General features: G+C 30.6%; 5 protein-coding genes across 5 annotated transcripts; 3 read left to right on the top strand and 2 right to left on the bottom strand.

Moving 5' to 3' along the window:
* Positions 1-5,672: 5,672 nt before the first annotated feature.
* On the top strand, positions 5,673-8,387 carry LOTGIDRAFT_108248 (hypothetical protein; the record flags this gene model as incomplete). Its single annotated transcript, XM_009066971.1, has 6 exons — positions 5,673-5,804; positions 6,234-6,337; positions 6,573-6,695; positions 7,461-7,599; positions 7,796-7,924; positions 8,232-8,387. 6 exons carry the CDS (start codon positions 5,673-5,675, stop codon positions 8,385-8,387), a joined length of 783 nt encoding a protein of 260 aa, XP_009065219.1.
* Positions 8,388-11,321: 2,934 nt separating this feature from the next.
* On the top strand, positions 11,322-16,211 carry LOTGIDRAFT_54111 (hypothetical protein; the record flags this gene model as incomplete). Its single annotated transcript, XM_009066781.1, has 6 exons — positions 11,322-11,479; positions 11,751-11,840; positions 12,062-12,184; positions 12,449-12,669; positions 12,997-13,181; positions 16,146-16,211. Coding segments are annotated over 6 exons (843 nt in total), but the record flags the coding sequence as incomplete, so codon positions are not given.
* Positions 16,212-26,216: 10,005 nt separating this feature from the next.
* On the top strand, positions 26,217-29,225 carry LOTGIDRAFT_155415 (hypothetical protein; the record flags this gene model as incomplete). The annotated part of the gene is made up of 7 exons (XM_009066972.1): positions 26,217-26,372; positions 26,939-26,979; positions 27,158-27,281; positions 27,577-27,759; positions 28,184-28,306; positions 28,447-28,711; positions 29,059-29,225. The coding sequence occupies 7 exons, from the start codon at positions 26,217-26,219 to the stop codon at positions 29,223-29,225; spliced, it is 1,059 nt and encodes a 352-aa protein (XP_009065220.1).
* Positions 29,226-29,567: 342 nt separating this feature from the next.
* On the bottom strand, positions 29,568-39,110 carry LOTGIDRAFT_211037 (hypothetical protein; the record flags this gene model as incomplete). The annotated part of the gene is made up of 20 exons (XM_009066973.1): positions 29,568-30,325; positions 30,668-30,739; positions 31,231-31,332; positions 31,575-31,664; positions 31,897-31,950; positions 32,309-32,425; positions 32,688-32,776; positions 32,903-32,975; positions 33,406-33,556; positions 33,900-34,117; positions 34,486-34,563; positions 34,831-34,904; positions 35,289-35,340; positions 35,544-35,576; positions 35,865-36,037; positions 36,498-36,597; positions 37,275-37,376; positions 37,670-37,737; positions 38,260-38,368; positions 38,928-39,110. 20 exons carry the CDS (start codon positions 39,108-39,110, stop codon positions 30,179-30,181), a joined length of 2,085 nt encoding a protein of 694 aa, XP_009065221.1. The 3' UTR covers positions 29,568-30,178.
* Positions 39,111-42,482: 3,372 nt separating this feature from the next.
* Positions 42,483-55,115, bottom strand: LOTGIDRAFT_211040 (hypothetical protein). The gene is made up of 21 exons (XM_009066974.1): positions 54,942-55,115; positions 53,400-53,511; positions 52,994-53,061; positions 52,646-52,747; positions 52,384-52,483; positions 51,121-51,293; positions 50,714-50,746; positions 50,284-50,335; positions 49,605-49,678; positions 49,357-49,434; positions 48,941-49,075; positions 48,616-48,698; positions 47,926-48,076; positions 47,344-47,416; positions 46,847-46,935; positions 46,289-46,405; positions 45,668-45,721; positions 45,311-45,400; positions 44,305-44,391; positions 43,948-44,019; positions 42,483-43,627 (listed from the first exon to the last, which is right to left on the bottom strand). The coding sequence occupies exons 1-21, from the start codon at positions 55,104-55,106 to the stop codon at positions 43,487-43,489; spliced, it is 2,049 nt and encodes a 682-aa protein (XP_009065222.1). The 5' UTR covers positions 55,107-55,115; the 3' UTR covers positions 42,483-43,486.
* Positions 55,116-55,946: the final 831 nt, after the last annotated feature.

Genomic DNA, 55,946 nt, shown 5'->3' on the forward strand with positions numbered 1-55,946 from the left:
AAGGGAATTGGCCATGAAATATAGCTACTTAATCATGTAAAATCTGAATTTTATTAAAATTTGCTTTTTTGTACCAAATGTTGCCAAAAAATGGCACTTTTTTTTCGAAAAGTGGAAATGATACAGATTTAAATGATAATTTATTGCAAGAGAAAATCATTGGATTTAGACTGAATTAGCATAATTTTGTATATGAATCAATTATTACAGGGTTTTATCATTTCATTGTAACATATGTCATCATCATCATAATATCAGTCATAATAAGGGTTATATTTTTCTAATTTTCTATTTATCACATCTTTTGTTTAAGGCCATATTTTTCTCTTTTCATTCAATAGTTCATGCATTTGACTTGTATACAACTCTACATAGGCAGGACCTAATTTGAAACAGTGGAAAATATTTGGGATCTAAAGATATACTTATTAACATACAATGTGAAAATGCTTACACTTTTAAAAGAACAGAATTTCTGAGGGTCCAAATGATGTAACTAGATGTAAAGAAAAACATAAATTTGAATAAGAAATTGCCAGAATTCAATACAGCAAAATGCTTCTTATTGTTTTGTTGTCTGTTTTGTTTTGTTTTATAAAACAGGACTGACTTGCACATGATAAATTAGTTAAAAAAACAACATAAAGGAAGTGCTGATGAGATTACACTTAACAAAATAAGATCCATAGTTATTGTTATTATCTGCTTCTAACTTTGGGAATTAATTTGTTACATAAAAAGGATTATTGAAACAAAATCGGTTGTATCTCAGTTTGACACTGAAGTGTACTATTTTGTTTATTCTTAGTCCATTGTAAAATAAATTATTCTGTAAAAGTGTTGTTTTTGTCAAAAATTAAAGATACCGGTAAACTGTTTCAAATGTTGATAAAGGGTATAAAGTTATACAAAACAGTAATTTAATAGAATATCACTATGCTCATATATAAAGATGTTTTATAGGTTCTGAGACACCTTATTTAGAATTGTTGAAATTACATATTAACATGTAAATTAAACTGTTTCATATTGATAACTGTCTTGTTTCTTGATGCTAAAAATTTTCATGAATCCATATTGTTACCTGAATGAATATTAGACATTTCAGATTGGCATCAAAGCTGACTAACAATCAACCTCGAGGTATTCTGATGCCTGTGCCCAATACCTAACTCCAGAACCCATACTTTTATTTTGAAAATAGATTAAGCAAGCTGCAAATAAAGGTATATCAGATGCAAAGGATAAAGTTGATAGGTGCAACTGACTGAAAAAGGTTATTGGTCCTGAATGAATCTTTGTTGTCTGACAGTTATGGAAATTACCTCCCTTCTTAATTCGCACCTGGCTGATTGTGACTACATTGTAAACAATATGGCTTCCCTCTAAATGAAATTTGTCGTTCAATAATGATTATTGATAGTTATAGGTTATATATGTGATTACGGTAAATCATTAAAGTTTCATGATGTTTTTTTAGGTCTACAAAAAAACTGACAAACATAGTTCTTTATAAATTGGGCCATGTAAGCATCTGCATGTTTCCCTCACACTAACCGAATCAAGTTTCACTTCATCTTCAGTTCCAGCCAGGAAATGTGTCACCTAATTTTAAATTAGGATCTGTTAGGTTAGATATTAATCCGTACAGATTAACTAATGTCTGTGAGCTACTTTATATATTTTTGTCTCCTTTGCTATATTACCTTCTGGGTAGGTTACAGTCACATAGTCCTCTAATAATATACAATTACAGTGCTGTAACCTATTTTCGTGCATATAAGGATTCAACACCGAATTTCGTCAAAGTTAAAAAAACGAAAACAATTTTTATGTCTTAGATGTTTCCTAAGATATTCTACAAAATAATTAAAATTGTTTGTTTCGATTTTTTTTATGAATCCTTCACTTTGACCCCATATTTCATGATCAACCAACACGGCAACGGCGGCAAAATGCGTTACCTATTTTCGTGTAAAGTGTTTGATCTATAAATAGGTCGAGAAAAACACATTGTATGGATACCCGGTGGTATAATTAACTTCTCTTAGTATTTATCTTTAATATCAATTCATTATAACAAGAGACAATTCCTTCAAAAAACAATGATTAAAAAAAAATAGTGAGTGACAAAATAAGATACGTAGCGTGATTTATTGCTTAAAGTCACTGAAACAACATAAGAATATGGCCCACTTTGTGTTCCATAGAAAGTTTCTGCTGACACTGAATCCGCTAATTGATCATGTGACTTCATTCATTGCAATACATTCTAGAAGACGACACTTAGAATTCCGATTACCACTTGGGATTATAAGGAAATACGGCTGATAAAAAATGGTGACGTTTGGTAATAACTGAAATCCGCCATTTTGTATTTGTCAAAGTATACATTAATACATTTTACCTTGCTTGAAACTACTGGATTCATTCTACTAGCTGATATTGTAAAGATAACCTATGTTTATCAAAACAAGCAAATGTGGAGGTCACGCGAGGTCGCACATGTAAATTATTAATCATTTCCAGAAATGCATGAAAAATAGGTTACTTGACTGGACCACTTTTGTCTTACTATACCAATTTCTTTGGCCTTTGCAATGAAAGATATGCAGTGTTAGTTTCAAAATGATATACCAGTAGGGTAGTAAGTCATTTTTATTATAAAGATATGAGACTTTTTTTGCATTCATCTATATTATTATACTCTTTGTAGGATTTTGTCATGCTTGTTATAATTGGAATGGAATCTTAAATTGATATGAGGAGGTTGAACCTTTCTTCAAGAGATGGATCCAAAGAAACAAAAAGAAATAACCCAGATCAGACTAGTGTAGCATCTATTAAGTCAGAATGTAAAGAGCGGATGAATAGTGCAGGGGAAACAGGGGGCAAGAAGACCAAACGCCAACACTCAAGGTCAAACTCTCACTCAGGAAGTGACACCTATGTGTTTGTGAAGACCCCTGCTAAACCATTGTCAGCTGATGCTAACCGACGTAAAATCTCATCTAACAGTAATGATAGTGATACGTTCATAGTGTACAATGATGAAGCCATTAACGTTAGTAATGTGTATGGTGGAAAGGATAAGAACAAGGGAGATAATTATCAGAGATTACTGATTATTTCCAGTAAAGTTAGAAATAGTAGTGTTATAAGACATGCTCTGCTATCTAATGTTATTTATGTACAATATAATTATGATGTTCATTCTTTAGATGAAATTCTCGGTAAGTGTAGGAACTGTTTTCTTTTACTTACTAAAGATACCAATCATCATGTTTAATGTAGGAAGAATGAGTCTTTCGTCTTTGAACCCTTGATCATAAGAGAAAGATGAAGTTGGTAATCTATGTGGTTAAGTTTGTGTTGTCATGATAATAATCATTAAAATCCATACACACCTTTTTTCTCTGTATTTACTATCCTACCTAGTTTCTCAAAATCTTCTAGTTAACATTAACAGAAAATGCTAAGCCAAAATGGGAGAATCTACCTATATTTAAATCAATGCTGGAAAACTTATTGACTGGTTAGAAAATGTGACAAATTTGACAATTTGAAATAATATTCTAAAATCAAGAACCCATGCCTCAACCAAGAAATTAATTAGACATAATCTGTAACATACAAATACATATTTTGATACATAAAACAAATGAATTTACTATCGAATTAAATTTGGCAGCTAATTAATGAATACAAAAGTAACTTTGAAAAATGAAACAAGATGGCCGCTCTGAAACAGGTGATCAGCACAGTAACAACAAAAGTGTTAATAACTTTAGGTATGCTATACCGACATGAAAAGTAAAGACAGGCACGCAAAGAAAAATACTAGAGCTATCTAATAAACAAGAAAAATAGTGATAATTATGTTTTGCCTATTCATGCCGATGAAATTACAAGTTACAACATGCAAAGTTATAACTATAAGTATACCATGCTGACAATATGGGGAGAACTGAATCTGTTAATTGGCATCATTGTCAAGAGAGAGAGAGAGAAGTGGGAACTCAATCTATCCTTGATAAATAAAATGCATGCTACTGAATACAGACATTTTTTTTTCCGAATGAAGTCACACTAAGACTCTTTATAACTATCAATAGATTAGATTATTAGTCTGTATATTTTTATTAATACTTATACTGATCTCAGTAATGATTTTCAATGTTGTATTTCAGGATTTATAGAAGAGAGTATTGGTAATAAGAAGGTAGCCAGTGTTGCTATGGTTTTATCATGTAACCAGTCAGCTATTCAGATAACATCTAAAGATGATAAGGTAGAAACCCACACCAGTTTTATAATGTGTAAATTTTCCACATTGTGAGTTGGTGACTATTTTGATGTAAGCTTATATATTTGGGAGGAAGTGTAAGAAGACAATCCTCTCTACCTTTTAATCAAATAAGTTCATTATTTTCATTTATATCAAATAAAAACCCAATCGATATAAATTTCACCATTTGCTTTATGAGTAACCCTTAAATGTTAAAATAATCTTATTTCAGATATTATGTCAAGATAGAATACATGATATTAGTATCAAGTTGTTTTTTACCAGATTAATAGATCTGTGTATAGATAAATCTCAACCTGGTCAACGTTTAGATCTTCTAGCCTTGTCAGCTTATCAACAACTAGATATACCATTAATAACTCATCAGTTACAGGACTGGACTGGGGTAGGAGACTAGATTATTATTGTGAAATCATTATGTTTTGTGACTCAACTTTCTGGATTTTGGCAAGTCCAAAAATAAATTCATGTTTCCATGAAGTATAAAAAGCTGTTTTAATAATAGTGAGGTTTAAAACAAGAAAAGGAATTCTCTTCTTTCTATTTCGTCCCTGTCCATGTTTCAGAAGTTCTGTTCTCTTGACACAATTATGGAACCTAGTAAGAGCTAGTCCGTAGTATAAACAGACAGTAAAACTATGTTAATACATGGTACTAGCCATCTAGCTATGTATATCTTTGTCTTTCTAGGTAACAGTTGGTTTTGCTAAAGATTTTGTTGGAAATGATATTGGTAATTTTAAGAAAGATGACAGTAAGAGGTAACTAGTTTGTATTACATGTATGATTTTTTAACTAACTTGTATTTTCAATGATCTTTATTCAAAAGAAGATCAATATATCAATATATTTTGACATTCCTTAAGTGCTAGACTTCATGTTATAAGTATTGTCATTCATGTAGATTGACAATAGCCTAACAATTCTAGCCCTACTCAGTGAGAGTGGTTATGAATGCTTCAAGATGGCGGAATGTGATTAAATTTGTACCCTAATTATGCTTTCAAGACAGTAAAAATTATTGTCATATTGGACATATTGTTTATAGATCTGTCATAAGCCAATAAGGCATATAATTTAATTATAAATTGTTTTTGATTTCAGCGTGGTTGGTGATATGTATTTCCGACTGGAGAAATTACGATTTTGGAGTGGAAGACATCAGCAATCACTGGCTGGTTTTGAAAAGATTAGAACTGTTGGCAAAGGTTTGTGTAATTAATGTCATTTTGTTGAATTATATAAATAAAAATGAATTATAAATATAGTTGCCCTGTCATGTCTGGCTGATTGATGTTTAAATTAAAGCTCTTAAAATGTAAAAACAAAGTCTCAACTGAATATGCTTGGTTCATCATAGTTCATGTCATGTTTTATAGGAGCCTATGGTGCTGCTGTGTTATATAAAAAGAAAGATGATGATTCTGTTGTGATATTAAAAGAAATTAATATGCATGATTTGAGTGCTGCTGAAAGACAGTTAGCTTTAAATGAGGTAAATGTACATGATTAGCCTTTTCTAAACCATTTTCATCCAATTTCTTCTTACATATTCAGAGAAACACTTTCTGTACACAAAACCATGAAAACACTTAATATCATTACAACAGAGCAAACAATTCCTTTTCAACAATATTTTTGATTGATTAAAATATTTTCACAACCTGGTAAAGAATTATATCAAATTTGAATTCCTCCAACATCAATAATACGATGTGTAAAATGCGTCCCTGCTAAGTAACTTGTAATAAACATATTGCAGAATTAGATAGTGTGTTTGAATCTCAATGCAGAAATAGCAAGATTGTTGATTACAACTCTTCATTTCTTTTGATTGATTGAATGATTTTGATAATTCAATGCTATGGAAAACTTATTTCTATCCTCACTAAAGGGTTAATTATAACATATTTATGTTATTTAGGTGAATGTCTTAGCCATGTTAGACCATCCTAATATTATCAGTTACTATGATAGTTTTGAAGAAGATGGTGTTTTAATGATAGAAATGGAATATGCTGATGGAGGGTAGGCTTATCTTCCTTATCAATTCTCTATTAAGCAAATTTAGGGAACTCACTAAACAAGAGCAAAAAACCCAGTCACAAAAAGATTCAATACAGTGTTCAATTGACGAGAGATCTTACACAGGGTTTGGATACAAAATCCATAACAGGACAGCTATTTTTGGAAATTTACTGATTTGTTAAGAAGCAGTTGTATGCAATATTATTTATATATATTTTATATACCTTATTTTTAGAACTTTAAAGCAGTTTTTATATCAACAAGAACATTTACATCTAGATGAGAAGGTTGTTTTAGAAATGTTTCAACAAATAGTAGCTGCTATAAGATATATACATGAACACAAAATATTACATAGGTAGGTCAATATTTCTCTTAACACTATCAAGATATGCTTTTGTTGGTTTTATGTAGATATTTATTGTTGGTACTGACTGTCTGTCAGTGTTTTAGTTAATCTGTTCAAGTCTTTCCGTAAACATTTCAGAATCTACAGTTTTTGATCGATTTTGTTGAAACGTCATATGTTATAAAATGAGGATCAAGTTTGCATTTCAGTGCCTTCTAATGATTAGAAACAGGTTTTTTCTATTTATACATCGATAAACTGAAAAATGTTCAGGTCATTCCTTATAATTTAATCAACTCGAATACATATTTGAATATTCATCTAAGATAGTAACGATTTAAGCCACAAAATTGGCGCCTAAATACATAAGATTTTAACATAAGGTTAATGAACTGATACTAACAATAGAGATTTCCTAGAGAACAGCCAATCAGCAATAAGTAGGTCACTTATTTATAGTCTACTGTCTACTACATGAAAGTTGACGGAGCGGCCAAATTGGAAGTTCAATTATTGAAAGACCAGTTCTAAATAAGTCCAGAATTCATGATATTGTTGGAATTTGGAGTGTGCACTTTTGAGGGAATTGGAAAATACCTTTATCATTCAGTGAAATGTCAATTTCGGCTTTGTTGACATTTGAAGGAACAACATTGATGCATAGTGGCCACGTCAATCAAACTCAATGATAAGAGTAATAAAACTGTGTGATGCCATGTAAATGGAATCGTGATATAATTATTGTTATTTAATCAGTTTATATTATAATTGTAGAGATTTAAAAACAGATAATATATTTCTAACTAAAGAAGGTATTATAAAAGTGGGTGATTTTGGTATATCTAAAATGATGAGTTCGGTACAAGGTGCTAACACTGTTTTAGGAACACCATATTATATTAGTCCAGAAATGGTGAGTATACTATAAACTTTATCTAATGTCAAATTATTTAGTTTTGTAGACGTTATTTTTGTTGTAATGATAAGTATACTATAGACAATTTATTCTGTAATGTTGCTATTATCAACTACCTGGCCACAAATTTTACACAATACTTTACATAAACAATTACATAAAAAACAATTATAGATATTTTAATTTATTATAGTGTGAAGGTAAACCATATAGTTTTAAATCTGATATCTGGGCACTAGGTTGTATTCTATATGAAATGGCATGTCTACAGAAAACATTTGAAGGAACCAATCTACCAGCTTTGGTTAATAAGATAATGAAGGTAAGAACCTTAAGTGTTTTGTACTTTTTTATAAAATCCACAAAAACTAGCTCATTGGAATCAGTCCAGAAAAGTCTCACTTTGGGAAGTCCCGATTTGACACTTTATTTGACATTTATAATGTTCTTTATAGAAACTAGAAAAACTTAAGAAATTTGATTTATGTTATTTTAGCCAATGCTGGGCAATAAAATCGATAAGATTCTATGTTCTTGTCAGCCAGTAAATTTAGAATACTGCAAACACTAACTTGAAGGTTCATAGTTTTACAAGTATATATCAACTATCTTTTATTAACTATTTGTAGGGTCAGTTTGCTCCAGTAAAAGAAATGTATAGTCCTGATTTCCGTGATGTGGTACTAGATATGTTACAGAATGATCCTGATAAAAGACCTGATGCCACAGAGTTAATGTACCATAGACTACCTCCTGTAAGTCTTTTGTATTGTTTAACATTTTAGCAGCAAATCTCTTTCTTGCTGCATACAAATTCTAATTCAATAGTTAGACTAATACTCTGAGATGTACTTTTCAGGTTAAAAGCAATATGCGGTGATTTATTGTTCCCAATTTATTGTTGAACATATGTAAACTTATAAAACTGACAAATATACTTGGCAAAGGGTCATATCTGATGAAAATTATGTTATGTGTTGCAGTTGATAGCTAAATATGATGAAGAAGTGTCTGATCCTGAAGAAGAATTGAATGAAAATGAAAATGCCAATAAAAAGATTAAAATGAGGTAATTTAATAATCTGATATAACTCTTACTTCTCAATAACATTCATTCTTTTCTAGTAGGTAGAAGTTCAAATATATAGAACAATGTTAACCTTATATTCTTTATTCTAAAACAACGTATCTGAAAAAGAGAAAGTATCTAGTGAATTGAAGCAACCTTCAACAACAACTCAGAGGGTATCGGAACTTACATTTGAAAAGCACACTCCAGTCCGAAACAATGTAATTAACATCTTAGGCTCATTTTTCCAGTTGGGTACCTTAGCTTAGCATGAATATTACCCAAACCTTTCTTCTTTAACTACTATAAGAGGTGGAAACTGTATTGATTAATTTCTCGGAACATTTTATTCCTTGAGGTTCAAAGTTATTTTCTTATGCAATATACAAACATATGAAAATATTTTGATATATATTTACTATCTTAGTAATATGCTTCTATTGAGAAATTCACTGGATATAATGCCCTATATTTTGGCTGTTCAGAAAAATCAAATGTGAAATTACTTGACACAAATAAAACTCTTTAAAAAACTTTGATTTTTCAATTTTAATTTTACTTAAATAGTCCTAAGAAGATGGAAAAGAGGTAAAATAAATTTAAACTGCCAGCATCATTTGAGTGAAAAATAGTCACCCCACATAATATAATATGTTATTTTGCACTAATATTAAAAAATTGTGGTTGATAATTTGGTTTGTGGTTGTAGTAACTTGTCTTTTCAATTCATAAGAGAATTTTCAGAAATTACGCTATTAAAGATCTATAATTTTTCCATACTGATTTCAGTTGAGAAATGTTTATAGCCAAACAAAATATTTTTTCTTTACGGATCCCCAAATAGTTGCCTTACCAATTAGAACTCCATTCCAATCATGTATAACACATGAAAGATTATATATCTTGCATCTAGTTTGTCTGCAATTTCTTAAAAATTTTTTAGTTAAGGTATCCAAAATAATATATTATGAAATCATTAATAATAACTGGATGTGAGCTTCGATTCTGAAACTGTCGCTAACTTCTGCTAAAACATAACTCTTTGGTGTGGCAGATAAAGCTTGCATTTTGTTTTATTGACTTGTAAAATTTCAAAAGAAAAACATTATGAATGTCCAGTTGAACTATGAACTAATTCAAATCATCAGCCAAACTAAAAAAAAATGTTTTTCTGATTATTCTCTTAATGCCATCACATGCACCTCTTTACTTTGGTCCAACACCAGGTCCTATCTTCTGTTTAAAATAGTAAGAAATATCACCTAATAACAAACTCTAAAAACATCCTTACTCTTTTCTTTTCTCTATGATTTTTCCAATCTTGATAATACTTGGTTTGCTGTTTATAAGAACTTTTAGAAACTGATAAGCAGTTATAATGATTTCTTTTATGTTTTTTTTAGATCTTATAAAAAACGTAATTAATTTTTACATTCATTAATTTATATTAAACAGTTATTAGTGTGTATGGACATTTATATGATTATTACACCTCTTGGCCTTACGAAAACTACATATAGTTCTTACATAGGAATAACACATACAAATCACTACCTCAACTTAATAAGTTCAATTTTGAAAAAGGCTATAATATTTCATCAAATTTTTTAAATCACATTTAAAATCATACTTCCAAAATTTGAAGTCTGATTTGAAGGCTTAGTTGAAATATTATATTTTTGTATGGCCTCTTGGCATGTGAAATATTGCATGCTCTTGAAATGGAATGAAATTAAATTTAAACTTCAGAATATCTAAGAACTTGATGATCTGGTTGTTAATCTCTATCTTGCATGCTTGAGATATGTATTAATAAAAATTGCTGGATGATTGTATATGGCAGGGCCACAAGTAGTGATTGAATCACTCTTGGGATTTCTTTGGTCAGACTTGATGATAGTTAATAATTATTTCAGACCTTGTCACAACAGACCATGAGAATAATGAGCTTTACATTTAGAATCTTGTTTAGGATATATTATTGTATATTGATTAGACCTGGTTGTAATGCTCGACTATTGCAATTGCTACTGATTAAAAATATATTCAAATCATTCAACATACTGATGAAACTGAATGATGACCAAAATCCTTTGTAATCAATAGGTAAATAGTTGAATTGTAGTAGTATTGTAGAAGTATAAGTTCTACTGATGTGCGACCTGAAACAAGTCCAAAATGAAGTCAGAAGCCTATAATCTAACTTTCACCATATCTTTGTTTTTAATAATAAATTTGTATTAAATATAGATCAGTAATGTATTATTTAGAAGCCTCAACTGGTGAATTAACATGTATTACTGATCTACCACCTCGACTTAAAATCAAAAATGTAAGTTGATGCTTTCAGGTTGATTTTCTGTTAAGGAAATTGGAGCCAATAGTGTACAGCGGCTTTTCAGTCTCACAGGCAATTCTGTCAATATGTACCATGATAGGAAGTTTTAAAGTGGGAGGAAGTAGGAACACCACTGTTCATGTGTTTGAAATATTCTGCATTTGAAGACCCTTTATTTTGATTATTGCTTCTTCTTCTTTTTTCATGAAATTGTAGACATGCCCGTCATGTGATTTTCATATTGAAAAGAGATACAGATAACTGAAGTTGAAAATTTTCAGCTTGAAAAACAAATATGATTTCTCTTTGATTCAGGCTGCTGTTGGTCCAGACCATGTTATAGTTGTTACTACTGAAGAACAGGTTTATACTTGGGGTGAAGGGTCAAAAGGTCAGCTAGGTCATGGGAATACAGAAAGTAAGGGCAGACCTGAATTGATAGAAGCTTTGAATGGTAAATGTATAGTTGCGTAAGTATACTTTGCCCTTAAAATGTTTCAAAAAGATTGTTCTTGAATGATTGTGCTGTGTCATTGGTTTTTGTTCAAGCAAGCTCCACTCATAACACATATGACTGGGGTATTGTTTATTGGTAGAAATGTTCTCCCAAGTTGCTACCAATTCAATTACAACCTCACTCAAATTTGTCATAACATCATTATATTTATAGAAGAAAAAATTATACTTAGTGCATGAAATGAATGATTATATCTATGAAAATATTTAATTTGAACTTTACAGAGCCCAATGTGGAGATGGTTTTAGTTTATTTAGGAGTGAGAATGGTTTAGTATTAACTTGTGGTGATGGATCAAAATGCATATGTTTTCAGTGTTTAGGCTAAATTTGTCCTACGATGATGCATAAAAGATCAAGAATTTTGATAAGATAGTCTCAGCATCCCTTAAGAAAATGGAGATCTCTGTCATAGACGGATGCTAAAGGATATACGCATAGTCATCTAAATATTCACATGACAATCTTTCCTAAATATTAAGTGACAATGATCCTGTGGTCATAAATAGAGAGTAATTATATTTTATATTATACAGTGTTGATGTAGTTGCGGTAACTTGTGGACCTAATCATGTTGTTGGTGTTAGTAGTACAGGGGAAGTTTATACTTGGGGTCAAGGGTCAGATGGTAAATTAGGACTGGGTGATGATGAAAACTAGTAAGTTATTTGATTTGATATAAGAAGTAGCTCTTATTATCTTTTTTCTCTCCAGCCCCACTAGGATTATAAAGAGATTTAGTTGTCTAAATATTTGCCATACCAGCTATACAAATCACTTTCAAAATTAAGTTCTGTTATCATCACCAGGTTGTTGTTAACTTTCTCATGGTCACAGGCAGCTAATTATTATGATATCATTCCTTAGTAAGCTTAATTAAAAGCTTAATAATCACCATTTCATTTTATCATTATAATTTATAGTTGTCAACCAATGTTAGTGACTATAGATGAACCAGTAGTATGTGTAGATGTAAGATGTGGTAATGATGGTACTATGATACTAACTGATATTGGTAGTGTTTTTGCTTGTGGAAGCAATGAAAATAATAAACTTGGTCTAAATAACAGACAAGGATTTTTAATGGCTATGAAAAATATTTTTAATAAGGTAAATCATATTTTAGATTTGTCTTTTTTATTGTGTCTGACACGGAATAACAGATTGTCCATAAATGTATTGTTGCTGCATTTGCATTCATGATTGAACAGTTCATGCATTTGGATGACATTTAGTCATATACGTATGCCTGATAGCATCAAGTAATGAGTAATGATCACTCAATAAGATATGCATATTGTGTATGTCATGCTATATAGCGGTTTACCAATATATTGTGCCAGAACTAGTTTACAATAAAGACCAGAATGAGAAAAGAATAATAAAGTATACTTATATATAATTTTTGATGGATATTCTCTGATAATTTTATTATAGACTGAAGTAGAAGGTAGAAATGTATTAACACCAGTACGATCACTAGCTAGACATCGTGTTATAGATATCTGTATGGGAGCCTATCATTCAGCTGTCATAGTAGAATCAGGTCATGTCTATATGTTTGGTAGAAACTCAGAAGGTCAGCTTGGTACTGGTAACATTAAACCATCTAATACCATAGTAGAAGTTAAAGCTCTTCATGATAAATGTATCAATGTAAGTTACAAACTCTTCATAATTAATGTATCAATGTAAGTAACAAACTCTTCATAATTAATGTATCAATGTAAGTTACAAACTCTTCTTTATAAATGTATCAATGTAAGTTACGAACTCTTCATGATAATTGTATCAATGTAAGTTACAGACTCTTCATAATAAATGTATCAATATAAGTAACAAACTCTTCATAATAAATGTATCAATATAAGTAACAAACTCTTCATGATAAATGTATCAATATAAGTAACAAACTCTTCATAATAAATGTATCAATATAAGTAACAAACTCTTCATGATAAACGTATCAATATAAGTTACAATATATTCATGATAAATGTATCAATATAAGTAACAAACTCTTCATAATAAATGTATCAATATAAGTAACAAACTCTTCTTTATAAATGTATCAATGTAAGTTACAAACTCTTCATGATAAATGTATTAATGTAAGTTACAAACTTTTCATGATAAATGTATCAATGTAAGTTACAAACTCTTCATAATAAATGTATCAATGTAAGTTACAAACTCTTCATGATAAATGTATTAATGTAAGTTACAAACTTTTCATGATAAATGTATCAATGTAAGTTACAAACTCTTCATAATAAATGTATCAATGTAAGTTACAAACTCTTCATAATAAATGTATCAATGTAAGTTACAAACTCTTCATAATAAATGTATCAATGTAAGTTACAAACTCTTCATGATAAATGTATCAATATAAGTAACAAACTATTCATAATAAATGTATCAATGTAAGTTACAAACTCTTCTTGATAAATGTATTAATGTAAGTTACAAACTTTTCATGATAAATGTATCAATGTTAGTTACAAACTCTTCATAATAAATGTATCAATGTAAGTTACAAACTCTTCATGATAAATGTATCAATATAAGTAACAAACTCTTCATAATAAATGTATCAATGTAAGTTACAAACTCTTCATGATAAATGTATCAATATAAGTAACAAACCATCCATAATAAATGTATCAATGTTAGTTACAAACTCTTCATAATAAATGTATCAATATAAGTAACAAACTCTTCATGATAAACGTATCAATATAAGTTACAATATATTCATGATAATTGTATCAATGTAAGTTACAAACTCTTCATAATAAATGTATCAATGTAAGTTACAAACTCTTCATGATAAATGTATCAATGTTAGTTACAAACTCTTCATAATAAATGTATCAATGTAAGTTACAAACTCTTCATGATAAATGTATCAATATAAGTAACAAACTCTTCATAATAAATGTATCAATATAAGTAACAAACTCTTCACGATAAACGTATCAATATAAGTTACAATATATTCATGATAATTGTATCAATGTAAGTTACAAACTCTTCATAATAAATGTATCAATGTAAGTTACAAACTCTTCATGATAAATGTATCAATATAAGTAACAAACTATTCATAATAAATGTATCAATGTTAGTTACAAACTCTTCATAATAAATGTATCAATGTAAGTTACAAACTCTTCATGATAAATGTATCAATATAAGTAACAAACTCTTCATAATAAATGTATCAATATAAGTAACAAACTCTTCATGATAAACGTATCAATATAAGTTACAATATATTCATGATAATTGTATCAATGTAAGTTACAAACTCTTCATAATAAATGTATCAATATAAGTAACAAACTCTTCTTTATAAATGTATCAATGTAAGTTACGAACTCTTCATGATAAATGTATCAATATAAGTAACAAACTATTCATAATAAATGTATCAATGTTAGTTACAAACTCTTCATAATAAATGTATCAATATAAGTAACAAACTCTTCATGATAAATGTATCAATATAAGTAACAAACTCTTCATGATAAACGTATCAATATAAGTTGCAATATATTCATGATAATTGTATCAATGTAAGTTACAAACTCTTCATAATAAATGTATCAATGTAAGTTACAAACTCTTCATGATAAATGTATCAATGTAAGTTACAAACTCTTCATAATAAATGTATCAATATAAGTAACAAACTATTCATAATAAATGTATCAATGTTAGTTACAAACTCTTCTTTATAAATGTATCAATGTAAGTTACAAACTCTTCATGATAATTGTATCAATGTAAGTTACAAACTCTTCATAATAAATGTATCAATGTAAGTTACAAACTCTTCATGATAAATGTATCAATGTAAGTTACAAACTCTTCATAATAAATGTATCAATATAAGTAACAAACTATTCATAATAAATGTATCAATGTTAGTTACAAACTCTTCATAATAAATGTATCAATGTAAGTTACAAACTCTTCATAATAAATGTATCAATGTTAGTTACAGACTCTTCATGATAAATGTATCAATGTTAGTTACAAACTATTCATAATAAATGTATCAATGTTAGTTACAAACTCTTCATAATAAATGTATCAATATAAGTAACAAACTCTTCATGATAAACGTATCAATATAAGTTACAATATATTCATAATAAATGTATCAATGTTAGTTACAAACTCTTCATAATAAATGTATCAATATAAGTTACAAACTCTTCTTGATAAATGTATCAATGTAAGTTACAAACTCTTCTTTATAAATGTATCAATGTAAGTTACAAATTCTTCATGATAAATGTATCAATGTAAGTTACAAACTCTTCATGATAAATGTATCAATGTAAGTTACAAACTCTTCATAATAAATGTATCAATGTAAGTTACAAACTCTGCATGATAAATGTATCAATGTAAGTTAAAATATATTCATGATAAATGTATCAATGTAAGTTACAATATCTACTTGAAAAATATTTTGTTGTCTTCATGATAAATATATAGATATAAGTTACTATGTCTTTATGATATGTATGATTTACCTAATTGAGCTGTAAAAGATTAGAGATGATAATTTGAACCATAGTAAACTGATATTTCTGATATTTACAGAAAGTTGTATGTGGTGAACATTTTACAGTAGCAAGTACTAAAGATCATGAACTATATTATTGGGGTTTACGGTATACAGTACCTAGTTCATTAGATGATAGTACTACTAGTAGATCTAGTACTAATGGTAGTTTATCTAATACCTCTAATAATACTGGTAAAGATGATATTAGACCAGCAGGTGGAAAGTCTGGTCATCATAGACAATCTAGTAGTGCCAGTGTTAGTAGTGTGACCGGTACCGAATCACTAACACAGACTACCAGTCATGATAGTAAGTACTACTGTACCTTAGTCTGTTTTATCTTTGGTGTGTGATTTTGGTTTGTGTTTTACCCTTTCTTTAAAGCTCGATTGTTCTAAAAGGAAAAAAGAAAACATCCATATCTTACAAACAAATGAAAGTTCTTGAAGATTCTGCCATATCGTTTGGCACCAATTTTAACCAGATGATCTCTAAAATCAAGAATGTTGCGTCTATTCTGGCACACAAACTACAGCTCAAACACCAAAGACTTCTGAGTACTGAAGGGCGCACAACACATGTTTAGAGTAACTTAACATTTACAAGTTTACTAGCGCTTGTTATAAATGAAAAAACAATTTGCTATATATCTTTTTGTAAGGCTGAACACTTACATCAATTTATTTATTTATTGTTGATTCAGGTGGTATAGTTTTGAATAAAGAAGCAAATGATACTACTGGACAAATCAGTGGTGAAAGTCAGTCCCCAGCAGATAGTGGTGCACCATCAACCTGCGATAGCTCATCTGGTTTTAGACCTCTCAGTAAGTCAGCTCAACATAGCACATACTCGCTTTGAAGTTTAGAGTGCATAATTGATTTTCTGCAAGCTGTTGGAATTGGACATGATGTTCATTATTGAATGTGTCGTATTGAAAAAAGAGAGTAGTTTTTCCTGGTGCACATGCAATATTTCTCTCATTGTACATCACATATCATTGTGTTCCTTGGCTAGTAAGATGCACAACAGATGTAATGTTCATCTATATTATATTCTCTATCATTACAGGCAGTGTGCCTCATAGATCACTTAGTGCTGGTAGTAGAGAGAATGTAAAAGATAAAGATAAAGATAGTAATAAAGATGAATCTGTTATATTGTTAGAACCTAAAGAACTAATCAGGTATTTATCATACAGAATCAATACAGGATTTATACAGATTCCACAAAGCAAAAAACATTTTACTCAAAGGATCAACTATACTGAAGTGACATATCTGTTTGATATGAAACAGTTCATGTTTGATATAAAACAGTTTATGTTTGATATAAAACAGTAAATGTTTGATACATTTTCTTACCTTAACGTGTTCTTGTAGTAGACATTAACTTTTAACTAGGCCTTAAATCTCCCTTTACATTTGAATATCCAATACATATTGGTTATGAAATTTTATCTTTGCATTATCTTCAACATTCCTATATCCAACTTAATGAGATTTATTGCATTTCCAAGGTGGAGAGTCCAAGTCTTTCAAAAGCTACTGCTCCAATAAACTTTTTAGGCTACTAGTATAGTTTTGTTGTCCCATTTCAGAATAAAACAAGTCAATGAGAAAGTATTACTGGGCAATATTTTTATTCATGGTGAAAATTTATTTGTTCAAGTTGAGACCACAGCCCCACCTCCTCGTCGGAAGGCATTGAAGAAACGCAGTTTAAGGTAAGGACTGCTCTTTGTTGAATCATGTATAGCATGTTTGTGATTCATTGATTTTACAAATCCTTGGAGTTGGTAACAGAAATTCTAAAAATATGACATTTGAACAGTTAAATTAGCAACAATAGTAACAGATGATCTCTTAAATGTCTATGATTAATTTTTGTGTAATTCATTCTACCTCTAATAGAAGAAGATTGAATGTGGGGGTTGATGGGACAAGAGAAGTTTCAGCATCAAGTAGAGAAGGTGGTGATGAATATTCTTCAGAAGCCTCGGAAATAGATTCTCAAGGTTCAGTAAGTATCCTTTATGTACAGTAAATGTACCAGTTTTGTTGATTAAAGCCTGAGAATTCATCAATTGTAATTGGAAAATGAACAATTGTAATGATGATGTTTATCAATGTAATTATTGTAAATTCAAGCCTGGTTTACGACAAGAATGGATTAATTCTAATGATGATAATGATGTTTATCAATGTAATTATTTTAGATGCTAACTGGTTTACAACAACAATTGATTAGTTGTAATGATGATAATGATGTTTATTAATGTAATTATTGTAGATTCCAGCCTGGTTAAGACAACAATTGATTAGTTGTAATGATGATAATGATGTTTATCAATTTAATTATTGTAGATTCCAGCCTGGTTAAGACAACAATTGATTAGTTGTAATGATGATAATGATGTTTATAAATGTAATTATTGTAGATTCCAGCCTGGTTAAGACAACAATTGATTAGTTGTAATGATGATAATGATGTTTATCAATGTAATTATTGTAGATTCCAGCCTGGTTTACGACAAGAATGGATTAATTCTAATGATGATAATGATGTTTATCAATGTAATTATTTTAGATGCCAACTGGTTTACAACAACAATTGATTAGTTGTAATGATGATAATGATGTTTATTAATGTAATTATTGTAGATTCCAGCCTGGTTAAGACAACAATTGATTAGTTGTAATGATGATAATGATGTTTATCAATGTAATTATTGTAGATTCCAGCCTGGTTAAGACAACAATTGATTAGTTGTAATGATCATAATGATGTTTATCAATTTAATTATTGTAGATTCCACCCTGTTCAAGATAGGAATTAATTTACTGTAATGATGATAATGATGTTTATCAATGTAATTATTGTAGATTCCAGCCTGGTTTACAACAAGAATTGATTAATTATAATGATGATAATGATGTTTATCAATGTAAATTTAGATTCCAGCCTGGTTAAGACAAGAACTAATTAATTGTAATGATGAAGATAGTAATGATGTGTATGAAGCTGATGATACTAGTGATCAATCTAGTGGTGATGAAACTAGAAAAGCTATTATTGATAGTTCCATGTCAAGTATTCAAGTTAATAAAGACCTTAGTCCTGGTAAACATCTCCTGCTCTCACTTTCTACCTTTGACTAAATGTTTAATTTTATCACACAACAGTTTTGTTCTCCGGTTCATAACACAGGTTCATAAAATCGATATGATCTCGTAGCACAGGTAGATAAACATGCAAATTAGTCCAAGGCTTTGGAAATATTAAATCTGGCAACTCAATTCATTAATTTCATTATATGTAACCACACGTTTAAGATCTTATATTATTTATTAAATAGGATCAAACTTATCAACTTTCCATTTGAATCTTCACTCAAGCTCTTATTAACTGCAGAACAGTCAGTTACATCATTAGAATTTGAATTCATTTGCATGGTTATGGCCTTATTATTCAAGCCATAATGTGTTATTATTCATAAGTCAATTTATTGATTTTGTTTTATTTGAAGCCAAATCACCCAGTAAGAGAAGAATTAAATTTGAAGATACACAGAAGTTTTTAAGAACACCACGTGAAGTAGTTACAAAGGTACAAAGATTTTTAGCAAAGCGATTATATATATATTTATTATATATGATGGTTTGATCTTTTGCCTATGTTCTCTTTTAAAGGGACAGGCTGGCATTCCATTTGAAAAATCATACCTCAGTCTCAGAAAAGAGAATTTCTTAAGTAAGCTTATCAGTAATAGTTCACAGCTCACAATTTGAGCATTTAAATCCATGTGTGTCCAGAAGTATCTGCATTTGAAAATTAAAAAGACCAATTCTCTTTTTTTGACATGTTTAGAAAGTGAAATTCCTAGTATTATTTATAAATTTAAATATGTTTGAAGGAACTTATAGTATTTCTAAAGGGTCTTCCCTCTAAAAGACCTTTAAATCTGTTTTTGTTTCCTTATCCCATTTAACATTATTGTCCATGTTTTGTATTCATGATGATTCATTTAGATTTTCCCATTATTGTCTGTAATGCACGTCTGTCATTTAGTTAGATATTCTGAATCTTTATGACAATTTTTAATTGTGTTAACAGGATACCACTACAAGAAATCGTACACTGTCTAATAATAGTACAGCAGAAAGTGGTGCTGATGGTCTAGTTTATGATTCTAGTTCTAGTGAACCTGTACAGGGTAAAATGTAAGAAAAATTTATATAATTGAAAAGGAATTTCAGAATACAAAAATTGAAAACATTTATAAAGATATAATTGAGCTGAGCCTCCGCTGAAAGTGCTGAAATACTTATAATCATCGCAAAAATCTTTAGCTACATATATAATGCTTCCTTGGGTGCTTGCCCATACAAAAAGTAAAAATAAATCTGTAGAGTAAGCATTATTAAAGTTTGAGTATTAAACCAAGGAACCAACGAGAGTCAAACCACCCTATTTTCTGAAAATTTTCTTTTAGTACTCCAAGAAATACGATATTAAAAGTTTCTACAGTAGCACCCAGGAAAACATCAGCTTCATCACTAGTCAAACCTAAATCAGCTCAAAGTGTCAAATCATCAGCTAAAATAAAGTCCCATGGTAAAGGAAAAGGAAAAGGGTAAGCATAAAGAATGGTTTTTCTGGAATTTGTATTTTTTTCAGGGACATTTTTGTCTTGAATTACAGGAACTTCAAATGTCATTGGGGCAAATCAAAATCTATGTGGACCTTAAAACCTTACAATTGTAACATTGTACACAAATGATATACATGAATATAGGTTTACAATCCTATCATTACAAATATAAGTATAGATGCCAATGTGTTATTGTAGGTTTGATGCTGATATAAAGGAACAATTAGAAGCTAGAGGTTTTGTTTCTGATGTTACTGTTAAGAGAAGAGAGGAAGCACTTCTTGTAAGTAATCAATCATTAACAAGAAAAAAGTTTTGATAGAGGAATAATGTAAATGTACACATTAAAAGTCCAGTCACACTGGAAAGGCGTCCTTACTGAGTATCTACGGCAATAGAAAATTAGTGTGTTAAAAGCGTGAAGGCAGCTTCAGATATCATAAAGTGGGTACCATTGTTGCCAATTATCTTCATAAACCCCATATGCAATATAATAAAAAAAAAACGGATACAGAAGAGGAATACAACCCTCTATAAATGAATGTAGCAAGTTATATATTGTTTGATAGGGGGAATTAGAATTAATGAAAGAAGAAAGAGCTAAGGCTGAAAGATTGATTAAAGAAATGGAAGGAGAACAACAATTACGATTAGAACAGATGAAAAAAGAGGCACAGAAACATGTTGAGGTAAAACTTATTCTTTTTCCCTGTCAGGAGCTGATTTCATCCTGTCCACATATGCCTTGAACATAAGATCCTTCAATAGGACAGTTGGTTTGAAAATCAACTAGCCTAATCCAATCTCATCCTAGAGCCGACTGAGTTGTACCAGACTCTCATTTGAGGTTTAAAGAATATGAAAGCTTCACAATGAAATTTGTCTGTTGTATTTTAGGAAAGAGAAAAAGGGTTACAAAATGAAGTTGAAAATTTACGTAAACAACTTGAATATCAATCTTCATTATTACATAGTAATCAACTAACAGTTCAACAGTTACAGGTAAGTTCAAGCTTGTTCCTCTGACACTCTGACATAGTATTGTAATCTTTTCCACATTGAATAACCAAACACTTAACTATATGAATATTAAAAACATTAGATCCAACAGTTAATACACAGTAATAGAAGTAACAATAGTTTTTTTCCGTGGCCTAAATGAGACCAGTAGATCTAGACAAATATCTCAATATAGGTCATTATAGAGAATCTATGTTGGACCATCACAATTAGTTAAAAAATGAATGATGGACCAACTGCAGGTACAGTGATGTAAATGCTTTGGACACTGAAAGCTTTGGCATAGACAACAGAATCTTTTCCTTTTTAAAGTATACATTATCTTATTTTTCAGGAACAATTGAACCGATTACAAAGTGATGCTAGTAGTAATACCAGTACACCTCGAAATAGTGATGCTACATCATCACTCTCTCACAAAAGTAGTAAAGTTTGCTCCCTCCAGTAGTTTACCTTATACCTAGTTATGTACAACATCATTCAATGTAAACATTAGTCATTATTAATTTGACATCCACACTGTATTTCATTATCATTGTCATCGTTATGTATATCATACTCGTATCATAACATATTTATTATAATTGATCATTATCATCATATTCATCAAAATGATCATGGTGTTCTTATATCATCATATCATTATAAATCATAGTGGCCATTATCATATGATCATCATGGTCATCTTTATCATCCTACCATTAAATAGCATTCCATTATCATTGTATTTGATAATATTGTCGTCATCTTAATCATCATAATCATTCTCATCATAATATGATCATTTTCATAATTATAGATTATTATGAGAAGGTTGACAAATGCAGCTTTGCAGAATAATAGTGCTAGCTTTAATGCCCGGTATACGAGAGGCGAACTGTACAATGTATAGGTCATTGGTTTGCTGTTTTTTTGAGATTATTTATTAAATGCACTAAATTTTCACGATGTTTTTGGTATTTTATATTTTGTTCATTTGTGAATTTGTGAATATATTTCATTCCGTTTCTGATGAAATCGTGTATATTATTGTGATCTGAATGGAATTATTCGGCAGTTGATCTTTATCTAGATTATACGTCCATGTTATGACCCAAACATCTGCTCTATTCCAGCCTCTGATATATATTTTGAAAGTTGGCTGGTGTAGAGCCGATAACTGTCAAAATATCAGAAATTGGAATAGAGCTAGATGTTTCGGACTTTTTAACTACTGTCCAGAAAAGTCTATCTGACCGTCCGCATTTCCTTTTGAACATTACGGAGATCACAGGGTTTATCAGAATGTGATTAAATTTATTTATGTTATGTATTATCATCAAGATGTGATCTCCAGGGAATATTTTTTATATATAAATAGTGTTTGAATTATTGCCAATCAAAAAGGGTATACACACATACTAATTTGAAAATTTTTCAAAAGGTTTCAAGTTCTGCTGGTTAAGGTTATATCTATGGATTGCCACTCGTTGTATATTTTGTTATAAATGATAGAAGTTTTTATTTTTATACACTCTTTATTATGTTGAATTCCAAGTGCAATTTATAATTTTTATAACACTGTATTAAATCTATTGTGTATTGAAACTGCAATAAAGCATAGTAAACTTACTTTTGTTACTTTTTCATAATCAATTCCTTGCAACTATTTTTTTGAAGGCAAGTGTTTATTTGATTGTTCGGTTGTTTGATATATAAAATTATATTTTATCAACCCAAATTTCTTGTCAGAATGAAAAGGCGACACAGAGGTAAACTGAATAAAGCATTACAGAGTTAATCTTTAGAAGGCATATTAGAAGCACGGGTTGTAGATAAATAAGAAAATTATTATTGATGGTATCCACCCATAATAATTGACTTATTTATCATTACAGAGTTGACGTTCAAGATTGCAATGGCAGTAACAGATATCGCTAAATAAATGCACTGTAGAATTATACCTTATGCAAATAAGGTTTGTCCGCTTTGATAAAATCTATTAGTTGTCTGATTTTATTTTCTCCGAATGTTTTTTTCGAAAGAACGCTTTCTCTGTGATCAATCTATTTACATCGCACTTCATTGCCGATTTTCATCAAGAACACCTTTGACTTAAAAAAGATTTCAATATCAACGGTCACTAACCTAAAGTTTAACACTTAAAGAGCACAGTCAAATACATCTTCATTTCCCATAAAACACATCTTTAGCAAGATAAAATTTTAATTCTTCACTAAAATTCCTATAAAAATTGTGATATATGACTCTTTACCTTCATTTTGTTGTATTTTTATTTACTCTTACTAATATTGTATTGCCTGGAAAATATCACCATTAAACATTTTAATTCTAAAGCAAATACAAATTCATCATATCTTATTAGTTACAGCGAATATTAGTCACTTTTATCATTTTAATCGTGATCAATAAATCACTTAAAGAAAAGTAGTCATCTAAGCACCGCTTTATTGACTGAAAGAGCACAAGTTCAGCTAGGCAAATCACTTTTCAGAATTACCATCTGACGTGAAAATTTCATGCATTTCATCTAAGACGCACGGTTCTTCCACGATTTTTTTATTATGCCAGAGAGTGACTTAATACACTTTAACGGTAGTTTGTGTTAAAGATAATGGTCCGTAGGCTGGAGGGTCTCACCTGGCATCACACCCACCACCGACCAAAAACCAAAATATACTCTTTCAGATCATTCATAACAATGGATAAACTGGGACTCACATGAATACACATCAAAGATAGGAACTGGGGTATAAAATTGAAACATCAAGTTTTGAGACTTATGAATGAAAAATATGCAATTTTTTTTTATAATACAAATTTATAACGGATTTCAAATTTGAAAAGAAGTTATGATAAGGTAAAGTTTTGCTTTATCTTTCCGTGAACAATTTTTATCTGTTTTATGAATCTGCCAGCTTCAATATGACAGATTCATGCATTAACGCTATAACCATCAATTTCAATTACAATTGATTGCAATTATGTTTGTATGTTCTACAGACGTTTGTTATCTTGTCTTGCAAGGTAGGTCATAAGCCATTCTAATGATCATAACCAACAAAGATAACATAGCGTCCATATTATATGATTTATGATGGGTACTATTAAAAATATTTGTATAAAATGAGTGGAGCCGACCCAAAATCATGTTACAATACTAGGTGGCAAGATGGTAAGTTTAAAATCTTTTGTTTTGTGTTATGCTAATGCGGTAAGCAGAATTTTCAAAGGTTGAAGTAATTTCAAAGGAATACGTTACAACTAAACCTTAGTGCTGAATTTAGAATTAAAAAAAATCAATTTGAATTGAAACTTTTAATTCTTATTGCGAGGGTTTCTGTACAATAACCTGCAAAGATGGAATTTCCAAAGATTTGACTTTATTTAAAATAGTCCGGGATGTGTGGAATTTAAAATCACTCAAGAAGTGTTGCTGAAAAGTCGCCCTCGGAGTAACTAATCGCAGCAGATTTAGATTTTAATAAATCAACTTATGGTGGGCCTTGGCTAAACCACGATGTAGAAGAATTTGCATAATCACAAAAATTTCATCAAAATAGTTAAAACCCTTTACATTGTTTGTAGGGTTATTTTCAACACAGTTTTATATTGGGTATTTCTGTAATTTCAATAACATCATTGTTGGTAACAGGTAAGTTTAAATCAGTCATCGTAATATACAAACTTTAGAGAAATTATATGTCGTTTTGCTAGAGGTAGCTTAAAGCAATATCAGTACATATTTAAATAATATCCCCTTGAAAAGTAAGGTAGTCAAAGTACAAAGTAGCCAATTATTGATACAAATAGGGAATATTCAAAAGATGAAAAGACGGATAACATAATTGTTAATATTTCAGCTAATGATTATAAAGTTGTATGTTACCATACCAACTGGTCTAAATATCGGGCTTCCCCAGCAACGTTTAATATACAAAATATAGACCCATTCCTCTGTACTCATCTTATCTATGCCTTTGCTGTTTTTGACTCAAATGGTAATTTAGAACCGAACGAAGGCAGTACAGAATACACAAGGTATATATATTAAATTGAAAAGAAAGAAACCACTTGTTTTCAAGGATCCTTTCTACCAGCCGGTCTTTGTCCAAATCACTTGGCATTTATCTTTCCTGGATAACCCCATTCCCATTTCTAGCTGGGTCTGGAATTTCATACCAAAAGACTATTTGGAAAGATGTATATGGAACCTCAAATACAGACTAGAAACCCCACTCGTCTAAGCAGGCAAAAACATAATCTTCCATAGAGAAGAATTATCAAATATTCAGCTTTTCACGATTCTTAAAATTTCTTTTGAATTCTATTTAGATATCAGGAATTCAATGCTTTAAAGCAGCAGAATCCGAAATTAAAAACCATGTTGGCAGTAGGTGGTTGGACATTTGGAAGTGTTGCTTTCTCTAATATGGCTAACAGTGTATCGCAACGGTCTACATTTGTAAACAGTGCTGTAACTCTACTACGAGATTATGGTTTTGATGGTTTAGATTTAGATTGGGAGTACCCAGCTCAGAGAGGTGGACTCAGCTATGATAAACACAACTTGGTAACATTATCACAGGTATGTACAATGGAGCCGCGTTTATCTGGTTGTCGATAATCGGGAAACACCGATATCCAAACGGTTTTTAATGGGAACAGAATATTTACAATGTTATATTATCAGGTGATCAAATTCTATAGTAATCAGTAGTCGATATAATGCAATTTACAACAGAACAGGCTATATATCTGGTTCTCGAACTGTATCACATTTTAACCTCTGAGATACCAGTAAACTTTGAAGGTCCCCTAAGAAACATTTTTATATAGGAATCCGAAAGAGAGTGTTTGTGTCAACAATAAATGACTTTTAGACCTAATCTTGACTAGCGGGTTGTGCATTTTCAGAATCACTCATTAAACCTAAAATTCGTCCAAATCCATTCTTGGTCTTATTACCCAGATATCACCAGATGAAAGTTATCGCTGAAAATCAAGTCGCATTCACATTTTGCTCTTCGCAATGTCTTAAGTCCCTTTTCATCTTAAATGTACCTTCAAGAATTACACGATGCTTTTGTTGCCGAATCAATTGTGTCTGGCAAAAGTCGACTATTGCTCTCAGCTGCAGTTCCTATTGGAAAGGAAAAAGTTGAACAGGGTTATGATGTTCCTAACTTAGATAAGTATGTTTCATCTGTCACCTCATCTAAGATCTGTCACCATCATTCTAAGTCTGTCGTTTTGCTGTTTTACTGTGTAGAAATGTGGAAATATATCAAATTTTACTACAATGAGCCAAAATAAATTTTCGTTATTCAGTCCATTATGCTCATTCTAATATAATGTTGCCGTTTTTTTTAGATATTTGGATTTTTACAACATCATGGCCTATGATTTTCATGGTGGTTGGGATGGTGTTACAGGTCATAACAGTCCACTGTATGCTAGTAGTCAAGACTTTGGTGATGATCTTTTCCTCAATGTGGTATGGGTTTATTCTGTTCTAAAATTGCCAAATACTTGGTTTCGTATCTGGACATCTGAATATAAAGAATCATAAAATCTCTTACAAATAGTGGGTTAGTCAAAGTGAGATTTTTTGAGATTTTCGAAGGGCCAATGTTTTTCAGAAAAGGAAACTATCCATTAGCTTACATTACATGACCTGATACAGAATATCCAGATGATCGACGGTATTTTGAATCATTCCAAGATGGCCATGTTTGATATTATATCATGTGATACTGGTAATGTCATTCATGTTTTTTGCCTCTTTATAGAATTACTCTGTTAACTATTGGCGTACCTCTGGTGCCTCTATAGGGAAACTTATTGTTGGCTTGCCTGCGTATGGTAGAACTTTTACATTATCATCATCAAGTAACTATGGTGTTGGCGCACCTGCTAGTACAGGACCTGCTGGGACTTATACACGTGAAGCTGGATTCTTTTCTTATTATGAGGTAAGATGGCAATATATTAACCTTTAATACAAAAGAATTATACATGGAATTTAATTATTTGTGTATACACATATTGACAGCATTATTTAATCGAATCAATATTTCGGGGTCATCCCATATAAATATATAATCTACCTTTGAAGGATTCCTCTCGAAAAAGCAAATTGAATTGTTCAACTCTGCAGTAAATACCCAATATGCTTATTTTAGTAATACAAGTTTGTTGGTTAAATGTACCAAAACAAGTATTAACCAATTATATGTTGAATAATGCATCATAATATACACAGAGGAATATATAGAGATGTAGATCTCTCACTGCCACGCACAAGAACACCACCAATGATATAATAATATGAAGCTAAAAGTGTGCATAATACTGACTCATACAAAGCAATCATTATTTCTCTATTTCACATTCCAGATTTGTAGTGAAATTAAAAGAAGTGCTGGTATAAGAGTAGTTGATGACTATATGAAAACACCGTATTTTGTGAAAGATAATGTATGGATTGGTTATGATGACATACCAACTTTTCAATTAAAGGTACAGAAACGATTTTAGGTTACCTTTTTGTTCGAAAAGTCTGATGTAAGATTTTAAACCCACATTATTCCCGATTTCTTTATCTTCTTTTCATGAATAATTATTTTTCTGATAGTGGATTGTTATTTCGTATTTTTCAGGCTAATTTTATCAAGGACAACCAGTTTGGTGGTATGATGGTTTGGTCTCTGGCCCTAGATGATTTTAATAACGTTTGTGGAACCGGAGAATATCCCTTGATTAAAGCTGCGTCCCAAACTCTGAACACACCATCTGGTGTAGGAACAACCCAATCCAACAACCAGCCTGATACCAACACCAACCAACCAACCACCTCTAAACCAACAACTTCTGTTGTCGCTAATATACCTACTACTGCTAAGCCAAGTGCAGATTCATCTGAAGGTATAGATCTGCTTTTATCTTTCCTGTGGCTTGCAGCTATTCTACTCAGAACTAATGAATAGACTTAATGAATAATCAAGGCTGGTTATTTGACTCATTTTATGCTTCTGGTCTTCGTATAAATTCATTCGTTTATGTCTGAGAGAGGAGTGCAATATTTAGTTTTAGGGTATTTTAGGAATAATTTCTTGCGGAACGTTCGAGAACGATTTTGTTTTAAGATGAAATATATATAGGCTTATATAATTATTTTGGAATACATTTACATACAGTTTTTAACAACAAGTGGACACATTCTGACATCAAGGTCATGAATATCTCTGAAATGGGTTTATTATTTATTTCAGCTTTCAGCTGTAGTGGTAAGACAGATGGTAGTTATAGAGATCCTAAAGAGTGTTCAGGATTCTATACTTGTAGTAACGGGATTGAGCATAAACAGACCTGTGCCCATGGCTTACACTTTGATACGAAATCTGCCATTTGTAACTGGGCAAACCAAGTCGATTGCTAAAATTCATTTTGTTAAAAGGACTGATGATAGCAATGATTTTATAATTGTAATTTTTGTATTTCATTATTCAATCATTATTTGTTAAATAGGAATACTATATTATATAGAAATAAATTTCAGCATGTATATCTTTTTGTATTTTGATCATGGTCTTAAATTCTTGCCCCTCCCCCTCCCACCGGAGGTACGGCCTCACCATAGAGATATAAAAAAAACTATGTCATATCTTGGTAGAATGGTTCACTGTCATATAAACACAAATATTTTAAGCACAAGTCAGTTGGACACGGTACTTTAGGCACAGTGTTATTTAGGCACATCTAACATAAAACTATTGCATTTAACTATAAGAATATAATATTCATACAAAAATAATATGGTTCACAAAGCAAACAATACATTATAAGTTTTTCCTATTAACAATGATGTGTAATGGACAAGTCTTTGTATGGCACCAGTTTGATGACAATGATGACTATTGGTTGTAAAGAAACTGTTTTCAAAGTCTCTTGATTCTCCGATTCTGTAAAGGCAACTTGTAAATGACTCCTGAGTAAACACTATAGACGATAGCGTAATCATGATAATGTATTTGAAATTACAATGATCATGCTTTGAGCTTCATGAAGGGATGTTATGAACAAATCCCGTATACAAAGTATATGATAGTAAACATATGATAGACGTCAGCTTATGGTGCTTCACAAGATCAAGTAAAATAACCACCTGAAGCTATTGTTCGATCGAGGTTAAAGCGTTTGATTGATAGGGCCTTTCGGCTATTTAATTCATGGGCTTCGTCAGACACAGATATACGATTAGTGCTCATGTCGAAAAATTGTCCATCTACTAGCAAAAGAAGAGCGACTGACGGCATCTGTTGTTGCGAAGGTTGACGGTATTTACAGTCCACCTTATATTTTAATGACATTTTTTTCATACTGAAGTTAACGTTATTTTAACTGTTGGTGTTTCTTATATAAAGCTTCAATTTCATTGACAAATTTCGTGCGTAATTTAGGTCGGACATTTTTGAAGGTTGGTGTTAACAATCCATTTTCCACACTAAATGGTTCAGTATTTATATAAATATCTTTAACCTGAAATATATCAAATGGGGAAATTTACTATATTACTAGTAAGCAGGTAACACATCTGACATGTAGTGATACGATTATTATTTCATGCACTGTCGACAGAACATGAAAACGGTGAGAATATTCTATCTCTTATCTGTTTATCTGGGGGGTGCAGGCGCAAGTCACTATGTCAGTAGGCTAGGTATTAACTATCATTGGTGTCCATGGTACAATAAAAATCATCAGAAATACATTACAATATAGACGTTTATTTGTAGTTTATGTGTTATATGACAAAACTGTCTTTCTACACTAAACAAATTTCTTATTCTGTTACTATTGCCTCATAACATTACGGCATACCTGTTCAAATCCCTTCAGCCCACTCTGTTTTCCAACATTTAACATATCTTTTAGGACTAGATCTTTGGTTTTCTACAATGAAATGAGTCGCATTTCTTCATATAATGTTGTTTTTTTACCAAGACGATTAGTAGTATGCACAATTGATCCAATGGCGTATTTAGTCGGTAATATTTGGGAAAAGTCTCATTTTGAAGTGCAAATTAAGCCCTCTAAATGCTAAAAATTCACCTCAGGCCATCTGAAATCCATTGGTTTCTGGGGCCTCAGATCTCATTTTGCACCCTCCGAGCCATTTTCTAGATGCGCCCCTATTAAAATCGTTTAGTAGTTTAACAAAGAATCGTTTACATTATATTATTTGGTAATTATTTCTTGTATCAAGAATTGAGCGATAGTTTGAACAGGAGTCTTATGGTAGCAAGAACCACTTATCGTTGTAGTTTGGCCATGTCAAAGTGAATCATGCATGAGTCGTAAAATTTGGATATAGTTGTGCACCTAAAATCATTGTTTTGGTAACCAAGATTACTTAAACCTGGAAATGGAAAATCAAAAGTTACCTGTGATCGACATAATTCCTGGATATCAGTAGGTAAATTATATACTGGTATTTTACTTTCCATTACTTCCATATCTAATGTTACTACTGCCATACAATAAGCCTAATAAATAAAAAGAAGTGTTTAATAAATGCAAGTCGATCACGAAATCGAAAGTTCTATAATATTACCGTCACTAGCTTTAACTGAGTAATATTCAATTATGAGTATATTCCTGGATCGAGAGCCAATTTTTCTCATACTTCCTACTAATATTGATATAGTTACTAAATAAATACTATCTCCAAAAAATATCTTTGTCTATGCTATAGATAAAATTGTGTATAAATTCATCATTTGCTTACCTGTAAACTATTACCATCGACGTATATCTGTGCTACATATTGACTTCTAGAATAGGCATTCTCAATCTTCTCAGGTGCTACATATTCTCCCTGAAATATTGTATCTAACACCTATGTATAGCCTGCATGTTCATGAAAATGACAAATCTTAGATTGAATGTAAAAAAATTCTCATATTATGCTTAAATTCGTATGAAAAAGGCATTGTAGTTGCATTGTGCTATTTCCTTACCGGTCGTCTTATAATTTCAATGAAACTTGACCAGAATAGTGTGTCATTCGGCTCTAGTAAAGTCTCTTTAAATCCCTCTAAATAATTTACCTGAGCAAGCTTGAAAATATGTTTCTTTCTGTCTATTATCTTTAGTTGACCTTTCTGAAAATAATAAAGCAATAAACACAAAAATATCGCTGCTGTGACAGGTTATAATCACTCTTTACGATCACACTAGTGTGCGACTGGGTTTTTCAATTCCAACTTTCTAGTAGCATAATATATAGTGTAACGTTATTTAGTAATTTTTGATATCGCATTCTTTCGTAATCCCAAATCATAAAACATCATGTAATGTAGTGTTATGAACTCACTGATAACTGATAACGATGAGCTCATCCAAACGACTAGAACCTATCCCATTTTTCCTCGACCTGCATCAAGAACAGGCAGAATTCGGGTTAAAGAAATCCAATCGTACCATCGAGACAGACATAAAAGGTGAAGTTATTATACTAACCGGTAACCACATACCAATATCACCAGTATGTAACCATCCTGAAGGTTCTAAGACTTCAGCTGTCTTCTCAGGATTCTTGTAATACCCTTGAAAAACACTTAAGCCTTTGACACAAATCTGAAAAATCAAAATCAACTATCTAATGTTGTATCTTATTATTGACATGGTCTTATCATTGCCGAAACTGAGACCAATGACTCCCATGTTGTAAATGGGATCGTGAAATTCCAGCACTCAAGTTTGCCATTCATGGATGTTAATGTTAATTAAGCGTTATTTTTCAGGAACACACATTAATATACATTAAAAAAACTAATCTGTCACATTCTAATGACTATTTTATTCTCGGGTTGATAGAAGAAAATTGGCTATAACTTACTTCCCCTTGGTCGTTGGCGGCAAAATAACCCATTTCCGGGACATCTTTTAATTTGATAGAGTTACAAAGAGTCGGAGCTCCAACATGACCTACATAGATACAGAAATACTGTTAATTCTTCTGTTAATTCAATGGCAGTTTTACTAGTAGTCGTAATGGGGCCTAAATTACTTCCCACCTCAAAAGAAAAGAAGGGGAAAAAATATTGTATTCACCTGGAGTAATGTCCCCTGGTAAGGTACAAGTTACAGCTGCTGTTGCCTCAGTTTGACCATATGCTTCAAATACCTACAAAATAACCAGTAATGATTACACCCAGCAACTCTCTGCAGTTTCCATGAAGCTGAATTTGTAGCTTTAGAGCGCAGTGGCTCAACTAGATGAGTGGGGGCAAGTGGAGTTAAGTGAGTGGCCCCTGCCCAGAGAATTTTTATATATAAATATTTAATATAATACATCTAACATTCTGAGATCCCTCTGTGGGCCTAAGTAAATTGAATGTCTGTTAATGGAAGATTTAAAGAGTTTCAGTCTATAGTTAATGATATTTCACTCATTATTATATTTTGTATATTTTTTCTTGGGGTGGGGACCCCTAAGGAAGCTGTTTGTAATGACAACCTAATTAAAACGTGTACCCTGATGCAAAATGCGATGCGAATACGCATTGTTCATTGAGCAAACTTTTGATGTTGGACTTCAGGAGTAAAATACTTACCATACACCCAAATACCGCTCTAGTAAATGTCATCACATGATCTGATAGAGGTGCTGATGCAGTAACTAGGAGTTTTATATTTCCACCAGTTAATTTTCTTATTTTATTAAAAACTAAATAATCCCATATACTATTAGCTCTAACCACGCCCCTGAAATGATTCATAATGAAATGAAATAATTACTGATATGAAATAATCGGCACGTTCTTACAGATAAATATCGAATAATCTTATTCTTACGAATATTCACAAATACATTAAGTATAAGATGCAAACGTCTAAAATATATTTATAAAGGATGAATCTAAATCACTTTCTACAATGAAAACTGAACGCCCAAAAAAGGTACCAACAAAATGAAAATCAGCTATTTACTTCCTTTCTTTCCGATATTATTTATGTTTGAGAAGATTCAGACGAAACTCTCGACCCTTGCTTACGCCTCTGAAAAATTAAAGCTTATAAATTAGACATCAATAAAAGACAAATATACCTTCTAACTTCTGCCGTCTTTCTATTTAAAGCTAAACTAAGTAAAATACTTTTAAAGGAATAACCCTGGCAATTGGCAATTATTTTATCATAGAATCTATTCAATAATCTTGGCACAGTAGGAAATATTGTAGGTTGTAATTCTTTAATGTCGTCGAACAGTTGTTTTACATCGCCACCATAGAATCCCACGTGATAACCGTGCATAAATGCGTTGATCTGAAAAAAAGTTAATTTGAATTATCAATCATGAAACGTCCAGAGGCCAACACTATGTTATATTCAAATTTTGCATAGTTTGCATGCACTAAATCACACGATGCGAACAATTTCATCAAGTATGGCAATGTTGCGATCCATCTAAACAATTCCAAACTATTAAGTATTGCGTCTTATACCATCATTCTTACATGCGCAACGAAATTGTTAACAGCCTTTCTTTTAGGAGCACCGATTTGCTGTATTTGGAAGCGTACAATCCAATCAAATCGCTTTATATAATATAAAAGGTATAAGACGAAGTTGGTAACAGCTTGACATAGTGAATATGATCTCAACAATTCAATCTTCCATGTTCAAGTCCTTACCTGCATTGCTCTTTCAAACATATGTGATAATGGTAAATATGATATATGACAATCATTCGTTCCAAAGGTATAATTTGTCTGGAAATAAAAATGAAATACATATTATATTAAGTACAGTATTAAGCTAGGTGTTAAATATTCTGTAAACAACATTATGGTATTTGTACTGAATAACTCAAAATGCAACAATCACAATGTGTTGGTTCCATTACATAAAAGATGAATTTTTTATCTGGCATATACTTTTAACTCTTCCATGGGAAATCATTTTGCTCCTACGCATGTGATTTTTGAAATTTTCGATATATTCTCATTGATATGTTTTGATATAGTTTGCATACCTACCATAACTAATGAAAATATTCCACTAATATGTGAAATTAAGTTTCTATGTGTTAACATCACTCCCTTAGGATCACCTGAAAATGATAATATAAAATTTAAAAAAAGTATAACTAAAACCATATTCATAACGTTCCAGTACACTGTTAGATACCCTTATCTCTTTTCAGAATTGGGTTCATCTTCATAGAAAGTACCACAAAATCCAGATAAGACGTTCCAATGTGAGAAAAAAACACTTATCGTCACCTATACGTTGCCTTGTAAAACAATATTCATTCTGAGTTGTTAGTATTATTCTGCGGCATTGAAAAGTATGAAGCGACAATGCCACAATGTCATTTTATAGGCAGTGGAACGTTGACATATTCTTATACATATAATAACCCTTTTTAAGATGCTCTGTTGGTTGATGTGGGGTAGGGTAGAGTGTTGTTGTATTCTGGTAAAATAGTTCTTACCTGTAGTTCCACTAGTAAATGATATAGTAGTTAAATCATCGGGTGAAGGTGGCTACAAAGGAAAAATAATGATATTTACCAATAAAGACCTATGATTATGAATGTATCCGAAAAATTTATTACTCCTTTGTAGATTAAATATGCGATTCCACAGCACAAACTTAGAGAATGTGCACAAAAGTGCGTTATGAATAAATATAATTAGACATTAAAGATGACAGTTAAAGTTATTTTAAAGATGTTATAAATACTTACAACAGGATTTTGCAAATCTTTTGAACCAAGAAGCTGAAATACAATATTTGTACTTCATTCATACTTTGTTAAATACCATCTTCACAATGCCAAGCTATTACGAACTTATGTTTCACTGCAATAGCAAGACCTTCTATCATGGACTCAATCCAATAATATCATATCTATTGCACTCAAGTTGTAAGTTAAAAAGCTTGAAATTGTTAAGACCGTCAATAAATTTAATGAAAATTTTATAGGGTAAATATTTCGTCACTATTTAGAATACCTCCCCAAAATTGAGGGCAATTGGTTTTGTATCCAAACTTGAAGAAATCTAACCTCAACATCCTGATACGTGTAGAGACCAATATCTCGACTTTTAGCCAAATCTAAATTATTATTTGATATCTCTTCCATTAATATAATACGTTTTAAACTAGGTAGTTGATCAATTTGATCTAACAAGGACTGGACCTTCTTAGCTGTATCACAAATAACTGTCTCCATTTCAGCTAAAATGACAATTACCTTTAAGTATAAAATTACTCAATCATAGAACAAGATTACGTGTAAATTAACGTTTAGTCGATGGCTCTAGTTGGCTATATTTGCTAGAGTACAGTCCAATCAAATCGCTACATTCCATGATACAAAAAATGTGACTATTGTAATAGATTGACATTGTCGAAATGCTTACAATCCTGCAATAGGATTTTCAATGGGCATCAAGAAATACTCAAAGTAATGTTTTTATATATTATCAGCATACCTTTCAATAGAAGAGTCAGAAATTTCATTAGAAATTTTGAATTTTGAATTGACTTGTGTTCAAGTTTTGTTGCAGACATACCCACAATAATCGATGTCTAAGTAATCTGTATTTAATTTTATTTTCAAAGCGCGGACGTCAGAGTGATCGCTTAGTTCAATGTAGATGTATACATTACTGTTTAAAGTATGAGAAAAACTTACTAAGATTAATGATATATTTACAGGCATCGGGTCCCAGTGTGTCATATAATGCTACTATCACCATACTATACATATTGCACGCTTGTTCAGATGTCACCCACTATAGGAAGAACAAAATGTAGTATTTGATTAGTATGACTTGTTCTATCATTAAATTCGCTCACACGTTTTGACATTATAAAGAATCTTGCAGTTATGGAAGAAAACATATATTCATATCCAGTTTTGCTATTTTTGGGTTGTGGATGGTCTCTTCATGGTGATTGTTTCGTAACTTCCCCTTCTCCTAAATGAAAGATATCTGTCAATCTAGACAATACAGAATAGTTCATGACAGATTTTGACGTGATATAGAGAATCCCTATATTCCAACAAAATCATTAAAATGTTGGCATAATTTCAAAACAAATTCTGTATATTCTAGCTCTGTGAAGGGCAATAAATTGGACTCATAAATAGGCCCAATGTCATCAATATACAAGAATAACATGTTTCAAATCCTGATAAATAAAGATTGTAATCAGAATATAGAGTCAATACAAAGAACTGGATGAAATGATTTATAACGCTCTAATCTGGCTGCCGTTGAGGAGAGGGAATGCTCATTGTGTCCCATTTTCGCACAAATACAGCAATATAGGATATAGCTAAGGGCGCACCTCTACATTTAAATCGAATTAAGTTGTTGAAGGGCTTACTTTTGAGTTTGTCTACACTTAATCTATTTCGAGAGAGTCTGTACATTTATATACACAATCTAAAAAGAAATTATTTTACCTCGACTCTGTTGGCTGTATAAATTCCTACCATTGTTTGTGGTCCAGGGCTCAAACCTAATTTGATTAATCCAGATCCAAATGCATGGGCCCGATCTTGTACCTATACAAATATCAATGTACATGCATTAATTCTGCTATTCTTGCTTGTTACAGCCGACGTGAAAGACTTATGCATATATCCAAATGTTTGATATAAGTGATATATTCAGTTTGACGTTTTTGGCGTTTTTTTTAATTGTATCTAAATTTGAAGGATACCGTAAATAATAAGATCATATAATTTAATTTCAATTATTGCTCTCAACACAAAACACCAAAACACCAAAACATAATATTATCAAACAACTAAACAGAGAATCAGCTAAAGGTGAATGAAATAATATATGTTTTTACCTGCTGATAAGTTACCCATCCGTAACACTCTCCTTTCCCCTTTCTAGTTCCTAAACACTTTTCATGACCTAAAAAACAAAACAATCAAATCTTCAAATGTAATACAAAAGATCACAATAAAGTTCCAAACGAATTAACATAATGAATATGTTATAAGATAAGTGGAAACTAAACGAAGCAAGCTATGTCAGAATTAAAGGGATAGACTCGCTATATTCTGTGGTTGATATGGATCTTGAATATATGTAAATAGTCTTCTTCAGAGCTACTAGAATTTAACGAAAATCGCATAATTCCTTGAAAATACCTCAAAATAGGAATAAGCATTTTGTGCATAAGGCAGGGTCTCAAGAAAAGACGAGTCACGTTTTAACTTTCAAACTCGGATAATTCTGGACACACATGGAATTGAGGGCTCATATTTCGACATGGACTGTGAACACTATTACTGATTAGCTTAGCTAAAGAAATCCCATTCCTGAGACTAAATTATGATTAGTTAAATGGATGGCGAATCTGCTATGATATAAAATATAGAAATACATAACTAATACTTCGAAACGGGAATGGTTTATTATGTTACATCTTACGTGATATCTTGAGACCTCGTTGAAAACATTCGTACAGGGTTTGTACATCTTCAAACAGATACCCCATATAATCATTATCTTTATACTTGGGTATAGTTCGACCACCATGCTGAAAGTATAGTTAAGATTCATGTATTCAGGTATAACAAGTTATTAATCGCTGATGGCACGAGTCTGGGACTATTAAACTCCCTATCATTGACCCAAATATTTCCTTATCCGATTTTCTTACCTCTCTATTCTAATCAATTTGATTGTTATTGGGTTTAAATTTATTGGAACAAAATAATGCCTCATTTTTGACTTATTGGTAACCCAGACGTTAAACTTGGGTCAAATGCAGTACAGGCGTAATCAGCTCAAATCAACAAGTCAAAAGTCCAAAAGATAAATGTACATGTACATCAAAACTGTACAACACCATATAGCACTATCATACACACTTTTGTACTGTGCATGTCTCTCATTCCATAATTAGTTTAATGTTCTGAAAGCCTTGTGTGTACCAAATGCGCTACCTCCTGATACATAATAACTTAGTGCAAGTACATCATTGTACTATTAACATTTAACGTAACTTCAAAAACACATTACAGTTGCATGCAAATGCACCACAAAGTTATGATTCCACTGTGCAATAATAAAATAGTTTCATTGACTCCAATTACCTTTGATTCCACAGACTGGCAGTTGATATCTAAGACAGGTTTCGGTATTTTAGGATCCAATGAAAGATAATAAGCTAAAGCAGTAGCTGCTCCTACGCCAAGGGTACTTAAACCAACATTAGCCTGAATGGTTGTTAAGAGGTCCTTGGTAGTTTCTACCAGTTCATTTAAACTTGTACCCATTGAACTGCAAAATAAATCATATTAGATTCAAACCTGAAATAGATTTGTTTTATGAAATACTCTTTTGCTGTATCCACTCTACGCATAAATTGCTGATTACATGCCAGTTCATTTGAGTATCGGCCAATATAGTAGACTTTTAACTCCTCTCTTTTTACATCCACAATCACAATATTAATAAAATTTTAATATTATCATCCAATAATCAATACCATTACCTTATCAAGACACGATGCCTATAAGATATAGTTAAAGCTCAAAATAAAATATTTTAAAAAGAGAATTCTCAATGTAGTGTGGACAAAACAAATTTGTTGATTTAGGAAACTGTCTGAGCCATTATGTTGTTTCTAACCACAATGGGCTCTTGAAACGTAGTAAACCTACATCATGATACATGGAACAATGGCCTTGTACATTGCATAGAGATTATCGATGGTATCTTTTAATAGTTGAATGAAGGTCATCCACCGACTGATAACAAATTCATTTTTTTTCTTTAGTTAGTTGATATTACTATCTTATAATGAAGAAAAATTACGAAACAATATAATAGTTCAGAGTTTTTTTAGTTTTTTTTTATGTGTACCAGGGACTGACAGCATCAATTTGCACCATTGCAATTTTCAATCATACTTCTGTGGTTCGTTCGAAAAGGGTCTTAAGTGATTAAGCATATTTTGCGATTAATGATGTCATAAAGCACCTAGTTTTAGTTGAATTACAGGAACCACAAACGTCTGATGGAAAATTGGTATGGTGCAAATTGATGCTATCAATGTCACTGATACACTGAAAAAATCTTAACAATCCCTTTAAAATAATAGACTCTGTTCCGAGTCCTTGGTTATATTGATTCGTATGATTTGTAAATAAATACAGAAATGAAATGTAATAATAGACCTGTCTGGTTTCAGTGTTTTATCAACTCATGTCGGTCAGTTATTGTAAGAAAAATTATAGACTTTTTTTAAGTTTATTTTAAAGCTTGTCATGGGTGCAGTCGTACTGAACATAAAATATTACCAAAGATTATAATCGACGACAATTTTAGCGGTTTCCCTTCTCATAAATATACCACTCAACCATTGTGCGTTCAATAATGTGGGTTTTGGAAAAAAAAAACTTCATATCAGTATTCATCTGTGTTGCAAAATTGTATCTACGAATTGTCCATAGAAAAGATTCTTACCTTAGTTCTTGTCGTTAAACTTGTGGTTAGTTTATATGAGACTATCTAGTATTTATTAATTATCATGTGATATTTACTACAGGTATGGTAATATAGTTTATTAGCCTATCAATAGGCTATGTTACATTGCGGCTATTTCACAATCGTCATAATATAACAGACTATAACATAAGACCGTCATTAATAGATCATTGCTATTTTAAAGGTACTGGATAGAGTTATGACAGCCGTAATTTGAATTTTTCAGTGGCTCAATTAGATGAGCATACCCTAATTACATATTATTGCCGGCTTGGTAGGGCTCCAGCATAACTTGTAAGCCATTTTATATTGTTTGTATCTAGCATACTTTGACACATTTTGTTTTCTGAACAGTCTTTTGTTTTAAGTAGAAAAGAACTGTTCCAAACCCTAGAAGTAACCCTAACAAAGACCGTTACACCGACGTAATTTAAGTTTTCTATTGTTGATTTCAAGTGAGCACTGATTAAGTTGTTGTATTAACACAGAACGAAGTAGTTTTTGGGAGACTTCACATAACGGTTTCTAAAGTTACACATTTACAAATGAAAAAGCAACTAAACGGAGATTAATGGGTCACCTTATGTAGCGGAAGTATTACTATTGTTTCTAACCATACAACCATATTCAAATAAAATAATATTCAGAAAATTAAGACTAGTGAATAAGAAATGATACCAAAACGATTTAGGGCCGAAAATTTAAAATAACTTCCAGTATATTCTTGATTTTAAACATGTCCCATGCCCATTTCAAATTTTTAAGAATTATTGTCTGCCTTACCTGAATAAAACACCCAATTACTCCAAGTTCATCATTTAGATTTATCAATCAAACTGATAATTAAATATGGAAATTGCACGAGGTGACAGCGTGTGTAAATCTGGTATAAGGTCTCTTATACATGTCAAGTCATTGATAAAGGTAGATTGTGTACGAGTATACAATGTTCAAAGTCTGCCATGTCAGTAGAAAGTCTTGTTATCTCTGTAGGGTAAACGTAAATGTGAGGGATAAAGGGTCATGTTGATTTAAAAGGACTCATTCACCCACTTAAGATTTCCCAGAATACTATTCAATCTATTTTCAAGATAAAATAAAAATACAGTTTCATGTGACCATCGCGAATACCATTCATGCCGAATTAGCAAATTGAGTAGGCTACCAACCATGCAAAGAGCTGTGATATAATATTTGGTAGTAGTAGGAGTAAGACGTGTAATCGGAACTTCAAAGGGAAAAGGGGATTCTCAGATCAATTCTCAGCATATCATTTGATCAGCTAAATATTGGGAGAAACATTGAGTTGTTGATTCCGGCCGTCAATTTTAGCTAATTTGTGCTAGAAACTTTTCAGTCGCAAGTGTGTTCAGTCCTGGATCCTTCCAGTCGAATGGTCAACCTGAATTTCTCCTGTAACCATTCACAGTATAGCCTACGGGCGAAAACTCAGAGGTTCCTTTTAAAACTGGTGAAATCAAATAAGTGAATGAATAATAAGATCGATATAAAAGTACTGGCTGTTACATGAATTGAATTTAAAGTGTCTCACGTGTGACTGATTATAAGAGTTCAGCCCATCGTTGTGTCTGTGCAACTATATACTAGGACAGTCGACGGTTATGAAAATGAATTGAAAAAAACGGAATTCCGAGGATGCTATAGGTCGAATGATTTCCAAAATTTACAGATCATGGAAGTGTAAATTAGTTTAAAGAGATAGCTTCGCTATCTGTTTGACTAATGGTATCATAGTCTCAGAAACGGAATTTTTTTAACTAAACCAATCAATGTGTGTCTAGAATTGTCTACGACTCGTCTTTTCTAGAGACTATGTCATATACAGAAATAGAAAGTGAAATTAATAGTTTAAAGTATTTTTAAACGCATTATGCGATTTCTGTACATTTTCAGTGAGCCAAGGCTACCTCTGAAGACTGTATACATATATTCAAACTCCCGAAAATGACGAAACTGTCCCTTTAAAACGTGAGAGTAAATAGAGCAGACCCGCTACCTAACCTCTCCAAAACTAAATCATTAACAGATTGGTATGGATGCACTATTATGATATGAGTACAAATCTTGCGACATCACAGTTGTCCGGTTTTTTTTTTTAAATATACCAACACATATCTGTATATAAAATATATAAAACATTTGTAAAAATATATTTAATTTTAGTTCTTCATAATAAAATATAACTTGTCATGATTGTTCGCTTTAACTGAGTATTTGTTTTTAACAATGCGTAGAATACAATAAATTATAAAATTACATTCAGGTAAAATAACATAGAGTTACATAAAGATAAAAACTATAATATATAACTGGATTTATATTAAGGAAGTAATGAAATGAGATTTTTTTAAAATCCGTGATTCCATAATATTGACCTCACCAAAAATTCTGCCAAACTGAAAATGTTTCGTATTGTAGCATGAATTCTGCAATCCTTAAATTAAACAATTCTTATTTAAGCGCAAATTTTCATAGGCGTTTGGAGCTGTTGGGATTTAATACCCACCCTAATGAAATGCAATAAACTGGTTTGTAGAGTTTCAATTTCTATTTTCTATTTCACAAAATCTACTGTTGGTTATGTTCGAAAACATCCTAAAATGTTAATAAATGTCTCTGCACGAATATAATATAGGAATGTCCACAAATAGGAAAACGAAAAATGACCAGATGTGCCTCATGCAAAAGAGATATGAAAAGCCTTGGTCTAAAATACTTTCAACCTTAAAAATTTATATCCTTCATAAATATAGTCTAAAGTATAGTTTTTATTGTAGGCCTATAGTGTGCACAGGAAAAACAATGTGATCTTTACCCGTATTTGTTTGTGTTGGCCTTGGATATCAAATATATATATATAAAACATTAAAAATACACATTATATATTACTACTTAATCAATAGAAATTAAAGTTTACATATACTAAGTAGTCCATTAAATAGTGTATACATTATTCATCTTAAAAACATCTTGTAAGTATGACAGCTTGTTAGGCAAGGTAATATATGACTACAAACAAAAGAAGAGTAATAAACTAAACATTTACTGACATAAAATAGTTCATACAAGCAAATAAAAATGTCCATAACAGGCTATATTTTTTAGTTAAAACCATAAGTCAACTGTTCATTTACTATACACTTCAATCATCTAATTTGTTGTATAATTCTTCAATTTCTTTTTTAAACTGTTTATGTAATGCTGGTCGTTTATTCTTAAATGTTGGTGTTAGTAAACCATTTTCTACTGAGAATTGTTCAGAATGTATATAGATATCTTTCACCTGTAAAAATCAATTTAATGTGTAAGAATATTTCTGGCATTGACAAGCAAAGACGTGATTTGTTAGGATCGCTTTCACGTCAATTTATCTACCTTTAATTAACCTCTACCAGATCAAAAATATTACGATTATGTAAGATTCAAATTTACAGACAAATATAAATTTCATCATTATTCATCATTTTCGTAGTGAAAATAGGCTATTGTGTTAACCAATGTAATAATAGGTGCGTATTATATTCGCAATTATATAGTATATAAATATTTGTAATTGACAAGATCAATTCATACTTATCAACTTGTTTTTAGTGTAATCATTACCTGTTCGAAACCTTTTAATTGTGCTTCTTTACCACATCTGATCATATCTTTCAAAACAACTTGCTTTATATCCTGGTAGAGATAAAATATCAAATACAATAAATATTAATATTAATACAATAAAACTAATATTCAATGTCTGAGGTCAAGGGCAATAAGTCTTGTTTCTAGTTGTTATAAAGCTTGCACATTCAAACATGTTTTTCATAAATTATATACAAGTTTTAAAGTTTGATCTGTAGAAAGCAAATGTCGAATTCACAAAGCAATAAGCATATAAAAGACATATCAATATCGTTTGATATAATGTAATAAAAGAGTGATGTAACAACTTAAATGTTTGAAATATAAGGTTACCTCATCTGTCATATTATTATTATTATTATTATTGGACCATTGAGACATATATTCTTCATCTAATACAACCACAGCCATAACACAACTCTACAAATTGATCAATCAAATATTAATATTACAATTAAAATCCTGGAATTTGGCAGAGTAGAATTAAAATCCTGGAAATTGGCAGAGTACAATCAAAATCCTGGAAATTGGCAGAGTACAATCAAAATCCTGGAAATTGGCATAGTACAATAAAAATCCTGGGAAATTGGCAAAGTACAATTAAAATCCTGGAAATTGGCATAGTAGAATAAAAATCCTGGGAAATTGGCATAGTACAATTAAAATCCTGGAAATTGGCATAGTAGAATAAAAATCCTGGGAAATTGGCATAGTACAATAAAAATCCTGGAAATTGGCATAGTACAATTAAAATCCTGGAAATTGGCATAGTACAATAAAAATCCTGGGGAATTGGCATAGTACAATTAAAATCCTGGAGATTGGCATAGTACAATTAAAATCCTGGAAATTGGCATAGTACAATTAAAATCCTGGGAAATTGGTATAGTACAATTAAAATCCTGGAAATTGGCATAGTACAATCAACATCCTGGAAATTGGCATTGTACAATTTAATTCTGAAAAGGGATATGGATAGGTAAAATCAGCCCTATCAGCTAACCTATATGATGATATCAATACTTACCTCAAAAGTCAGACATAAGAATAAGTACTAGGCCCCTACATGTAAATATGCTGAAATATGTCAGTTGTCTAATCACTACTTGTCAAACTTCAGTAGGGACATATGCTGAAATAGGTCAGTTGTCTGAAGATCGCTTCTTGTCAAACTTCAGTAGAGAAATATGCTGAAATAGGTCAGTAGTCTGAAGATTACTTCTTGTCAAATTTCAGTAGGGACATATGCTGAAATAGGTCAGTTGTCTGAAGATCACTACTTGTCAAACTTCTTGGTTGTGAAAGTCTGGTAACAAACCAATTCCATTTTCATACATACCTTTAGACTGTTACCCTCCAAAAATACTTGAGTCACATATGGACTTCTTTGATAAATATTTTCAATTTTTTCAGAAGCAATATATTCTCCCTAAAAATTGATATACATATAAATTTTGAATTGGTAATAAAAGATAAAAGATATGGTGCTGAAGCAACTTGATTTATATTTCATGAAAATATAATTTTTAAAATAGTTTAAGATATATACTGATTGAATAATGTCTTCAAATATCTCAGAAACAATTTTATGATACACAAAATGTAATATTTCATTATGTACTCTACATGAGTTTACCATCTCTATCAACCTTTTACATAAATACTAATAAGATAACTACACATTTATAAATCATACCTGAGCTAATTTAAATATATTTTTCTTTCTATCAACTATTTTCAGACAACCATTCTACAAAAAAAAATATTTTCATAATACAGGATAGATCATTCCTTGATCTTATATTTCATTTTCCTGGGAAAGCGAACTGAATTAAAGGGAGAATGCCTGTGATGTGTCAGAATTTTCAGAGTAAATAAATGTCAGAAATAGTATATCCATATATTTTGTGCTTCTTTATGAAAAGATATATCTGTGAATGTCATGATTCATGTAGGTAGCATATCGAGTTGTCGTGTATCTATGCTATACGATGCTGGGCATACCATCAAGTATGTATATCTATAAGAAATAGAAAGTTGAAGTTTCATTCGCAAACCAGATAGCAGGAAACTGTTGACAATTTATAGACGAAAAATTTCTAGCAATACTATTTACATGACAGTGTCTTAAAATTTACAGTTGTAAAAAATTTGAAATGTTAGTTTTTTGTTTATTAACCTATATTCTGATATTGTTTATCTTTTATCGCGATATGTATCATAATATGGGCAATATTGTTTTTAAGATTTAAGTCTGAACTCTAGTCAGTTATAATTGACAAATTCAGTCAATAGTACCGATCAGGAACCAACTTACCGGTAACCATGTACCAATATCACCAGTATGGACCCAACCATCTTTATCTATAGTATCAGCTGTTTTCTCTGGCTCTTTATAATAACCTTGAAATATATTGTGACCTTTGGCTAATATCTGAAATTTATAATACACAAATAATAGACAATCTTTATAGTAATTTTAACTTCTTTTTCCCATCCAATTTGATTTTAAATTGGTTATGAAATTTGAATGGTTTCTTTTTTTATTTAGATGAAATATTTTGACACAATTCAAACTAATTTAGGAATTCTTTTGACCAAAATTTAAAAAAAATTATCCAATTATCCCAATTTTGTATCATTAACCAACCACTTATCTAATTTAAAATCAAATGAATCTAAACATACTAAAAACTCAATTCTTAAGTTAATTCATCTTCATCATATTCAAAATGTGGTTGATCATTGGATTTACGTGAATAAGCAAAGTATTTATAAGGAGCTAGGAATTAAGGAAATAGAATATTCTACTGTATGACTCTCATCTCAAAAGACCATGAAGACATTTGTATGATAACAAATTAAAAGTACAAACCTCTCCACTTCCTTTTGAAGCATAATAATCCATTTCTGGTACATCAATTAATTTGACTTTATTACACATCAAAGGTCCACCACAATGTCCTAAAAACAATAACTATCATTGTATATAGAGAACATTGCATAAGTACAGTTTTTATTTTATTGTTTACTGCCAGAGACTTATGTCAAGTTTAAAGCTCCCTAAATGAAAGAATATTTCTCCAATCCATTAACAAATTTTATCACAAAATATTGTTTTGCTATCAGCAGCAGAATTTGTCGCAAGGTGCAAATTAGTTCAAATTTGAAGATTATGCTTAACATTTTCCTTTTAAGGAAAAGAATGTTACCAAAGGACACTTATAACCAAAATTTGTACCATTAAGATTACTCTTCAAAAATCTGTTATAATATTTTAACAATATTGTTACGACAAAAAAGGCCAGAAACACATTTTTGAATCCCTTTATGGCATTGACCATCTGCTAAGATATATCATATACATCGTACCTGGAACAGTTTCTCCGGGAATATTAAAGGTTATTCCGGCAGTGGCTTCAGTTTGACCATAACCTTCAACAACCTTGTAAAATGAACAATAAAACAACAATGCAAGAGAAGAAAGTAAACAACATTTCTACAATAATAAGCAATTTCCAAGATTTTTTTTATTGAAATAACTAAATTTGACAGTCCTTACTTTATGAATGCTCCCAAAGAAACATTTATATTGCAACCATATTAAGAACACAAGTAATATGGATATATTACTTCTAGTATTTCATAAACAACCAGACATTTCAGATGCAGATTTCATAAACAACCAGACATTTCAGATGCAGATTTCAATAAACAACCGGACATTTCAGATGCATATTTCATAAACAACCGGACATTTCAGATGCGAACATTTCAGATGCATATTTCATAAACAACCAGACATTTCAGATGCAGATTTCAATAAACAACCGGACATTTCAGATGCATATTTCATAAACAACCAGACATTTCAGATGCATATTCTATATACAACCAGACAAGTGGTTAAAAGATAACAAGACAAAAAAAAAAAAAAAAAAAGAAAATACATACTATACATCCAAAAGCACATCTAGCGAAATTCAAAACCTCTTCTGATAATGGTGCTGATCCAGTAATAATCATTTTAATTCTACCACCTAGTAAATTCTGTATCTTACTGAATAATATCTTGTCCCAAATACTAGTTCTTCTTATTATACCACTGTAAATACAGAATAATACTAATAATACTAGTTAGTTATATACTATTTCTTCTCATTATACCACTGTAAATACAGAACAACACTAATAATACTAGTTAGTTATATACTATTTCTTCTCATTATACCACTGTAAATACAGAACAACACTAATAATACTAGTTATATACTATTTCTTCTTATTATACCACTGTAAATATAGAACACTACTAATAATACTAGTTATATACTATTTCTTCTCATTATACCACTGTAAATACAGAACAACACTAATAATACTAGTTATATACTATTTCTTCTTATTATATCACTGAAAATACAGAACAATACTAATAATACTAGTTATATACTATTTCTTCTCATTATACCACTGTAAATACAGAACAACACTAATAATACTAGTTATATACTATTTCTTCTTATTATATCACTGTAAATACAGAACACTACTAATAATACTAGTTATGTACTATTTCTTCTTATTATACCACTGTAAATACAGAACAATACTAAAACAAAGTCTTAAAACAATAAAGCTCACCTTTGAATTTCCTTTGACTTTGATTGTAAACCCCAGTTTAATAAACATGATTTTAGTTTACTATTCTTTACTCCATTCAAAACCTATAAAAAAATCCAATGTCAAAGAGATTTCTCAAATTCCTACATAAAGCTTTCATTAAACTATGTATTTGATTGGCATGAATATTTCAATTACCTAGTAAAAATGGCACATAGCAAATACAATTTTTAAAATCATACATGGTGAAAGAAGTTAATTGAAGAGCCTTTTTAACAGCTTGAAAAATAACCATAGCAAATAAAAAAAAAACAAACTTATCACTATTCTTTATAACGCTACTTACCTTTTGGTGCATTCTATTTAATAATCGAGGTACTGTAGGGAAAATAGTTGGTCTCAATGCTTGTAAATCATCAGTTAATAGCTTGATATCACCTTGAAAGAACCCTATTTGTGCCCCATGCATGAACAATAATAACTGAAATGGAAGACAACATTATAAATCAGATATTTTTTTCATTACCAACTATACTATAAGTCAAACACAGACAATTACAACTTCCCAGGTGCAATTTCTGCTAAAGAATAAGACAGAGCACAAAATTTCAAAAAAAGTCTCGATAGAAATTCTGGAAAATGAAAAATACTCAGATAAATTTACTGGTAAGCATGTTTGACTTGACATTTGACTTATGCTACTAATACTTAATCTGCTATTTACATAATATGATATATCTTTCAAATAAAAATGCCTTTTACCTGCATTCCTCTTTCAAACATGTGAGCTAATGGAAGATATGACAGATGGACATCATTTGGTGTAATTTCAAAATTTGACTGAAATACAAAATAATTTTGAATGTCATATAAACAAATGCTTAAATGATCTTAATAAAAGTTTTGCTTGATCTCATTTCACTGCAATTATCTTTGTAAAGTCATCTTCAGTAGAAACAAATAATAAACAACAATGTTCGGTAATAAAATAATATAGAAATAGTCATCACCTTAACATGAGCTATTATAGCTGATATATTGGAAACTAAATTTTTATGTGTTAACATAACACCCTTAGGATCACCTGAAATTACAGTATATAGCTACATTAAATATTTTTCTATAATGAAATATCATTCTTTGAAAATTAGGGTTGAGCAATATACAGCACACAAGATTTTATACAGCTAGTAATTCATTATCAGATTAATATTGACTTTAATTTTGGAAAATTTTGGATAAAGGCCTGGCACATGAATAATCTATTATACATTATGTTCACATAAGAGAAGGCTTTCTGGTAGATTTCCAATGATCTAATAATAAATGTACAACAGCTAAAAATGTCTTTAAGGCTAGCCTGAAATTAACAAGAGCTTCCATTAAACACAAATATACAGGTTTTTGTTGAAATTGTGAAATAATTTCCCGAGAAATTTAATTGCAATAACAATGTATACAAACAGTTCAAAATGTCAAAATATTTTAGTTTTGTACTTGTGACTGTAAAAAATGCCTCCAGATTATGTAAAAAAATATGTTGTAGAAAATATGTTTAAACACCAACTGAAGCTTTTCAACTCTGACTAAAATATAAATGTCTTTAAAATTTCAACTTATAATCCATAATCCAGTTAATTTACAAGAATGTAGACTGAATCAAAAGAAAATCAATATAAAACACGTTACCTGTTGTTCCACTAGTATAACATATAGTAGCTAAATCATCTGGTTTAGGTAACTATAATAAATATATCAAATAAATATAATTAAAGAAGCACAAGATATATGGATATACTATTTCTGTATTTATTAACTCAATGTTTCACATGCTCATACAGGCAGTGTTATCAAGAGAAAAATAGTAAATATAGTATTACAGTAAATATAATTAACTTTGTGAGTTCCATATCTTAACACAATAAACTAGACTTATACCATTTGGTGTTTCTGATGCGTATATGTCAGATTCAAATAAAAGCATAGGTCCAAAGCTTGAGATAAACTAAATATTGCATAGTTTTAGTGTATCTAAACTTTAAGATTATAATCTTCACCCAAATAGTATAATCACTCAGTTAAGTGTAAATTTCAGATCAAATTACAATTTAAATCTTACCACTGGATCAACTGGATGAGATTTACCATTTTCCTGAAATTAAAACTTATCATCAAATATTCTTAAATACATAATTATCAGTTCCCTAGTATTCTAAATCACTTCAATCAAACAGGAGAATGCCTTAATAGTCATGATTCTGTGATGAAAGTCCATTTCTAAATTGGGAACGATTGAAATGGAGCTTCAATACCTCATTCGATACTAATCTGGTTTTCCATTTTCACAGGGTCAATGTTGTGAATTTGATTCGAAGTTGGGATTCTCTCATATTTACTACTTATGAAAGTCATGAAAATGGTGAAAAATTGTCAACCTGATTGTCAATCACGTTGACCCAATGTAAAAAAAAGTCGTAAACACCATTCTCACAGCAGGAATCGAACACAGCATAAGTGCTAGTTTACCTGTATATCTGTAAATTGATGTAGGTGAATATTCCCTTGTTTAGCCAGCTCTTTAACCTTATCTGTTATTTTTTCTATTACTATCATGTGTTTCAGACATTTTATATTCTTGGTATCTTGTAAGATTAATTCTGCTTTACTACATTTATCACATATCAATGTTGTAATGTTGGCTAAAATAAATGTGAAAGATACACTGTTTGTTATCCTTAAATAATATAATATTGTACTATACTAAACTTACAATAATTGATGATATATTGGCAAGCTGATGAACTTAGTAAGTCATATTTAGAATATGATTCAGTAAGTTGTATTTATTATATGATTTATTATGATCGATATTATATTGACAAGCTGATGAACCTAATGTTTCATATAATAAAACTTACTATGAATGATATTATATTGACAAGCTGATGAACCTAATGTATCATATAATAAATAAAACTTACTATGAGTGATAATATATTGACAAGCCGATGAACCTAATGTATCATATAATAAATAAAACTTACTATGAGTGATAATATATTGACAAGCTGGTGAACCTAATGTATCATATAATAAATAAAACTTACTATGATTGATAATATATTGACAAGCTGATGAACCTAATGTTTTATATAATAAAAGTTACTATGATTGATAATATATTGACATGCTGATGAACCTAATGTTTCATATAATAAATAAAACTTACTATGAATAATATATTGACATGCTGATGAACCTAATGTTTCATATAATAAAACTTACTATGAATGATATTATATTGACAAGCTGATGAACCTAATGTATCATATAATAAATAAAACTTACTATGAGTGATAATATATTGACAAGCTGAAGAACCTAATGTATCATATAATAAATAAAACTTACTATGATTGATAATATATTGACAAGCTGAAGAACCTAATGTATCATATAATAAATAAAACTTACTATGAGTGATAATATATTGACAAGCTGGTGAACCTAATGTATCATATAATAAATAAAACTTACTATGATTGATGATATAATGACAAGCTGAAGAACCTAATGTATCATATAATAAATAAAACTTACTATGATTGATAATATATTGACAAGCTGAAGAACCTAATGTATCATATAATAAATAAAACTTACTATGAGTGATAATATATTGACAAGCTGGTGAACCTAATGTATCATATAATAAATAAAACTTACTATGATTGATGATATAATGACAAGCTGAAGAACCTAATGTATCATATAATAAATAAAACTTACTATGATTGATTATATAATGACAAGCTGAAGAACCTAATGTATCATATAATGGGACAGTTACCAATGAATATGTATTGCAGCCTTGTTCTGTTATGGTCCACTGAAATGATACAATTTAATTTGTTTCTTATTCTGTTATTATTATAATCATCATCATTTTAAAACAGATATTGGATATTTTGTAATCCAATGAGGTTATGATTTCAATGACATGTTTAACATAATGGAACTTTAAAGAGTATCTATAAAAATATAGGCCTACCTCTTTTCTGTTAGAACTATATATACCAATAAATGTTTCTTGACCGGGTTTTAACCCTAGATTTATTAACCCTGCACCGATATTTAAAGCCTGCTCATATACCTGAAAATTAAAACTTATTTATTTTTTACCAAAGTTAATAAAATCTATCCAGAAATGAAAATTTTAGTGCATTTACGGCCAAGAAACCAAGATCAAAAATATTTCATTAACTTAAGTTTCAAATTTTTGAATCCGTTGAAATTTGATGTCCTAGAGAGATAATTAACAATTTTCCAAAATCGTCAAATTTGGTACATATAAAAGCCTTCCAGAGTAACCATAGAGCCAAACAATTCATCTATATACCTGCTTATAAGACAACCATTGATATTCTTTATTAGGACTACTTCTACTTCCAAGACAATTACCATTATCTTAAATAAAGAGTTTATCAATTAAAGGTATCATACTTGAAAAAAAAAATGTGCAAATTTACATATTTTGTTAAGCGACTTTTGTGATGTACTGTCGTGCATATAATGTATTCAGCTTCACTCCATTCAACAACTTCTTAACCAATAAGATTTCACTTACTATAATCTGACTATTTATACTTAAATGACTAAAATATCAGTTTTATGTTTAGATCTCACTCTCCTGACAATTGTCAAGCGTGCGTGCAGGGGTGTATTTGGCTTGACTGTAAGAAATTTATCACCATTGTAATGACCCAATTGGCCCATTCAGATGCAAAAATTTTAATTGTTATTACCTGAGACACGAATTCCTCTTTGAAAACTTTCATACAATGTTTTACTGTCTTCATATAGATATTCCATTAATTCTGAATCCTTTGTTAAATAAGCAGAGATCCTGACACCAGGCTAAAATAAAAGACCACAGACTTGAAGACTGATGAACACAAGCTATGCTGTGTAGTGTTGCATTTGAGCTTGTAAGGACCAAGTCTTTTGTTAAAATTTCCAATAATTGGATCTTTAATATGCACAGTGCCCCTGTTTAGTGACCAATATCAATCATATTCTCCTTGACTTATTAAGAAAATTAGGTTACCTAGTAAGATATGCCCACTTTCCTAATACATTTTCAGTATATCAAGGGCAGTCATCAATCTGTGTCAAATCATACCAAAAATCTTATTTGTGCAAGATATTGTTGATTTAAACAAACACACATTTTTCAATAAAATTCTGACATAAACTGTCACCTCTATCGCCAACAAATATTGATGAACTAAGTCAAGGGAAATAACCCAAATGATCAAGAAATCATCAAATTCAATCTTGACTATGATCTTAACATTATAAATGATCATACCAAATTTCATTTAAATCGGACGAAAACGGTAGTCTCTATTGTGTTCACAAACCAATTTTTTCAAAATGTTTTTCAAAAATCAAGGGCAATAACTCAAAAACGTTCATCGAAAGATCGTCAAATTCGAACTTGTCTGAGATTTTATCATTATAATTGGTCACACTAAATTTCATTTACTTGTTCATGTTGTTTTATTCATACAATGAACATTCTTCTCCTATTGAACATTGATCTTTTACAGACTTTTGTTGGTATTGTAACATCCTTTTTAACAGTAATATCTGACTATGATTTGCATGTTTTAAAACATAATTACAATTAACCTACACAGTCATTTTAAGCCATGAATAAACAAATATAGAAACCTTGTTATTTTTACATATTATCTTATATGTCAATATAACCCAGCAACATAATTTACTTGGCTTATATTATTCATCCTAAAACTATATTCTTATTGACAGTATTTCTTCTGTTTTTAAGGCAAAAGAGCATAATTCTGAAAAAATATAAAGGGGGAGGTGCCCCAAACCACTAAAAAGTCCACAGGTCTCCACGTATCTAGATGAGCCACTGGTTCTATTTAAACATATTTTACTACAAACAAGTAAATGGATTTGGCAAAACGTACAAAAATGCTGTTTAAAATATTTTTGAACTTGTTATATTCTGGAAAAAGCCTTAGTTGTATATTTAAGACAGCAGGTAAAGAAATGATAAAGTTAGATAAGAAAATGTTGTCTCAGCTCTAAACTCGATCCATTTTACTATATAATTTCCTACATTTAAATTGGTCTTCGTCACAACCAAACAGCTAGACTTTTCTTTCATATCAGCACCTTGGCCCTGTATCATCAACAGAATGGGATGAAATATGCAAATGAAGGGATTCTACTCGTAGATTTCTTATCCAAATTTGCCTATCATCAAGCAAAGAAGAGACTGAATTTCACATCAATATGTATCAATTACTAACCTCGACTTCCACAGACTGATTGTTTAAATCTAACGCTAATTTTATAGGTTGTGGCTTCGACATCATGTAGTATGTTAAAGCACCAACTGTTGTAAGTGTAACTGCAGCACCACCTATAACTTTTGATGTATCACTTTCACTTAATATCTTCTGAATGGAATCCATTGACGTTTCTAAAAAAATGACATAGATATGTAATATAAAAAAAGTTCTGGTTACCAATGAATTGTTTTGTGCACTAAAAATTTACACATGCAGCTCAAATTTAAATGGATTCAAAATACCAATCAAACAAATTAGCAGGTGTTTTGGTAGGGTGAGCAATTGAGATCTGTATAGCTTCTATCTGCAACTTTCCAGTCTAACCTTTGCCCTCACTAGTGCATATAGTGCAGAAAATCTTGGACAGACACACAATGCATGTTTAACCTGAAAGCAGATTTGAACTAAACATCTGACTGAACTAATGTTAGAAACTTAAAAATAAAATAAAATTTTTAGTGCCCCTTCCATTTTGTACAAATAATTTTCTCTTTCTGCTTATCCAAGCTTTAAAATGGCCAATGTTAAAAAATGATTATTAAATACTTTATGTAAGGACAAACAAGTACACTAATGCTCTTGCATGTCATGCTAACTTACACTCTATCTATTATATTTTTTAAAAAATTAAGACTTGTACAGTTGACCTTGAGCTATAGTTTTTTGGATGGCTGCCCATGAATATAAAATCGCAAGGCTTGAATTTTGAGTGGTAAAAGTTGAATGAGGACCAAGAGCTACTTAGTTAATGTACATTGGGTATGGAGATACCAAACAATGTTATCAGTGATCTGCCCCCAATCTTTACTATGTTCTCCCTATTACTTATTAATGACTTTTGACCTTTACATCTATATGACTACAGAAAACTTCAATTAATTGTACAAAGGATATTAGAATAATTTCGGTTAACTTTTTAGATTAGAACTAATGTCACTATACAAGATTACTTTTAACTGAGTG

The sequence above is a fragment of the Lottia gigantea genome, assembly GCF_000327385.1.
Source record: "Lottia gigantea unplaced genomic scaffold LOTGIsca_8, whole genome shotgun sequence".
NCBI classification, from domain to species: Eukaryota; Metazoa; Mollusca; class Gastropoda; family Lottiidae; genus Lottia; species Lottia gigantea.

Coding starts and splice junctions, on each gene's coding strand:
- LOTGIDRAFT_211040 (XM_009066974.1), bottom strand. CDS start 55,106: ATGGATTCCATTCAGAAGATATTAAGTGAAAGTGATACATCAAAAGTT. Junction 53,512..54,941: donor ATCAGTCTGTGGAAGTCGAG/GTTAGTAATTGA, acceptor CTTTTATTTTAG/CCTGGTGTCAGGATCTCTGC. Junction 49,679..50,283: donor TTATACTAGTGGAACAACAG/GTAACGTGTTTT, acceptor CTGTAATTTCAG/GTGATCCTAAGGGTGTTATG.